The sequence below is a fragment of the Clytia hemisphaerica genome, unplaced genomic scaffold, assembly GCF_902728285.1.
Source record: "Clytia hemisphaerica strain Z4C2 unplaced genomic scaffold, Clytia hemisphaerica genome assembly, whole genome shotgun sequence".
NCBI classification, from domain to species: domain Eukaryota; kingdom Metazoa; phylum Cnidaria; class Hydrozoa; order Leptothecata; family Clytiidae; genus Clytia; species Clytia hemisphaerica.
In genome coordinates, this window is record NW_027103483.1 from 382615 (window position 1) to 444988 (window position 62374).

The 62374-nt window shown below is 34.3% G+C and overlaps 3 protein-coding genes, 1 long non-coding RNA gene and 2 pseudogenes across 4 annotated transcripts in view; 4 read left to right on the forward strand and 2 right to left on the reverse strand.

Annotated features, from left to right (window-relative positions):
* The window catches only part of LOC136798595 (uncharacterized), a 14094-nt gene extending 2133 nt beyond the window's left edge, over positions 1-11961 (reverse strand). Inside the window, exons 1-6 of the mRNA XM_067055230.1 lie at positions 11712-11961; positions 2214-2691; positions 1491-1631; positions 740-992; positions 609-701; positions 1-290 (exon numbers count right to left, since the gene is read on the reverse strand). The exon at positions 1-290 is cut by the window's left edge and continues 2133 nt beyond it. Of these exons, the coding sequence (XP_066911331.1) occupies positions 1-290; positions 609-701; positions 740-992; positions 1491-1631; positions 2214-2691; positions 11712-11831 (1375 nt within the window). The 5' untranslated portion in view covers positions 11832-11961. The remainder of the gene's footprint in view (positions 291-608; positions 702-739; positions 993-1490; positions 1632-2213; positions 2692-11711) is intronic.
* Positions 11962-22505: 10544 nt separating this feature from the next.
* On the forward strand, positions 22506-23278 carry LOC136798591 (uncharacterized). Its single transcript, XR_010845402.1, has 2 exons — positions 22506-23001; positions 23221-23278. It is a non-coding gene; the product is annotated as an uncharacterized lncRNA (long non-coding RNA).
* A 4570-nt stretch (positions 23279-27848) lies between these two features.
* On the forward strand, positions 27849-29717 carry LOC136798592 (uncharacterized). The gene is made up of 2 exons (XM_067055228.1): positions 27849-29440; positions 29660-29717. Exon 1 carries the CDS (start codon positions 27890-27892, stop codon positions 28880-28882), a length of 993 nt encoding a protein of 330 aa, XP_066911329.1. The 5' UTR covers positions 27849-27889; the 3' UTR covers positions 28883-29440; positions 29660-29717.
* A 7436-nt stretch (positions 29718-37153) lies between these two features.
* LOC136798596 (zinc finger protein 721-like) lies at positions 37154-47856 on the forward strand (annotated as a pseudogene).
* A 301-nt stretch (positions 47857-48157) lies between these two features.
* Positions 48158-56609, forward strand: LOC136798597 (zinc finger protein 721-like; annotated as a pseudogene).
* Positions 56610-57043: 434 nt separating this feature from the next.
* On the reverse strand, positions 57044-58010 carry LOC136798598 (uncharacterized). Its single transcript, XM_067055231.1, has 2 exons — positions 57440-58010; positions 57044-57048 (listed from the first exon to the last, which is right to left on the reverse strand). Exons 1-2 carry the CDS (start codon positions 58008-58010, stop codon positions 57044-57046), a joined length of 576 nt encoding a protein of 191 aa, XP_066911332.1.
* Between the last annotated feature and the right edge of the window lie 4364 nt (positions 58011-62374).

Below are 62374 nucleotides of genomic sequence, written 5' to 3' on the forward strand. Positions count from 1 at the left end.
AGCTCTGTTCATAAGAACCGACAAAATTTGCTCTTTTTTCCCGAAGCTGATAAGGGCTCCTGCTCTTCGGTTTCTTGGTTGATAATGGTTCAGATACAGGTATGACTACGGGTTCTGCCGTTTTTTCACTTAATGAAGAATAAGTCTGTTGAATGGTACACTTTCTTCCGATGGTTTTACGTGCTTTAACTTGACGTTTATTTTCCTCTGCCTTGGTCGTTGAAGTTATTTCACTTACTTTGAACCATTTGCATAATGAGGAGCCATCTTTCTCATACGACACTTGATACCTAATAAAATAAATTCATTTCTATATTCAAATTCATCTTGTTGATTTTATGCAAGTTTTAAAATGCACTTTTAAATTTGCGCTCCCTTCATTTTTCAATGAAAACAGAAGAAGAGATAGCCACTACTAACTTTATAGTACATCTTAGTCATATCCGTCCCAGTTAGAATCCCTTACAAAGTTGCCAAATTTGAAATGAAAGCAACACAATTTTCGTAAAATACCGTCTATTTTGATAATTCGTTACCCCGGTAAAAAAGGTTTTTGGTCCCACTCCGGTTAATAATCGCGCTAACACGACCAAGTAAATTGTATTTACCGATTTTTGTCTTTTTTTTCTATTGTTCCGGTGAATGTTCGTTTTCTTTTGCCTTTTATCTTTGTTTTGTCGATCTTTTCCTTTATAATAACACTTTCGTGATCGTGATACTGTGAAGGAGGGAATTTTGCATCTTATCAGCTGCTTTTGTTTGTGCGTTTCTCGCCTTTTCAACAATATCCTTTGCCTTTTCTATCCGGAATCGAATAGTGCTTTCTGAAACTTCAGTGTCTTCATCCATATTAACGTCTTCTGCTTTTGGTGGAGTATCACGTGGAGCTCTTCCGAAGAACACTTCAAATGGAGAGTGCCGACCCAGGCTTTGATGGGCACCGGAATTGTATTGACTGGAATATGTCTCCAATGAACTGCTCCATTGTGTATCTGAAGTATAAACAGGCGTAGATTACAGCCATTAATCATTGATAACTAGATTTAGAGGTTTTTCATATTTGTTAAGTTAGGTAATTGCTGCCAGTATGGAAGCAAACGTTCCAATCTGTCAATTTTTAGATTTAAATTTAGCGTTTGATATCTTTCGATGTTGTTTGTGGCAGAGAGATGTCTAGAGTAGGATATAAAAATCTTCGGTTTATCTTTTCATTTGGTTTGGGGCTCCAGCAGATTTCTGACATAGGGGTGTATTTTTAAATTTAATCTCATAATTTACCACTTACGAATTTCAAAGATCTTGCCGAATAGATAAATAAATTTCCGAAACCTAACTTTATTGTGACTCTTGAACTCCAACTCTGACCCTAAATAATGAGAACCATACCCGCCTTCTAAGTTGACTTTTAGTGCTCAATGGAGAAGAAAAATGAAACATTTTGGTTACTCGATATACGAATATCCACTTGAAGAGTCTAAGATTAAACTTACCTGATTTTTCTTCAAGATCGAATCGAATTTTTGTTTTCCATGTCCCATGTGATCTTTCAATTTTTCCCTGGCTTTGAGGGTGATATGCAGAACTTTCCACTTTCTTTACCCCAAGACTTTCCAAAGATTTCTTTACCTCACCTTTAAATCAAAATTGGAGAGCTTAAGATTTACTTTCAGAAAAAAATACGAAAAATGGCCTCTTGATTTTAAGATTTTTCATTCTTTCTCATCAAACGTATAAATGCTACAATCAGCGCCAAATATATTGGCAATTTAGATATTTTAACGTTTTCAGAATTTAAAGGTCGCGGGCGAAAATTGCAGTTTCAGTACGTCCACTTTTTTTCATTGGATTTTTCGATTTTGAAGGGGTTTAGTGGCTTCCAGGGTATATTCTCAGTCTTATTGGAACATTATTGAGCTTTTATAGATCCTGAAATCCTAAGGTGCTAAGCCTTAAGTCTAATGTTAAAACTCAAAGTTAAAACTCTACTTACGAACTGTACTTTAAAGCATTTAAAAATCAATTGCAGTTTTAAAGTTTTGAGGGAATTCCCCTTTTGTGCCAAATATTTCGGCGCCGATTGTAGAAGTTTTTTAATATTTTTTTAATACTTTTTTTTGCCCTTAGTTCTGCACGGATTTAAGTCATTTTGTAGCATTTAAGACGAAAAACTGTTTCAAGTTTCAAGAAATGATGATACAATTTTGGCTAATTACCTTTAAATTCACTTCCCTTGTCCGTTTGAACCTTTTTAGGAATACCAAAGATGTTGAATATTGACTCGATGTGTGGTGCAATTTCCTTTGCCTCCTTTTTAATCAACGGTCGAAGGACCAAAAATCGTGAAAATACATCCAACATTGCTAAAACATATGAATATGTCTTGCCATTTGACTTTGATTTGAAATTTGTGAAATCTACAAGATCAATCTGTATGACTTCCATCGGCATTTCAGCCTGGACAGGTTGTAGAAGATCTTTATTTGCGAAAACAGGATTTTTGGAACAGTGTTCCCGATCATTGTTGATCCAATTTTGAATACGATGCCTTGAGATTCCAGTATACAATTTGGCAATCCTTTTTTCCAACTTCAATGCATTTTCACCCTTATACTTCTTGTGAAAGAATGATATGATCGTCTCCACATCGGATATTTTAGGTACTATAAGTGATCTACCATCACTGCGAAATACCTAAAAATTAAGATAAACTTTAAACAAACATCATCCTTAAAAGCAAAGTCAGATTTTGAGACGACTTTTTAACCTTTTAAGAATTTACAACTGAAATATTTTAACAAAATGGTATCAAGTATATTCAACAAGTCACGTGACCATGTAGTGAGAAAAAGAAACTTTTCAAAAAACACTCCTACAATGCCCCGTGACCAAGTAATGATAAACTTTTTGACAAATCACCAAAATCTAAATTTGAAGTCATGTCACCAAGTAATGATAAACTTTTTGACTGATCTGAAAAATCTAACTTTCAAGTCATGTAACCAAGTAATGATAAATTTCTGAATTAACCTGCAAAATCTAAGTTTTAAATCACGTGACCATATAATGAAAAAAATGGTTTTGCCATATTTTCAAAATAAAACGCTCTTACAATGCCCCGTGACCAAGTAAGGATAAATTGTATTGACTGATCTGCAAAATCTGTTTTTCAAGTCATGTGACCAAGAAAGGATAAATTTTTTTGACGAATCTGTAAAATCTAACTATTAAATCAAGTGACCGTGTAGTGGGAATATTAATTTTTCGAATTTTTTATGGAACTCTTACGCAATGCATCGTGATCAAGTAAGGATAAATTTTTTTGAATGATCTGCGAAATCTAACTTTTAAGTCATGGGACCAAGTAAGGATAAATGTTTTTGACTGATCTGCAAAATCTAACTTTCAAGTAAGGATAAATTTTTTTGCCTGACTTGCGAAATCTAAATTTCAAATCATTTGACCAAGTAAGGATAAATTTTTTGATTGATCTGCAAAATCTAACTTTTAAGTCATGTGACCAAGTAAGGATAAATTTTTTTGCTTGATCTGCAAAATCTAAATTTCAAGTCATGTGACCAAGTAAGGATATATTTTTTTAACTGATCTGCAAAATCTAACTTTCAATTCATGTGACCAAGTAAGGATAAATTTTTTGACTGATCTGCGAAATCTAACTTTCAAGTCATGTGACCAAGTAAGGATATATTTTTTGACTGATCTGCAAAAATTAACTTTCAAGTCATGTGACCAAGTATGGATACATTTTTTTGCAAAATTTTTTAAAGAACTCTTACGCAATGCATCGTGACCAAGTAAGGATAAATTTTTTTGCCTGACTTGCGAAATCTAAATTTTAAGTCATGTGACCAAGTAAGGATAAATTTTTTTGACTGATCTGCAAAATCTAAATTTCAAGTCATGTGACCAAGTAAGAATAAATTTTTTTGCCTGATCTGCAAAATCTAAATTTCAAGTCATGTGACCAATTAAGGATATATTTTTTAACTGATCTTCAAAATCTAATTTTCAATTCATGTGACCAAGTAAGGATAAATTTTTTTGTTTTTTGACTAATATGCGAAATCTAACTTTAAAGTCACGTGACCAAATAAGGATAAAAATTTTAGACTGATCTGTAAAAATCTGACTTTTAAATCACGTGACGGTGTAGTGGGAATATAAATTTTTGGGAAATTTTTGGTCATGTGACCAAGTAAGAATAAATTTTTTTGCCTAATCTGCAAAATCTAAGTTTCAAGTCATGTGACCAAGTAAGGATATATTTTTTAACTGATCTTCAAAATCTAATTTTCAATTCATGTGACCAAGTAAGGATAAATTTTTTTGTTTTTTGACTAATATGCGAAATCTAACTTTCAAGTCACGTGACCAAATAAGGATAAAATTTTTAGACTGATCTGTAAAAATCTGACTTTTAAATCACGTGACGGTGTAGTGGGAATATAAATTTTTGCGAAATTTTTAAAGAAATCTTATGCAATTCATCGTGACCAAGTAAGGATAAATTTTTATGCCTACTCTGTTAAATCTAACTTTCAAGTCATGTGACCAAGAAAGGATAATTTTTTGACTGATATGCAAAATCTGACTTTAAAGTCATGTGACCAAATAAGGATAAATTTTTTTGACTGATCTGTAAAATTTGACTTTTAAATCACGTGACGGTGTAGTGGGAATATAATTTTTTTCGAAACTTATAAAGAACTCCTACGCAATGCATCGTGACCAAGTAAGGATAAATTTTTTGACTGATCTGCGAAATCTAACTTTCAAGTCATGTGACCAAGTAAGGATAAATTTTTTTGACTTATCTGCGAAATCTAACTTTTAAGTCATGTGACCAAGTAAGGATAAATGTTTTTGACTGATCTGCAAAATCTAACTTTTAACTAAGGATAATTTTTTTTGCCTGACTTGCGAAATCTAAATTTCAAATCATTTGACCAAGTAAGGATAAATTTTTTTGTCTGATCTGCAAAATCTAACTTTTAAGTCATGTGACCAAGTAAGGATAAATTTTTTTGCTTGATCTGCAAAATCTAAATTTCAAGTCATGTGACCAAGTAAGGATATATTTTTTTAACTGATCTGCAAAATCTAACTTTCAATTCATGTGACCAAGTAAGGATAAATTTTTTGACTGATCTGCGAAATCTAACTTTCAAGTCATGTGACCAAGTAAGGATATATTTTTTGACTGATCTGCAAAAATTAACTTTCAAGTCATGTGACCAAGTATGGATACATTTTTTTGCAAAATTTTTTAAAGAACTCTTACGCAATGCATCGTGACCAAGTAAGGATAAATTTTTTTGCCTGATTTGCGAAATCTAAATTTTAAGTCATGTGACCAAGTAAGGATAAATTTTTTTGACTGATCTGCAAAATCTAACTTTCAAGTCATGTGACCAAGTAAGAATAAATTTTTTTGCCTGATCTGCAAAATCTAAATTTCAAGTCATGTGACCAAGTAAGGATATATTTTTTAACTGATCTTCAAAATCTAATTTTCAATTCATGTGACCAAGTAAGGATAAATTTTTTTGTTTTTTGACTAATATGCGAAATCTAACTTTCAAGTCACGTGACCAAATAAGGATAAAATTTTTAGACTGATCTGTAAAAATCTGACTTTTAAATCACGTGACGGTGTAGTGGGAATATAAATTTTTGGGAAATTTTTGGTCATGTGACCAAGTAAGAATAAATTTTTTTGCCTAATCTGCAAAATCTAAATTTCAAGTCATGTGACCAAGTAAGGATATATTTTTTTAACTGATCTGCAAAATCTAACTTTCAATTCATGTGACCAAGTAAGGATAAATTTTTTTGCCTACTCTGTTAAATCTAACTTTCAAGTCATGTGACCAAGTAAGGTTATATTTTTTGACTGATCTGCGAAATCTAACTTTCAAGTTATGTGACCAAGTAAGGATAAATTTTTTTGACTGATCTGTAAAATCTAACTATTAAATCAAGTGACCGTGTAGTGGAAATATTAATTTTTCGAAATTTTTATGGAATTCTTACGCAATGCATCGTGATCAAGTAAGGATAAATTTTTTTGAATGATCTGCGAAATCTTACTTTTAAGTCATGTGACCAAGTAAGGATAAATGTTTTTGACTGATCTGCAAAATCTAACTTTCAAGTAAGGATAAATTTTTTTGCCTGACTTGCGAAATCTAAATTTCAAATCATTTGACCAAGTAAGGATAAATTTTTTTGACTGATCTGCAAAATCTAACTTTCAAGTCATGTGACCAAGTAAGGATAAATTTTTTTGCCTGATCTGCAAAATCTAAATTTCAAGTCATGTGACCAAGTAAGGATATATTTTTTTAACTGATCTGCAAAATCTAACTTTCAATTCATGTGACCAAGTAAGGATAAATTTTTTTGCCTACTCTGTTAAATCTAACTTTCAAGTCATGTGACCAAGTAAGGATATATTTTTTGACTGATCTGCAAAAATTAACTTTCAAGTCATGTGACCAAGTATGGATACATTTTTTTGCAAAATTTTTTAAAGAACTCTTACGCAATGCATCGTGACCAAGTAAGGATAAATTTTTTTGAATGATCTGCGAAATCTAACTTTCAATTCATGTGACCAAGTAAGGATAAATTTTTTTGCCTACTCTGTTAAATCTAACTTTCAAGTCATGTGACCAAGTAAGGATAAATTTTTTTGACTGATCTGCAGAAATTAACTTTCAAGTCATGTGACCAAGTATGGATACATTTTTTTGCAAAATTTTTTAAAGAACTCTTACGCAATGCATCGTGACCAAAGGACAATTTTTTTTTGCCTGACTTGCGAAATCTAAATTTTAAGTCATGTGACCAAGTAAGGATAAATTTTTTTGCCTGATCTGCAAAATCTAATATTCAAGTCATGTGACCAAGTAAGGATATATTTTTTAACTGATCTTCAAAATCTAATTTTCAATTCATGTGACCAAGTAAGGATAATTTTTTTTGTTTTTTGACTAATATGCGAAATCTAACTTTCAAGTCATGTGACCAAGTAAAGGATAAAATTGTTAGACTGATCTGTAAAAATCTGACTTTTAAATCACGTGACGGTGTAGTGGGAATATAAATTTTTGCGAAATTTTTAAAGAAATCTTATGCAATTCATCGTGACCAAGAAAGGACAAATTTTTTTGCCTACTCTGTTAAATCTAACTTTCAAGTCATGTGACCAAATAAGGATAAATTTTTTTGACTGTTCTGTAAAATCTGACTTTTAAATCACGTGACGGTGTAGTGGGAATATAAATTTTTGGGAAATTTTTAAAGAAATCTTATGCAATTTATCGTGACCAAGTAAGGATAAATTTTTTTGCCTACTCTGTTAAATCTAACTTTCAAGTCATGTGACCAAGTAAGGATATATTTTTTGACTGATCTGCGAAATCTAACTTTCAAGTTATGTGACCAAGTAAGGATAAATTTTTTTGACTGATCTGTAAAATCTAACTATTAAATCAAGTGACCGTGTAGTGGAAATATTAATTTTTCGAAATTTTTATGGAATTCTTACGCAATGCATCGTGATCAAGTAAGGATAAATTTTTTTGAATGATCTGCGAAATCTTACTTTTAAGTCATGTGACCAAGTAAGGATAAATGTTTTTGACTGATCTGCAAAATCTAACTTTCAAGTAAGGATAAATTTTTTTGCCTGACTTGCGAAATCTAAATTTCAAATCATTTGACCAAGTAAGGATAAATTTTTTTGACTGATCTGCAAAATCTAACTTTCAAGTCATGTGACCAAGTAAGGATAAATTTTTTTGCCTGATCTGCAAAATCTAAATTTCAAGTCATGTGACCAAGTAAGGATAAATTTTTTTGCCTGACTTGCGAAATCTAAATTTCAAATCATTTGACCAAGTAAGGATAAATTTTTTTGACTGATCTGCAAAATCTAACTTTCAAGTCATGTGACCAAGTAAGGATAAATTTTTTGACTGATATGCAAAATCTGACTTTCAAGTCATGTGACCAAATAAGGATAAATTTTTTTGACTGATCTGTAAAATTTGACTTTTAAATCACGTGACGGTGTAGTGGGAATATAATTTTTTTCGAAACTTATAAAGAACTCCTACGCAATGCATCGTGACCAAGTAAGGATAAATTTTTTGACTAATCTGCGAAATTAAACTTTCAAGTCATGTGACCAAGTAAGGATAAATTTTTTTGACTGATCTGCAAAAATTAACTTTCATGTCATGTGACAAAGTATGGATACATTTTTTTGCAAAATTTTTTAAAGAACTCTTACGCAATGCATCGTGACCAAGTAAGGATAATTCTTTTTGCCTGACTTGCGAAATCTAAATTTAAAGTCATGTGACCAAGTAAGGGTAAATTTTTTTGACTGATCTGCAAAATCTAACTTTCAAGTCATGTGACCAAGTAAGAATAATTTTTTTTGCCTGATCTGCAAAATCTAAATTTCAAGTCATGTGACCAAGTAAGGATATATTTTTTAACTGATCTTCAAAATCTAATTTTCAATTCATGTGACCAAGTAAGGATAAATTTTTTTGTCTGACTTGCGAAATCTAAATTTTAAGTCATGTGACCAAGTAAGGATAAATTTTTTTGACTGATCTGCAAAATCTAACTTTCAAGTCATGTGACCAAGTAAGAATAAATTTTTTTGCCTGATCTGCAAAATCTAAATTTCAAGTCATGTGACAAAGTAGGGATATATTTTTTAACTGATCTTCAAAATCTAATTTTCAATTCATGTGCCCAAGTAAGGATAAATTTTTTTGACTAATATGCGAAATCTAACTTTCAAGTCATGTGACCAAATAAGGATAAATTTTTTTGACTGATCTGTAAAATTTGACTTTTAAATCACGTGACGGTGTAGTGGGAATATAATTTTTTTCGAAACTTATAAAGAACTCCTACGCAATGCATCGTGACCAAGTAAGGATAAATTTTTTGACTGATCTGCGAAATCTAACTTTCAAGTCATGTGACCAACTAAGGATAAATTTTTTTGACTGATCTGTAAAATCTAACTATTAAATCAAGTGACCGTGTAGTGGGAATATTAATTTTTCGAAATTTTTATGGAACTCTTACGCAATACATCGTGATCAAGTAAGGATAAATTTTTTTGAATGATCTGCGAAATCTTACTTTTAAGTTATGTGACCAAGTAAGGATAAATTTTTTTGACTGATCTGCAAAATCTAACTTTCAAATAAGGATAAATTTTTTTGCCTGACTTGCGAAATCTAAATTTCAAATCATTTGACCAAGTAAGGATAAATTGTTTTGACTGATCTGCAAAATCTATCTTTCAAGTCATGTGACCAAGTAAGGATAAATTTTTTTGCCTGATCTGCAAAATCTAAATTTCAATTCATGTGACCAAGTAAGGATAAATTTTTTTGTCTGACTTGCGAAATCTAAATTTTAAGTCATGTGACCAAGTCAGGATAAATTTTTTTGACTGATCGGCAAAATTTAACTTTCAAGTCATGTGACCAAGTAAGAATAAATTTTTTTGCCTGATCTGCAAAATCTAAATTTCATGTCATGTGACCAAGTAAGGATATATTTTTTAACTGATCCCCAAAATCTAATTTTCAATTCATGTGCCCAAGTAAGGATAAATTTTTTTGACTAATATGCGAAATCTAACTTTCAAGTCATGTGACCAAGTAAGGATAAAATTTTTAGACTGATCTGTAAAAATCTGACTTTTAAATCACGTGACGGTGTAGTGGGAATATAAATTTTTGCGAAATTTTTAAAGAAATCTTATGCAATTCATCGTGACCAAGTAAGGATAAATTTTTTTGCCTACGCTGTTAAATCTAACTTTCAAGTCATGTGACCAAATAAGGATAAATTTTTTTGACTGTTCTGTAAAATTTGACTTTTATATCACGTGTAGTGGGAATATAAATTTTTGCGAAATTTATAAAGAACTCCTACGCAATGCATCGTGTCCAAGTAAGGATAAATTTTTTGACTGATCTGTGAAATCTAACTTTCAAGTCATCTGACCAAGTAAGGATAAATTTTTTTGACTGATCTGCAGAAATTAACTTTCAAGTCATGTGACCAAGTATAGATACATTTTTCTGCAAAATTTTTTAAAGAACTCTTACGCAATGCATCGTGACCAAGTAAGGATAAATTTTTTGCCTGACTTGCGAAATCTAAATTTCAAGTCATGTGACCAAGTAAGGATAAATATTTTTGACTGATCTGCAAAATCTAACTTTCAAGTCATGTGACCAAGTAAGAATAAATTTTTTGCCTGATCTGCAAAATCTAAATTTCAAGTCATGTGACCAAGTAAGGATATATTTTTTAACTGATCTTCAAAATCTAATTTTCAATTCATGTGACCAAGTAAGGATAAATTTTTTTGTTTTTAGACTAATATGCGAAATCTAACTTTCAAGTCATGTGACCAAGTAAGGATAAAATTTTTAGACTGATCTGTAAAAATCTGACTTTTAAATCACGTGACGGTGTAGTGAGAATATAAATTTTTGCGAAATTTTTAAAGAAATCTTATGCAATTCATCGTGACCAAGTAAGGATAAATTTTTTTGCCTACGCTGTTAAATCTAACTTTCAAGTCATGTGACCAAATAAGGATTAATTTTTTTGACTGTTCTGTAAAATTTGACTTTTATATCACGTGACGGTGTAGTGGGAATATAAATTTTTGCGAAATTTATAAAGAACTCCTACGCAATGCATCGTGACCAAGTAAGGATAAATTTTTTGACTGATCTGTGAAATCTAACTTTCAAGTCATGTGACCAAGTAAGGATAAATTTTTTTGACTGATCTGCAGAAATTAACTTTCAAGTCATGTGACCAAGTATGGATACATTTTTTTGCAAAATTTTTTAAAGAACTCTTATGCAATGCATCGTGACCAAGTAAGGATAAATTTTTTGCCTGACTTGCGAAATCTAAATTTCAAGTCATGTGACCAAGTAAGGATAAATATTTTTGACTGATCTGCAAAATCTAACTTTCAAGTCATGTGACCAAGTAAGAATAAATTTTTTGCCTGATCTGCAAAATCTAAATTTCAAGTCATGTGACCAAGTAAGGATATATTTTTTAACTGATCTTCAAAATCTAATTTTCATTTCATGTGACCAAGTAAGGATAAATTTTTTTGACTAATATGCGAAATCTAACTTTCAAGTCATGTGACCAAGTAAGGATAAATCTTTTTGACTGATCTGTTAAATCTAACTTTTAAATCACGTGGCCGTGTAGTGGGAATTTAAATGTTTGCGAAATTTTTAAAGAACTCTAACGCAATGCATCGTGACCAAGTAAGGATAAATTTTTTTGCTTGATCTGTGAAGTCTAATTTTCAAGTCATGTGACCAAGTAAGGATAAATTTTTTTGACTGATCTGCAAAATCTAACTTTCAAGTCATGTGACCATGTAATGAAATTTCTTTTGACTAATCTGTAAAATCTAACTTTTAAATCACGTGACCTTGTAGTGGGAATAAAAATTTTTGCGAAGTTTTTAAAGAACTCTTAGGCAATGCATCGTGACCAAGTAAGGATAAATTTTTTTGACCACACATTACATTGCGCTTTTAATTAAGGTCAAAGTAGAACAATTATTAAAATAATTTTACAACGGAGTTTTAAAAAATACTTACCAACATCTCTCCGTCATCTTCTTTTATAGGATCATATGTACGCTCGATGTCATAATTCCCTGATAAATATAACCGTGCCACTCTTCTGTCCTGGTTTGTCCGCTCCCTTCCTCTCACCATATTCCGACCATCATTTTGAATTATTTTGACCAATAACTCATAATCTTTGTCTTCTATAGCCCTTGGAAGACGGTTATCGGTTTTGATTACTTGATTTACATAAAGCAGAATAAAAACGTAAAAAATAATCATTTTGCTTTTTCTTCTCTTAATTTCTTGTTTTGTTTTGTCACGCAAAGAAGCTATTTGCTTCAGAAGTTTTTTTCTGACAATGTGTTGAGCACGCGCGCATGTGTATTATGGTTTCTTTGAGACATTTCTTTAGAATTTCAATCACGATTTGATTTGATTGGTCAGTTAAAGAAATGTAAAATGTCAAAATATGTCTTTTATTTACCTCTGCGCCCATCATTTTCACACCTAACGGTAATTATTTTATGTATCCTAGAAAAATATATCTGTCAATCAATTTTCCATATTTTATTCAAAGATAAATGTCAATCAACTTCTTAGCTTGCATAATAGTATATGTTACGTCATGTTTAAATGATTAACAATAATCTAGTAGAAACCATGTATATTTAGCTGTTTAATTTTTAAGCATAAATTATGACGTAGAAAAGAAAATAACAATAGGAGACGAAGTAAGGATATGTGACGAAGTAGGGCTATGCACACCCCCCCCCCGGGATTCAATTAAGTTAAAGATATAGCCCAAAATCGACTTTCTCGTCGGAACTTTAAATTTTGAAAACGTTAAAATAACTGGAAGTAGAATTCTCAATATAATTCGACCATGATTGTAGCACTTTCTTTGTTTTCACTCACGAGCCACACGAGGCATATTTTTCGAAATCTGGTGGCTGGGGATACGTTTTACGTTTTTTTACTTTCAATCTAGCGTTTGTGTTGAAACCACGTGCGTCACGCATTTATGATGGGGCTTAATTTACCCCATCCAGGAGTCTTGTGCCTAGTCCTTTCGGGAAGTCGATGACCTGCGGTGCTACCCCTTTTTTCGGAGAGAGACTTTCAACCATTCAACCCGCTCGACCGCCCTCTTCGCCTTTTCCGCCTTCTCGAAAGAAAAGAGCGGGAAAATTGAGAAATTTGCTCATGAAGAAGATGGAAGATGGCTGCCAGTCTGGAATTCATGCACAGTACGCCGAATATATTCGGCGTGAGAATGTCCTCAATTGGGTGTAACCCTCTAGCCTGGATATCCAGGCTGTAAATTATTTCACAGTCTAGTTTTAGATATTTTATGTTCTGATTTACAGCCTGGTCTCCCTAGAGCGATTTGCATTCTCATATGAGAATGCAGTCCGCTTGCTTGCGCTCACTTCGCTAAAACCGTAAGGGCCAATCTACACGGTGTTGAGCAATTCTAAAGCAAAAATAGGACAGTCCTCCAGTTGCTAGTGAAGATAAAGCTTTCTGTTACATGAAAACATGAAAAAGAAGAAAACAGAGGCAAGTTCATTTTCCAAGAAAACATGGTTGGTCATGATAATGCATGCAAACTTTTTTATGGACTTTGGTGTAATCTTTGGATGTTTTAAATAGTTTTAGATCTTGTAAGACTGCTTTTTATTAATTTCTGTTTTGCTGCCCTGGGTTGGCTAGGAAACATGGGTTTTCACTTTCATTCTCTAGGGAGACCAAGCTCTATAATTTAAGAACTTTGTATGTTGAGGTAAATTTTGTTTTTTCTTAAATTTTGAGCTTGGATATCCAGGCTAGTAACCCTCTTGATCCTCAAAATATCTTCGGCGTGGCTTTTGCATGGATTCCACACTGGGATGGCTGACAATTTTTTTTTGGTTTTTGTGTTTTTGTTATCAGAAGTTAGAAGTTTGCTGCATGAAGTTTTATAGAACTCGGCGCTGTCAATCATTTTGTAGACTTCAGTATGAATAACTTTTTTGAGGTATGTTACCTTGAGATCGGGTAACTTTTTTTTTCTATTTGGTTGAGTTGCAGGAGCGAGGCTTTAGAGGCCTATTCTCGCAACTATAGACGCTTACTAATGAGCGTCCCGTCAGCACCTTGAACTGACTACCCAATTCCCTTCACATGGCATGGGTTGACCCGGGCGAAGGAACGTTCACTTGCCAAGTGAACTGCCGTGAGTGGGGATCGAACCCTGGCCTCCTTACACAGAAGCCAAGGTCGACAACCACTATACCACGGTACCTATAACTTAACTTGCATCAGTGGATACCGATCTCACACGGTATGTCTGAGAGAGTTTTTTTGCTTGATTGTGATTGTGGGTGGGTTGGGGGGTGGGGTGTTAATGTGAGTGAGGCAGATTGGACATGTTCATAAAACATAGGGCGAAAGTTTACACATTGAAAAATGGCTTTTTAATTTGTTACTGATTTATCTCTCATTCTTTTCAAGACAAAAGACTTTGGTTTTTCAATTGTAAATAGATGATATTTTGTAACTGTCCAGGTTAGATTTCTAAATAATAAGCGAGGCTTAAGATAATAGCTCCCAAAGTCAGGCAAGAAAAATGATAAAAATGTAACAACTGGAAATTTTCCCAAAATGATAAATAAATAATATCTCTGGAAGTATATAATGCATATTTTACTATGAAACTTTCACAGATGATAAAAATGTAACTCAGGAGTGTTTCTAGCTTTTCAAAACTGCTGAAAATGGTTTTATGATAAAACTGTAACAGTTTGAAATTTTAATTTTGTACATTTTTATCACTAATTTCAAGGAAATGGTTTGGGTCTACTTAGATTGCAATAAGTTTAAATTGCAAGTCAAATCATTGATAAAACTGAAACATTGGTTTATTTTCCAATAATCAAATAAATTCCTGATAAATAAGTAACAGTTACTTTTTGATCCCATATCTTTTCAGGAAGGGTGTTACATTACTTGCCTAAAGCTACTGCCACATTACCAATGCTTCAAAATTATCTTTGTTTTTACAGAATTGTAAATAATCCATTAGAACCTTAATAATTGATAATTTAGTAACAAAGTTACAATTTTATCATTTTCCTTGTTTGAGGAGTATATTTTTGAAATTTTTTGATGCAGTCCTTTTTGTTACATCATTATCGTCATTTTCACCAATTTTCAGCAAGATTACTGCAATACTTACCAAGTTATTGATAAAAATGTAAAAAAGCCATTTTTCAATGTGTAAACTTTCGCCCTATGTTTTATGAACATGTCCGATTATTTCTTTCTTAGATTTTTCACATTTTGTGTATAATCACAACCCTCCTTTCAGTTTATAGTCACACTAGGAAATCAAGCTTTCAGAAAAAAGAACATCAGTCATCTAATTCTACAGGATGTATTTGTAACAATAGGATGAGAGTTACCTGAATCAAGTTCGCAAGACAATTAATCAAAACTTGAAAGTTTGAAACAAAATAAAACGTGCAGCAGCCAAAATCAACCAACCAAAATTTATATCATTCAATTCCCGAGACAGCGCTTCAATTTTTAAGGCCTTGTTTATACGCTAAAATAAAAACAATTCCACACATGTAAATGGGTCAGTGTTTCCCTGGTAAACCATCTCAAGTTAAAAGTCAAGTAAGTAGAGTATGACTTTATCTAACCTCTAAATTATCTGCCATTATGGAGATGTTCCGAAATTAACCAATCGGGTTTACAATCGGAATTCCTCTGGGAGTTAGCGAGTCGGGAAATGTAAAGTTACGCAATAGGTAATACATAATTTTTCCAGGGGTGTTAAACGTATAAATAAAATTGAAATGGTTTGTTTTTTTCTTCATTATATATTTAAGTTTCCATTATCAAAATTTTAGAAATGCTAGTTTGTAGACCATATTAGAAAATGGTTTTATATTTTGCAAAATAAACACTTACAAAAGCCATTACTTACTATTTTTACCCCCGCTTTCTAAACAGCATCTTCTGTGGGCGTGATATCAGGCGGAGACAAAACGCCCTCATTGTAAGATTCTCGGGTCGTCTTATTTTTTCGAGTCTTTGGTCCTATTGTTCATGCTAAATCCATACACGATGACGTCAATGTTTGGCGGCATACCTGAAAATAAAAACAAAAAGATTATCAATATCATATTATTTTTGCATGAATTACACGCTACCTTATACGTCATTATAAAATTATACAAAACGAAAGCGAGTCTAGGCCGCCCGCCTAGAGCGCGGGCCCTAATATTTTTTCTCTCGTGGTCTTCAGGGGAAAACGAAAGTGATTGATATTCTTCGAAGGAAGAATTTGCCAAACAAACCCCTAGACAAAAAGATGAATTTAAGGTTGGGAATGGATCCTGCGAAGATGAAAAAATTTAGACTAGGCGTTTTTTTGGCAAAGCTAAAAAGGTTACGGGTTTTGGGCAATCGAGGCAAAAATCAGCAAAAAGCTGGTGTTTTCCGTAAATCTGAGAATCGCGATAATATCCTCACTGGTTTTGCAGCAGAGATCTTTTTTTAGAGTTCAAGTTTATTTCGAATATTCCACGTTATTAAGAATGAACAAAATCTTACCGAAAGTCTTTACTTATTATTTTCTCGCGTTAGGTGGGTAAACTCGTTAGTTTGAAAAACCCAAGCTCTCGATTTTTTCACGTAAAGCGAGTAACTCGTTAGTTGGAAAATTAATTCCCGCGAAATACAATTTTTTCCAATTTTCTCGAAGAATTTTAAAAATCCCATTTTAAAAATCCATTTGTCCAAAAAGGGCAAAACCGCAAAAATTAAAACCTGTGTGGCGTGAAAATTCCAGAATGAAACCCACGAAATGCAATTTTTTGGATATTTTTTTTTCGACCGCAAAAAATAGTTCCCGCGAAAATTAGTTCCAATAAGGTACAGTAGAATCGAGACTCCATCCTGGAATGAGCCATGTTTTCTCAAAACACAAACAAAGGTAGAGGGTAGTTCAGTGGATGAGTTATCACAGCAGTAAGGTAGTAGTCATTAGTTACCATGATTCTTCAACCACATGACCATGTATGCAAGATGCAATATAGTCATCTTAAAATCAGAGGTACCTTAAGTGGATAAATTTTAGCGGTTTTCTTGCATTTTGGCCAATTTTGCGAAAATTTTGGAGGCCTTTGACTCGCGAAAATTAGTGCATGCGAAATTATTTGGAATTTTACAATCGTGAAAATAAAAGTTACTGTATATAGGTAGACTTTCTAGAAAACATGTTACAATCAAAAATATTATGAGTTCGACCCTTCATTTCAAATATAAACTCTAGTAACCTCCTAAAAGTACTTTCTTTGAAGTATTTTGAAAGCTTTTGAGTGACTTTGTCTGCCTTTGTTCAATTAAAAAACACACATCTCTTTTCTAGTTACAATTTATATATAGTAGCAAAATTAAATAAAGAAGGCCATTTTCGCGAAATTTAATCCTTGCGAAAATTTTAAAGACCCTTGATTCGCGAAATTTAATCCACGCAAAATCTCTAAATTCTCGTCTTGCGAAAATTAGTACACGCGAAAATTTATCCACTTAAGGTATACCATGAATAACTCTTTAAACAGCACCAGGGTTAAAGCCCCTGCTTTCTCAGTTTCAAACTTAAACCTTGTTTCCCGCGAAACCAATGAACCGTCTTCTCCAAACTCACCAGAGAGAGTTGACGGTGATAGGATTGAGTCTGTAACAAAACCTAAAACACAAAGACTACTAGTTTGCAAACATCCAGCCATTTTTAGCACTTTCAACGTGCGCTCTCTATCTCTTGTTAGTAGAAAACAAGAGCTTCTTTCGTGTTTTTCCAAATTCCAAATTGATGTGCTCAGTATTCAAGAGCATAGATTTCTACACAAAGACATTGAGTTCCTCCACTCAAATCTTGGTAAAAACAAGCTTGTAACCGCCTCAGCATGGAAAAATTCCCAGGGAACAACAATCGGGGGTATTGGTATGCTACTCTCTTCTAGAGCAGCAGAAAATCTTTTATCTCTCCGTAAAATTTCAAATCGAATTATTGTTGCCGAATTTAATAGCAACCCTAAAACAACCTTTGTAGCTTGTTACAGTCCAACTAATGTCTCTGAACAGGTTGATGTCGATAGTTTCTATTCCATTCTTTCTCAAACTATCCTTTCTATTCCTGCACATAACTTTCTTATATTAGCTGGCGACTTTAATGCCCAGTTAGGGAATGATAATGTAAAATTTTCATACCATAAATCGACAAATAGAAATGGTAATAAACTCTTTGATTTTATGTTACAACATCAGCTTGTTGCTACAAATACACTTTTTATGAAAAATACTAATAAGCTTTGGACTTTCCAACATCCCTCTGGAACTAAATCCCAAATAGACTACGTCCTTGTCCGAAATAAATGGAAAAACAGTGTCAGAAATGCTCAATCATATGTTTCTTTTTCTTCTGTTGGCTCAGACCACAGAGTCGTTTCTGCACACATTTGTCTAAGTTTGAGATCTTCTAAAAAGTGTAAACCCAACCCTCTGAAATCTATTGATTGGCAACAAGTTTATACAAGTTCTAATCTTCGCTCTATTTATGCGGTTGAAGTGAAAAATAGATTTGACCTCCTCTCTCGTCCCGATCACAATATTGAAGAGAAATACCAAACTTTGGTCGACGCAAATGAACATGTCTGTCTCTCTCTTTTGCCCAAAAAAGTTAAAACCAAAAGAACACATCTGTCTGAAAATGATCTTGTCATCGCAGCACGCAATGAATACGATAAAGTCAAAGCAAGGCACCTATCTCGCGCAACCAGAAGAACCTCAAAACGCCTTGCTGACGCCCAAAAATATTTAGATGAAGCTTATTTAACAGCTGAAGCATCTTTTATTCAAGGTAAAATTGACTCTATTTCACATCTTCATTTTTCCAATCAACACTCAGCTGCTTGGAAGACAATCAATGAACTGTCAGGGCGCAAGGATCATCCATCGATCCAGCTCAAAGGAGGATCTCCAGAGAAAAGAAAAGAGAATTGGCTTGCTCATTTTAAGTCACTGCTTGGAAATCCCCCACTTCTCGGACCTGACCAACTTCCTCTGAACCAAGTTTTTGATCTCTTACACATTTCAACAGAGTCTTTTACTAAAGATGAACTTAAAATAGCTTTAAAATCTTTTTCTATCAATAAATCTTCCGGTCTAGACAATATACCCACAGTTTTATGGAAAGATCCTATTTTTCTTGACCTCCTTCTAGAGTTTTGTAACCATACATTTAACGATTTTGTGCCACCTTCTGCATGGTTAACAGGGGGTATCATTCCAGTTCCCAAAAAAGGTGATCTGACCTTAGCCTCAAACTACAGAGGTATCACCTTGATGCCAATTGCCGCAAAAATTTATAACAAACTTTTATTTAACCGTATTGTTCCTATTCTTGACCCCCTCCTTAGGAGAAACCAAAACGGTTTCCGGAAGGGCAGGAGCACACTCTCTCAAATTTTATCTATCAGACGAATTCTGGAAGAAATGAGGAAACTCAATAAAGATGCTTTTATATGTTTTGTTGATTTCAAAAAGGCCTTCGACTCGATCAGTCGAGAAAAAATGTTTCAAATTCTAGGTCTCTATGGTATCCCTGAGAAAATTATAAATGCTATTCAAGCATTGTATACTTCTTCCAAAGCAAAGGTTGTATCACCTGATGGGGATACAGATATTTTTAATATTCAAGCAGGAGTTCTTCAAGGAGACACTCTTGCTCCTTTTCTTTTTATAGTTGTTTTGGATTATGTTTTAAGAATTTCTGTTGATACTTTTAACAAAAAGGGAATTCAAATTAAAACGCCCCAGGGCACACGCGATCCTGGCTTGTTTGTGACTGATCTGGATTTTGCTGATGACCTCGCACTTGTTGCAGAAAGTATTCAAAATCTCGAAATTCTACTCCATTCTTTAGAAACTGCAGCAAGTCAGGTCGGTCTTTACTGTAACGAGAAAAAAACAGAATATCTTTGCTCCTCTGAAAACTTTCTCCCTTTATTTTCTTTGAAAGGTGTTGACATTAAAAAAGTAATCGATTTCAACTACTTAGGCTCTCTTATCAACAGTTCTGATAGCGACTTTAAAACCAGGAAAGCACTTGCGTGGAAAGCTTGTAACAAGCTCAACAAAATCTGGCAATGTGATCTTGACAATAACCTCAAGCTGAAAATTTTCAAGTGTCTTGTGGAGCCCATTCTTCTTTATGGTTCTGAAACCTGGACCATGACAAAATCTATGGAGAAAAGTCTTGATGGGTGTTATACCAATCTCCTAAAAAGGGTTCAAAATCTTGATTGGAGAGATCATCCCAACCTCGCCCAAATCTACCAAGGTCTTCCTAGAATCTCTTCTGTTCTTTTTTCCAGGAGGTTAACTTTCTCCGGCCATTGTTTCAGAGCAAAATCTGAAATCATTTCAGATATCTTATTGTGGTGCCCTACTGGTCCTAGACGCTCAAGGAAGCGAACTTTCCCCGACAATTTGAGGCGGGAAACAGGGCTCGAGTTAGAAGAACTGAAAACAGTTATGTCAGACCGTGAGCTGTGGAGAGAGAGATACTCGGTATTTCCGACCTAACGGTCGAAGGATGATGATGATGATGAAGGTAGCCATTGCTGATTGCAGGGTGGACATGGGTGATTTGCGCAAAATTGTTAATAAATGAAAAATGACACGGTTTTCCAGATTATTTAAGCTCGCTGTGAGATAAGTAAACTTTTTTTGGCCAAAAATTAGTGTAATGGGGTTGTTTTGCTGGAACAAGCACACAAAATTCCAGGTGATTATATATCTTTGACAGGCTAGCTCTAAAGCTCTAAAACAGCATCTAATAACATGAAAACCAGAAAATGATTTTTTGATGGGAATCAAAACTATAAAGTGCACTTACAAACATCAATATGTCAGATCTAACAAAATTAATAACAGCACTGTCGTCATTGACAATAAAACAAAGGATTTTCTGTCAAGAGTCTTGTAAACATTTCAACAACTTCCATCGAAATGATCTATCGCAGCTGAGTCTACCATTTTTAACACGGTCCAAAGATTGAGCCAAGAACGCTTACAGAACGCCCGCGCGGGTGAAAAAATTAATCTGTCAATCAACTTCTCAAGCGAAGAGTATGCGAAGCGATTCTAGCTTCACGATAGTGCCGCAGATCATCAGTAGATATTATTCAATTATCATTATCCCTTTATTTTCATTCCTAGAACTTTTGCAAAAAAAAAGGTAAAATAGAAAAGTTGTATTTTTCAGTGCCTTATTCACATACTGAATCTGAAAGATCTTACTATGTGGTGGTTTTTTGCAAACTTCAAGGGGACTACCTATGTATGTGTCATACTTTTCAGACACTTTTATCTGAAAAGAATTTTTTTTTTAAATCAAATTTGCGCTGAGACGCTCATCATGCTGAAAAAAAATCACACTTGTCCAGACTTGTCCCGTACATGACAGAGTGAAATACTCAAAATCAGTAATATGTACAAAAAATGTTTTGTATTCCCTGAAATCTCTTATGTATGTATCAAAAAGGCACTAAAAGTTTTACCATATGTATTATTCTATTTTGGGATATCACACTTTGTGTTTTGCATACAGGACAAAATTTGAAAATCCTTAAATTTAACAAGAAAATTCTATTTTGACCAAATATTTTGCATTGATTGGTAAATCTACACCATGTTGCTTCTTTAAAATATCCAATATTTTTTAAGTTAGTTGTATAAATGAAAGTTATTGAGTGTTAAAGAGTGTTTTTCCCCCTATTCAAGTACAATAGTGTATACCGCAGATACCCTCATAGACTCTGATAGACCTATTTTAGAATGAAAATGTTAAGTTTTTCTGAAAGTCAAAAGGTTAGTGAAGATTTCCCAAAAGTTGTTTGGTTTTGAATTACAATTTTCTCTTCAAATTGAGAGGTTGTTAACATTGCTACAATTTTGTCGCGCACGGGACAAATTTTTTGCTGTAAAACCTGTGGAAAAAATCAAAAACAGGAAAATAGCTAGTAAAGTGTGATGAAACTATTTTTTCTTAAAACATGACCCCTAGAGGTTACAAAAAGACCAAAAGAAGTTTAATTTATGAAACAAAAATTTTTGAGATTTTTTTAAGACTTTGGGAACAATTTCATGCAAATCACCTGCATGTGAAACACAGCCCATTTTTACATTTTATGGCCCAAACATGACCAGGGCATGTTCAAGTCAGGTTTTCAGGGACAAAAATCCAGAATTTTGTTGTCCAAGCTTGGCTGGAACATCCCTTCTTCTCACTTCTTTAGAGTGGAAGACATAGGAAGTGAATCGCAGATATTGAAACTTTTAAGAATCTTTTTTCAGTTTTTCAATCAGCCACTCTGAGCTTTCATTATTGCTATCGCTAAGACAATAAGGTTGTATTTTTGTATCAATGCACTCAGCATTTAACAACACAAATTAGCCAACATCTCTGCAATAGAGACCATGAAAATTCACTGCTAGCGCACCGTTTTTAATGTTTTTGTTCTCCTTCAAAATTGCTGACGGCTGTTGGAGAATTATAGAGCGGCTGCCTCTCCAATAAAATGAACAAGTTAACGGTAAATTATTTTGATCTTTGACTATTTTCTTTTGTTCAATACGGCATTTTTTTAAACAAAATAAATGAAGGTTGAAATTTCATGTAGTGAGTGGACTTTAAGGATGTTGGAATTAGATGAGGGATATGGAATAAGGGAAAGGTCTATTACTTTTTTTAACTACTCTGTTAAGGCATAAACCTTAGTTTTAATCCATTTTGGTCAATCAAACACTCTCACCTTTTTCAGTGTGCAGCCATTTTGTTTGTTTTTGTTTGGTCTGCATTTTATTTCACTTTTCCCACCATTTTGGTTATTCTGCATTTTTCTGTGTTTGATAAGCATTTGGTCAGTATTTTATTTATTAAATTTATGTCAATTTGATATGCATTTCCTTTTGTTATAATTTATTTCAATTTTCCTCATAATTTATTTTGGTCTGTAAATTAGACTTTTTGATCTGCCTATAAATGCCACATCATCACTCAGACCTCACTTCAACAGAGACTTCAAGGAGTGAAGACCTCCTCTGACATGATGTCAACTCAAATCAAATGAAATCAATCAATAGTCTCTTTAGTTACTCACATATACAAGCACATTCAATTTTCATTTCACACAGTTGGTGTTAGTCTTGACACACCCTGTGTTCTGCTGCCTGCTTACAGCATTCTACCTCAGGCCAGCTGGTGAGTTTTTTGTTTCTTTTCTCTGTCTCTATTTGTGGCACCTAAGTTAAGTTAAGTTAGATTTTCTTTTACATTATATTAGTACTTCAATCATTCATTTATACATTTGCTGTTTTCTACTTCTACTTTTGTTCTCATAGACTTACATCCTTTTGTACCTAAGTTAGATTATTTTATTTTCATTCATTAGACTTAGTATCTTTCAATTTTTATTTTCAGTTTGAACACTACATTACTACACATCAATAAATTAATGCACTGAACAGTGTTACAAACACGGCGTTATTGTTTATTCAATTTCATCCTGACGCTACATTCAAACAGGACCGTTCAATCAACATCACTGCTGTTTGTGGGCGCGGTCAATGAACACGAGGAAGAAAGATCGTATTGACTATCGCATCCTTGCATCAACCGGAGAAAAGGTTATCGCTCATCCGTCGTCCGACACTTCAACTCGTCCGTCGTCCGACACTTCAATTCATCCGTCGTCCGACACTTTAATTCGTCCGTTGTCCGACACTTCAATTCATCCGTCGTCCGACACTTTAATTCATCCGTTGTCCGACACCTCAACTCATCCGTCGTCCGACACTTCAATTCATCCGTCGTCCGACACTTCAATTCGTCCGTCGTCCGACACCTCAATTCGTCCGTCGTCCGACACCTCAATTTGTCCGTCGTCCGACACCTCAATTCGTCCGTCGTCCGACACCTCAATTCGTCCGTCGTCCGACACTTCAATTCGTCCGTCGTCCGACACTTCAATTCATCCGTCGTCCGACACCTCAATTCGTCCGTCGTCCGACACCTCAATTCGTCCGTCGTCCGACACCTCAATTCGTCCGTCGTCCGACACCTCAATTCGTCCGTCGTCCGACACCTCAATTCGTCCGTCGTCCGACACTTCAATTCATCCGTCGTCCGACACCTCAATTCGTCCGTCGTCCGACACCTCAACTCGTCCGTCGTCCGACACATCAATTCATCCGTCGTCCGACACTTCAATCCGTCCGTCGTCCGACACCTCAATTCGTCCGTCGTCCGACACCTCAATTCGTCCGTCGTCCGACACTTCAATTCGTCCGTCGTCCGACACTTCAATTCGCTCAATGGCAGAGACAGAAATCAAAATCATTTTGTTCTCAGCCTCAGGTCTTGAGGATCAGATACTTGACATCATCCAAGACTATGCACCAGATGACATCAAAGAGTCGCCAGAACTCATCAAATCGTGTGCTACCAAAATTGAGACACTTCGTAACCAGTTCAGAGAGAAACATAGAGAACTTCGTTTTCATCTTCAAGATCAAGATGGTGTTTATGAGCAAAGTTATAGTAAACAATTGACATTAATTACATCAAAAGTCAGTGAATATGTGAAATGTCTCACAAAATATAACATCGCCATTTCTGCTACATCTCAAGCCACACAAGAGCACAAGTCAGAGTTTGCCATAGACGATCTCACTCAGTCAATGAAGCACTTGAAGACCACCATCACGTTCATTGCTGGAAAGTGCACCAATGAAGACCTCAAGCAACGTAAGAAAGATTTATCGTCCGTCAGCACAGAATTCAACAGTTTATCTCTAAAGATGAAGGAACTCCTCGATCTCAACATCAAACCAGACAAGTTTGCCAGCCTGAAGAAGGATTACGACATGTTGTTAGAGCTTCGATTGTCATACCAGAGCAGTCTTCAAGAAGAAATCAAAACCAGAGAACTTGATAAACTTGATAACTTTAAAAAGCGTCAGCTCAATATCAATTGCCTACGTTCACAGGCTATGACTCGCACATTGACATTTACACCTTCAACTCGGAGTTCAATAAACTGTTCTCAGACATTCCAAAATCGTACCAGTCTGACTTACTGAAAAACAATCATCTCGGAAAACATGCCCTGGAGCTTGTCAAGAACGTGACCGACATCCAAGATATCTGGACAAGACTCAAAGATGCGTTTGGTGACAGACGTCTGCTCCTTTCCAACAAGCTGTCCAAACTCAATTCCATTGACTTGAAGCACAAGGACTCCATCAAAATCACTGAATCGTTAAGCAAGGTCATCAACGTCATGCGGGACTTAATGCATCTAGCATCCGACCACAACATTCCACTGGTGTCATCGGAGGACCTCATGAGGTCTTCAACAATGTTGGCTCAAGTCACCTCTCCACACACTTCATCTCCAATCAATTGGCTCTCTTTCGAAATGGCTATCAAGTCAACCCAGATGTGCGCATGCTCGGATATTCTGCAACCATCGGTGACGTCACTAGCAACAACACACTTGACGAAGACGATGATGTTGATGTTCAGAAGCTCATCACATTCAATGAAGCGGAACGTGCTGGCAGCGAATGGTCATTTCGCTGTGTTAATTGTAGAGGATGTGAGACGTGTCGCAACCAACCAAACGAAATCATGAGCATCAAGGAGGAAACAGAGCAGCAGATCATAAATGATTCCGTCACAGTCGATGTACAAAATCACCAATCAATTGCCACCCTCCCACTGATGGCTGACCCAACACACCGTTTGCAACCAAATCGACATATCGCACTGAAGGTCTACAACCAACAAGTTCATCGCCTCGCAAAGAACACCAAAGATAGAGAAGACATCCTCCATTCGGAACAAAAACTTCAGAAGCTTGGATATGTAGATTACGTCAAAAATCTATCAACAGAATCTCAACAAATCCTCAAAGAATCACCTTACCAGAATTTCATACCATGGCGTGCCGTTTGGAAGGAGAGTTCGGTGTCAACGCCATGCAGAGTGGTATTCGACGCCTCAATGCCCACCGACACAGGATTCTCTCTGAATGACATCTTGGCAAAAGGACGCAACAGTATGAATCGATTGGTTGATATATTTGTGCGGTGGAGGTGCCACTCTGTGGTATTCCACACTGATGTACAAAAAATGTATAACTCCATCAAATTGGACCAATGTCACTGGGGACTCCAACGATATCTCTGGCAAGACTCACTGGACCCTTCACAGCCCCCAGAAGAGAAGGTCATAAAAACACTCATTTATGGAATCAAAGTCAAGCGGCAACCAAGCGGAGAGAGGATTGCGAGAGACAGCCCGAATCCTCAAGGACCGATATCCTACCGTCCACAAGATTGTTTCCGAAGATGTGTACGTGGACGATTGTTTGTCAGGTTCATCAGGCATGACAGAAGTCCAATCAATAGCAGACGATCTAGAAGTTGCTGTCAATCACGGTGGCTTTGGCCTCAAAGGCTTCACATTTTCATCAAGACCTCCTCAAGAGTCTCTATCTGCTGATGGTCAATCGGTTGGAGTGGCTGGACTCAAGTGGTTTCCACTCAAAGATCAAATCTCTCTCGATGTGCAAGAACTCAACTTCGCCAAAAAATCACGAGGTCGCAAACCAACACTTGTATCTACGGTACCTGAGAACCTAACTCGACGACAATGCGTGGCCAAGGTAGCTGAACTCTACGACATCACTGGTTTAATCACACCGATTGTTGCCACCATGAAACTAGATCTTCACGACCTTGTCACTCGGAAATTGGATTGGGATGATGCTCTTCCCGATAACATCCGGACCATTTGGCTTGACCATTTCGATATGATGAATGAAATCAAACAAATCAAGTATCAAAGAGCCGTTGTACCAGAAGATGCTGCAAGTTTGGACATTCAGACGCTTGACTTTGGGGATGCAAGCAAAAGCCTCATTTGTGTCGCTATATATGTTCGATTCAAGAAGAAGGATGGATCATTCTCCTGTCAATTCATCTTTGGTAGATCCAAACTCATTTCAGATGAATACACTCAACCACGTGCAGAGCTATATGCAGCGATGATCAATGCACACTCTGGTCATACAATCAAACAAGCCCTGAAGGATAAACACAAGTCGAGCATCAAATTTACAGATTCTCAGATCAGTCTCTATTGGATTTGTAACCTTCACCTGAATTTAAAGCAATGGACAAGAAACAGAGTATCTGAAGTCCACAGATTTACAGACACATCCCAATGGAAATATGTCAGATCAGAGGACATGATTGCAGACTTGGGCACTAGAAGATGCACAGCCATCCAAGATGTCGACCAACATTCAAAGTGGATCAACGGATATGAATGGATGAGAAGCAACCCTTCGGACTTCCCAGCCAAGACTACTACTGACATCTCACTGACAGCGCAAGAGAAACAACATCTTAAGAAAGAGTCAAGAGAAGAAGTACACAAGGAAGGTATCGAATGCTACATATCCTCAACCAAGTCAATGATTCCAGAAGCCGTTTCAAATCACTACAAATACTCAAATTATTTGATCGACCCCAATTGGAGAAATTTCAACCATGTAATCAGAGTGATGGCTTACGTACTTAAATTCATCAATAGCTTCAAAAAATTTCACAAACCAAATCCCTCAGCTTCTACCAAGGAAAGACACCTACTCCTAAATGATGCGGACATTGAACGAGCCAAATCCTACTACTTCAAAAAGGCAACCTCTGAAGTCAAACAATTCACCAACAAAACGAAGTACAACAAAATATCTGAAGAAAAGGATGGAATCCTTTTTTATACTGGAAGAATCCTCCCAACCGATCAGATCACCGCTATTGGAAAAGCTACCGCCATCATGAAGGACCTAACTGCGTTAACCTTCTGTGTGCCAATTATCGACAAAAATTCACCTTTGGCATATTCAATTGTACAAGAAGTTCACTGGAATCATCCTACAGCAATCCATTCTGGCATCGAAACCACTTGGCGCTATGTGCTTCAAACCTGCTACATACTTGAAGGAAGATCACTCGTAAAACAAGTTCGCTCTTCTTGTCCTCGATGTCGTTATCTATTAAAAAGGAAATTCCAAGTCATAATGGGACCACTCTCAGAAGACAACCTAAAGATTGCCCCTGCCTTCTTTGTCGCCCAGACTGATCTTGCTGGACCATTTCAGTCCTATTCAGAACATCACAAGCGCACCACTGTGAAGATCTGGCTACTCGTTTTCTGCTGCGCTACAACCACAGCTGTCAAAATCAAAGTCATGGACAGCTACAACACAACGTCATTTCTCCAAGCATTTACACGACTAGCCTGTGAGGTTGGTTACCCGAAAAAGCTTCTCGTTGATGAAGGAAGTCAGCTCGTAAAGGGTTGTGAAACAATGCAACTAAACTTCGTCGACCTACAACAACACCTTCATTCAAAAATGAATATCGATTTTGAGACATGTCCTGTTGGTGGACATAATGTCAACGGACGTGTAGAAAGAAAGATTCAGGAGATCAAGAAGTCGATCGATAAAACTGCCGGAAATCAACGTTTGTCCATTCTTCATTGGGAAACACTGGCATCAACAATCTCGAACTCAATCAACAATCTGCCATTGGCCGTTGGCAACTTCAAGGAGTTCGAGATGTCAGATCTGATCACCCCGAACCGCCTACTCCTCGGCCGCAACAACGACCGCTCACCGTCAGAGCCCTTAACAGTCACAAATGACACCGACAAGATTCTACGAACCAACAAAAAGATCTTTCACTCGTGGTTCGAATGTTGGCTCACTTCACACGTACCAGCATTAATGGATCAGCCAAAGTGGTTCAAAAACGACAATGACATCAAGCCAGGAGACATCGTTCTTTTCACCAAGCAGGAGTCGAGCCTATCCGCAAACTATCAATTTGGAATCGTTAAGAGCATCAATAAAGGACGTGACGGAAAGATTCGGGATGTTATTGTGCAGTATCAAAATTCAACCGAGAAAGTCAAACGTGAGACCCATCGATCAGTCCGCTCGTTGGTTTTGATACGTGGTGTGGATGAAATAGATTTGATGAAACAATTGGATAACTCAAAAAATTAAAATTTTCTAATATATCAAAAAAAAAAAAATCTTATTTTTCATTCTGTTGGGGGAGTGTTAAGGCATAAACCTTAGTTTTAATCCATTTTGGTCAATCAAACACTCTCACCTTTTTCAGTGTGCAGCCATTTTGTTTGTTTTTGTTTGGTCTGCATTTTATTTCACTTTTCCCACCATTTTGGTTATTCTGCATTTTTCTGTGTTTGATAAGCATTTGGTCAGTATTTTATTTATTAAATTTATGTCAATTTGATATGCATTTCCTTTTGTTATAATTTATTTCAATTTTCCTCATAATTTATTTTGGTCTGTAAATTAGACTTTTTGATCTGCCTATAAATGCCACATCATCACTCAGACCTCACTTCAACAGAGACTTCAAGGAGTGAAGACCTCCTCTGACATGATGTCAACTCAAATCAAATGAAATCAATCAATAGTCTCTTTAGTTACTCACATATACAAGCACATTCAATTTTCATTTCACACAGTTGGTGTTAGTCTTGACACACCCTGTGTTCTGCTGCCTGCTTACAGCATTCTACCTCAGGCCAGCTGGTGAGTTTTTTGTTTCTTTTCTCTGTCTCTATTTGTGGCACCTAAGTTAAGTTAAGTTAGATTTTCTTTTACATTATATTAGTACTTCAATCATTCATTTATACATTTGCTGTTTTCTACTTCTACTTTTGTTCTCATAGACTTACATCCTTTTGTACCTAAGTTAGATTATTTTATTTTCATTCATTAGACTTAGTATCTTTCAATTTTTATTTTCAGTTTGAACACTACATTACTACACATCAATAAATTAATGCACTGAACAGTGTTACAAACACGGCGTTATTGTTTATTCAATTTCATCCTGACGCTACATACTCTTTTGTCCACAAGATTACACTTTAGTATAATGCCAATAATGCATGTAACATTGATACTATCTTTTTGAATAGGTTTTGCATATTTTCCTATGAAATCTCACAATGGCAAATTTGCCACCAATGTATCTGCGTATAATCCAGGATTGGTGTGCTGGATATCTAGTCAAATGTTTGGTTTCCCCGTTATTGTTCTTGTAGAGAAAACATAAATCATGTCTCAAAGTGAGTACAGAAAAACTTCCCTGGTATTCAAATCAAAGACAAATCATGGTTATTCTTCGGTTAGTCACACTAGCGTCCCGCCGAAATGCGTATCAAAGATTAATGCTGCAAAACTTCTAAAGGGATTCATTAAAAAATAACCGGAGGTGCTTTTTAATGAATTTAATATTTTCAAAAATTATGAGAAATTGCCTAAAATTTGAGCCATAGATGAATAAGTTTGAGCCAAGCCAACCTTGAAAACTAATTTGAAGATCAACTTCCCAAGAAAAAGATCTACGGGGAACCCACTTAGTGTGCTTAGTTTTGTACTTGATTTGAATACCAGGGTAGTGCTCTGTTTTGATAAAACTGCCCTGATTCTAGTTCTAGTAATATATTTTACATTCAAGACAATGAAGCCTAATCTCTCACATGGTTTCAGCCCCCCCTTATTAAAAAAAGGGGTAATGAAATTTTGGGCAAAGTTTTAAGGGGAAAATTTTTGAAATTTTCAGAAATGAGGGGGGATTCATGTTTAAGGGACTGTGTTAAAGAAAGGGAGTAATTCATGTGAATCCAAATCTCTTTTCGTAAGTTTGCAAAGTTTTTTTTTTACTTAATTATGCTTTTAATATACCGTTTAAGGTGGTAAACTAAGGGTGAAAGTTCGAAGATTTTCTCTGTCACCCAGGAATGTGGGGTGATTTTTTGGCCCCTGTAATAACTCACTTTGTAATAAATACCACAGTTGCAATACATGCTGCACTTTGTAATACCAAAAGCTGACACACTTTGTAATAAAATATAGATTTAATGCCATAAAAAAGGGTTCGTAAAAAGCCCTGTAATTTGCTTTACTATACATTTAAATCAGAGAAATTATAAGATTTAGATCCAAAATTTCCTAAAATAAATAAAATGAACTGGGTTCAGTCCTAAATACTTAAAAATGCAAAATAATGAATGACCTTACTGTCTTAATCATGGGTCGATTAACATATATCATAGAGAAACCATAATCCTGCTTTTGGTGATTTCCCTAATACAAACATAATGAAAACCTTTATATGGCTGAAAGAATAATCAATTGACTTTTTAACCCCACAAATGTTTAAATAGTGTACCGGGTGACCCACGAAAAAGTTCAGACGTTTCCCGACGTCTTGAGGCCGAACAAATGTCCCAAAGTGCTTGGAGTTTTGATATTTAGAAAGTAGATATCCTAACTTAAAATTTGAGCCATCACTTTTTAAATTTGACCAACTTGTTCTCTACTTATGAGCTTTTAAAGTCAAAATTCACTTTTCGAAAACTGTAAAAAACACGTAAAAAAGAGGTATTAAATTCATGCAATCAATTAGAAAATCACTTACAAATTGACTTATTTAACGAGTTTTATAACATTAATAATTAATAAAAACATTTTTGAAAGTAGTTTTTGTTTAAAACAAGACTAGTTTTTATAAAAATTGGCGCTTTCATAGATTTTGTTCAAAAACTGTATATCAAAAACGTCTAAAAATACCAAATTTGATACCCCTTTTTTACGTGATTTTTACACTTTCCGTAAAGTGAATTTTGACTTTAAAAGCTCATAAGCAGAGAACAAGTTGGTCAAATTTAAAAAGTGATAGCTCAAATTTTAAGTTAGGATATCTACTTTCTAAATATTAAAGCTCCAAGCACTTTGGGACATTTGTTCGGCCTCAAGACGTTGGGAAACGTCTGAACTTTTTCGTGGGTCACCCTATTATTCGGCTATGAAAAGAAAAATAGACATGGAATGTTTTAACTTTCATAGTAAAAAGAAAAATCAAAAAACCTATTGCCCCAAAAAGAGATTCGAATGTCTCATCTAACTGATTTTCCAGGCATGTCAGACAGCTTCACATACATTTTTATAACTAAACCTTTCCATCCGATTATATTTCTTGTCTTAACGGTTTTGAAATCTTAGAAAAATCTCAAAGCTTTGTTTTGGATGGAAATTTCCCTTTATTATAAAGTGCGCCAGGTGTTATTACAAAGTGTGTCAGCTTTTTGTATTACAAAGTGTTGATTTTTATTACAATGTTAGTACAGCCCCTTGTTCTATCTGATTCATACGCCAGGGGCCATATCTGTAATAAATTCCATGTGTACTCTATTCAAAAAATTTTAAGGGGCACTTAAGAAAAGAAAAAGAAGATTTAAGGGGGATTAGGAAATAAGGGCACAGAAAGAATGAATTCCAAATTGAGGGGGGAGAAATGGATAAGGGGGTAATTTGCTGTTTATAAGGGGGGACTGGAAAACATAGATGAAAATCAGAAAAGCATTGTATTTTGATATGAATCTATATAAAACATCAAATTTTGTTAACTTGTTCAAAAATTGCCTGGACAGTCTTATGATGACGTGGCAGGTGGCAGGTGGCCAGATGCAGGGGGGTATCGAGTCAGTGTACTGGCCCATAGCTGGTGGGGTGGTGTATTTTTTAGGTTAAATATAGTTAGTACAGTGTACTAAAAGGGTGGTCCTCTGAGAAAAATACAATGAAAAAGTTAGTACAGTGTACTAAAAGGGTGGTCCTCTGAGAAAAATACAATGAAAAAGTTAATACAGTGTACTAAAGTCTGTCCAGATATAATTAAATACAATTCCGAAAATTTTTTTAGCTTGTTTTAGAGAATCAACAGCGCTATATTTGAATGTATTTATGGTTGAAAAATTCGCGATTTTTAGCGGTTAAATTTGCGTTTGCAAAAATTGAGCTTTTTTTCTACTCATGCTATACCTTTCATTTTTACACCATTGGTAGTTCAACCTTAGGTTAAAAAGTTTGTTAAATTTCAAGGCAAACAGAAAAGTCCTTCGGAAGATATGGGACCCGAAATACCCCTTGGTAGCACTTTTCTGTGAAATATCAAATCTCCAACTTATTACTAAAAACGGGGGTAGTGATAATATTGATAAAACAGTTTTTCGATCATAACACATTTTACGATCTGTTTAATCACCTAATAGCCAAACTGTGTTTAGTGTTTTGGGAATTAGCAAAGTTCTTTAATGACTTAAAAATAACAAAGGTAATATAAGTTCATGCTTATCTTTTCAATAAAAACAATTATACTGTGATTTCACTTCGTTTCGAAATAATCAATGATACCAATAATACCAATGCACCGACACTTAACATTTTCCAACTTTTAATTGCATTGTTCAAAAATAAAAACATAACTCCCGTTTTTAGTAATATGTTGGAGATTTGATATTTCACAGAAAAGTGCTACCAAAGGGTATTTCGGGTCCCATATCTTCCGAAGGACCTTTCTGTTTGCTTTGAAATTTGACAACCTTCTTTACCTAAAGCTGATTTACCACTGGTGTAAAAATTAAAGTTATAGCATGAGTAGAAAAAAAGCACAATTTTTACAATCGCAAATTTAACCGCTGAAAATCGCTAATTTTTCAACCAAAAATATATTCAAATATAGCCCTTTTGATTCTCTAAAACAAGCAAAAAAAAAATCCATAATTGTATTTGACTATCAAAAGTTACAGGCATTCTTGTTTCCACTGCCAATTATATCTGGACAGACTTTAAAAGGGTGGTCCTCTGAGAAAAATACAATGAAAAAGTTAGTATACTGTACTAGAAAGGTTGGTGTTCTGAATTGATACACACTGAGAAGTTAGTACATTGTACTAATTTCATGGTAAAAACACACAAACCCAGTGAATTCCCATGTATATTTGCCCTAATTTGCCAGGTCCCAGTCCGAGACCTTCAAGTCAAGGCTGGTTAAGCTATACAAATTGGTACACTGAATTTCTCCCAATGTTTCCTGTTTACTTGATTGGATTTGTTTCAGATTCGCAGCATGCACAAGTGGAGACCGGCCTTAAGCTCAATCTTGTTTACGTTTTCTTTAAGGCCCTATCTACATTATGGCAACAACAAGAATTTGTGTAAACGTTCGAATCGAAGCTTTCAAGTTTATTTTAAAAAAATCCGCTCTATTGTTTTATGTTTTTAGTAACCTATGTTAATTGAAAAAAATCTGTATATATAGTGAAATCATCGGGGGGAGGGGGTGAAACGACCGTACGTTCGGGGGCCAAAATCAGGTCTCTAAAATTGGTCCCTTACAGTGCAGGAAAAATTTGGCTGAAAAGCGAACCTTATAGTGTAATTTTTCGAATTTTTTTGCCCTTTCAGGGCAAAATCTTTAGAAATTTCTCAAATTTTACCTCAAAATTTTATATTTTATAAAATTTTACAGGGAAAGCACCTTTTTATATTTTTGTATAATATTACATTTGATAAAAGATTTTCCGTTTCAGTTTGTGTACAATGTTATTAAGTCTTTTATTTTTATTTTTCAAAAAAGAAAAACTGCTACAGCTTGCCAGACAATCAGAAATCAAGTCACAAGAAGGGAAATAACTCAAAGTTGGTTTTGAGTGTTTTGACGTGCTAATTTCAGCTAATTTCACTGTATTTGATTGACTTTGCTTTGTCTGTTTCATTGTTTCAGTGTTTGTACTATATAAGGATTTAAGTATTTTAATATTCAAATCCTTCCTTTTTTATTTTGGTGCTTTTCTTAGCAAAATGCTTCATAACCTTTGTATATGCTTGCAATTAAACTTATCTGGCCAAGAAGAAATTAGAACAGTGCACTATAAGGGGTGGTTTCTAAACTAATCTGATCGAAAAAACAGCTAGTACAGTGTACTGAAAGGGTGGTAATAAAAATCTAGTTAAAGAAAAACCTCAGTACAGTGTACTAAAAGGGTGGTATCAAAGCACCGGCTGTGGAAGAAAGTTAGTACAGTGTACTAAAAGGGTGGTGTCAAAGCCCCGACCGTGAAAAAAAGTTAGTACAGTGTACTGAAAGGGTGGTGTCAAAGCCCAGACCGTGAAAAAAAGTTAGTACAGTGTACTAAAAAGGGTGGTGGTCTAATTTTTTGGAAAAAAATCCAAAAATCAAGTTAGTACCCTATGGTCCAGTACACTGACTTGGTACCCCCCCTGCCAGATGACCAAATTTGATGTTGCTGTTTAAGGTTTTAGACCCTCCAGGGATAATACGTGCAAAATGTCATGCTTTTATCACCATCTGAAGTATTCTTACGTTTTTAAGTGCTAACAGGACTTACTACAGTATGACAGCCAGTGAGGACATTCTTCCCAAAGTCTATAATTTGCCCCATTGTTTATTTTTTTAAAATGTTTGACGTAAGCAAAAGCAAATTCGCTGCTCTATATACCTTATCAGCCCCTTTTACACCGGCATTTATTGGCATTATTTTTGGGCTCGTGGTGTAATAAGGTACAAGATTTTGCAATATTAACCTAAAAGCGGCGTTAATTTGTTATCATTTTTTCTCAATTTAAAGGATTTTAGGTATGATTCGAAGACAAAAATTATCCATTGTTTTACTCCATATTTAAAACTTCAGTGAAATATTTAATGTATTTAAAAATCAGTGATTTTCGATGGAATTTTCAACAGTTTACTACTGAAAAATGACACTTTAATGTAAATTTTAGTCCTTATTTACTAATCATAAATAGCAATTTTTAAAAATTTTGGTGTTATTTTTTAACGGCCCTAATTAGTAAGCCCAAAATTAGGCTGCAGCGTGATAAGGGCCGGCGTAAAAAGGGATGAGGTATCTGGAATGAAAAAAAGCTTGTTATCCCTTGAGTTATTAAGAGGCCTATAAACAGACTTTTAGGTTTTTCAATAGGGGGTGCTGGTCGTCCCTTCTACCTCGTAGTAAATCATAACATCTGATTTCTATTTTTTTCCTTTACGTAGATATAAAGCTTAGTAAGATAGATATTGTATAACAATAATGGACAAAAATCCCGAAGAATATAAAAAAGAAAATAATGATTCTGTTTGTGCGGTAAAGCATGAAAGTGACTTATTGCTTAAGAAAATGCTAACCTGGATATTGGGGAAGATGAAAGTACAATGATAGCAAAAGCCTTATCACCTAAAGAATCCAGTTTAAATGTTGCGGATACCATTGTACAATGATAGCAAAAGCCTTATCACCTAAGAATCCAGTTTAAATGTTGCGGATACCATTTGTGATAATATAGCAGTTAAATGCGATTCAAAGTTGACAACTTATCAATGTGCAAAATGTAAAAAAATATTTACCAAGTATGTTTTTATTAGCCTTGCATGACCGAACTCATACTGGTTTGGATCCATCCGAATGTGGAAAATGTGGAAAATGTTTCTGCTTTTGTTTTTGAGATAAATATACACATTTATAGTTACTATGTAAACTGGTGTATGTGGACGGAGATTTGTAATATGTTATTTTCAACATTTCACTTTTTCAGAAGAATATTTTAATCTTCATATTTTTCGTCTAGGACTTTTTTACAAACAATTCTTGAATACTTGGTTCTTTAGCTTTTGATATTGATATGTCATAATGACAATAAAAAAATGACAACATAATCTTAGGTAACAATTGCTTGTTTGCTCAGGATTTTTCTAAATAGCAATTGTTCTGCAATATGTTTTTGAACACTTTTTTCCAAATAATTCATTACAATGTATTTTCTTCCTTTCTCTAATAAAATATAATGGACAATGCACCTTACAATCCCAGGCATTGCGATACTAAAATTTCAATCAAGCCTCGTGAAAAACATAGCTTCGTTTAAATTATTTTGCGAGTTGGAAAGATATCTACTTTATCAATATCTACTTCATAAAGAAGTAAAGTTATCTTCTTAACATTTTTTTCATTTTCCTTTTAGAAAAAAAAATCAAGATAAAAACTCCCAGTCTTGACAATGGAGATTGAAAATGAAGTCACAGACTGTAACATGGAAAGTAATTTTAGTTTTACATGGAATGAACCAATCAATGGGAGAGAACTTGATTTTGAAGACCAGACTTTGGATTTCAATGATCTTGTTAGGACCACTTTGGATATGGAAAAAACAGATATGACCAGTCTGCAGATTGATTTGGTCCCTGATTTAATTTCTAAAGATAATGAAGTTTTAACCATGGAAACCTCCGATAATCTGTCAATATCTACGGAAGAAGACTTGTCAAATACTGAAAATTTAATGGAAATGGCAAGTTCAATTGTTATAGATGAAGAAGAAAGGAAAAATGAAAATTATTTCAAATGCATAAAGTGTAGTTTCTGTTTCGACAAAAGGAGTTCCTTAATGAGCATATACAAAAAGTACATGGTGAAGTCATGGGTTTTCAATGTGAAGAATGTGGTAAGCAGTTTACTCAAAATAGCAACTTGAAAGCACATTTGAGAACTCATTTAGGTGGAAAGCCTTTTAAGTGTGAAGAATGTGGTAAACTCTTTACCCAAAAAAGAACTTGACAGAACATTTCAAAACTCATACTGGAGAAAAACCTTTCAAGTGTGAAGAATGTGGTATACACTTCACACAAAAAGGCAGTTTGGCTGTCCATTTGAGAATCCATGCATGTGAAAATAATTTTAAATGTGAAGAATGTGGTAAAAACTTTACACAAAAAGGCAGCCTGAAAAGACATTTGAGAACTCACACAGGAGAAAAAAATTTTGAATGCCAAGAGTGTGGTAAATGCTTTATGCAAAGGGTACCTTGAAAAGACATTTGAGAACTCACACAGGAGAAAAACAATTTGAATGTCAATAGTGTGGTAAATGCTTTATGCAAAAGGGTACCTTGAAAACTTATACGAGAACTCATGATGGAGGAAAAATGTGGTAAAACGTTTAGATGCAAAAAACATCTCTCAAGACATCACAATTGAATTCACAAAAAGGAATAAAACTTACTTATGCAGATTTATATGATATACCCATTTATGAATTTAGTTTATAACTTTTAACCTGTGTTTGTCTGTTCGTCGTCGTTCTGTTACCAACTTTTCTCGGGGTTGAATCATAGGAAATTTTGTGATTTTTGATACAAAGGTCATGGCTGGAACCCCCCCTGGCCTGAGGGGGGGGGCTAAAAGGTCGAGCAGCGATTGGTACCTGATTTTAGCCTGTGGCTAGGGGGGACTAACCATGTTAAGGGGTCACCTAAATTTTTTCAGAACGACCTGGGGGCTAGATTCTATGTTTGGTGATTGAATAGACGATATCGGCTTTCCAAATTCTCCCCGAATGATTACCCATGATGCGTTGTGCAAAAAAATTAACGGACGATATTGATGACGATACCAATGCATCATGGGTAATCATTCGGGGAGAATTCGGAAAGCTGATATCGTCTATTATAAGCAGCCTACCAGACCATAGGTTGGCACTTTCTCATCTTATAGTTTAATCTAAGCAATGCTCAAAAACTGACAATTTGGTATCTAATATATTATCTGCAGTGCCGTAGCATGGGGGGGGGGGGTCAAGGGGGGCTATAACCCCAATAATTTTTTCAAAAATGGTTATTTTGCAAAGTTTTTCTTTTTAAATTTGTCATAATTGTCTTATAAGTGCATGCTTTGAGTGCATTTTCAAGCAATCTAGAGATCAAATTTTCAAAATTTTTCCCCTCGGACCAAACCATGGTTGGCCCTCGCGGTGTCACTAAACTTCAGCTCCCCTAATATGAAAATGCTTCCTACGGAACTGATCTGTAAAAATTCTTTAATCATGTTGTATTTACTTAGATAAGAATCTGTCTGGCAAGGGATCTGCATTCTGACTTACAAAACCTTGATAATCTGGCATGAACCTTCCGTAGTCAGCTTATCTCTAATTTCTTACCTTAGGGCATTTATTCTATTTAGCAATAACCTAAACTAACTGTTGTATTTGTTTGATGGTTTGAGAAGGATTTTCGAAAAAAAATTGACTTGCCATTGGCTTAGGGGTCGCCAAAAATATTTGGCAACCAGGGGTTACCTAAATCTTAGGGGTCACCTGAATTCTTAGAGGGCACCTAAAACCTGCTGCCAAGCCATGAAGGTGCAAAATGGTTATTACCAAAATGTGACGAAGTCTGATTTTAGAAAAAAAAAATTTGGGCCAATTTTGGCCCAAAAAATGCCCAAAAATATTTGTTCATTAGTTTTTCCTAGTTTTTTGTACAATGACGTAAAATTAAATTGTGCTAATTATGGGAAAGTTAATTTTTCGAAAAAAATTTTGGGCCCAACTTGCAAAATTTTAAATCATTCAGTTTTTGTTTCTGCATCTGCGTTTCTTCTTCAATAAACTTTTATTATTCGTTTTATAAACAGGTAGGTCCATAAAAGTATAGCTTGTTTAATTTTATTGTGTAAAACTTTTCTTTTTAGAAAATTTAAAACAAACAAATGAGAACCTTTTATTGATATGGAACAAATAATTAAAGTTGAACAAGAAGAACGAATATTATGTTTTCACGAAAATATTGAATCCATTTGCTTCAAATTTGAAGAAGAAATTGAGAATGTAAACAATATTGAGAATAGAAATATCGCTGGGAATGAGTTAGACACCGTGAAAGTCAAAATCGAGGAGAAGGATAATGATTTTGTTAGTATTGATGGTAATGCTACGACAGCAAGTCTGCAAATTGATTCGTGCATTGATATCAAAATTGAATTTGATGAAATTTCAACCTTTGCTGCAGAAGAATCGTCAAATACTGATTATTTAACAGAAATCGAGAGTTCGATTGTGGAAAGCGAAAAGGAACGAATAAAAGAAGGTGCCGATAATTCCAATAATTATTTTGAGTGTAATGACTGTGGTGCTTGTTATACATCAAAGGAGTTCCTTGGTCAACATTTCGTTCAAAAACATCATGTAATTAATAATCTAAATTGTGCTGTTTGTGGTAAACACTTTACGCAAAAATATAACTTGAAAGAACATTTCAAAACTCATACTGGAGAAAAACCTTTTAAGTGTGAAGAATGTGGTAAACTCTTCACCCAAAAATATAACTTGAAAGAACATTTCAAAACTCATACTGGAGAAAAACCTTTCAAGTGTGAAGAATGTGGTATACATTTCACACAAAAAGGCAACTTGAAAAAACATTTGAGAACTCATACTGGAGAAAAACCTTTTAAGTGTGAAGAATGTGGTAAGCAGTTTACTCAAAATAGCAACTTGAAAACACATTTGAGAACTCATTCAGGTGGAAAGCCTTTTAAGTGTGAAGAATGTGGTAAACTCTTCACCCAAAAATATAACTTGACAGAACATTTCAAAACTCATACTGGAGAAAAACCTTTCAAGTGTCAAGAATGTGGTATACACTTCACACAAAAAGGCAACTTGAAAAAACATTTGAGAACTCATTCAGGTGGAAAACCTTTCAAGTGTGAAGAATGTGGTAAACTCTTCACCCAAAAAAAGAACTTGACAGAACATTTCAAAACTCATACTGGAGAAAAACCTTTTAAGTGTGAAGAATGTGGTAAGCAGTTTACTCAAAATAGCAACTTGAAAAAACATTTGAGAACTCACACAGGAGAAAAACAATTTGAATGTCAAGAGTGTGGTAAATGCTTTATGCAAAAGGGTACCTTGAAAAGACATTTGAGAACTCATACAGGAGAGAAACAATTTGAATGTCAAGAGTGTGGTAAATGCTTTATGCAAAAGGGTACCTTGAAAACTCATATGAGAACTCATGATGGAGAAAAAATGTGGTAAAACTTTTAGATGCAAAAAACATCTCTCAAGACATCACAATTGAATTCACAAAAAGGAATGAAACTTACTTTTGCAGATATATACCCATTTATGAATTTAGTTTATAACTTTTAACCTGTGTTTGTCCGTTCGTCCGTTCATCTGTTACCAACTTTTCTCGGGATTGAATCATAGGAAAATTTTGTGATTTTTGATACAAAGGTGCAAAATGGTTATTACCAAAAAGTCTGATTTTCGAAAAAAATAATTTAGGCCAATTTTGGCCCAAAAAATGCCCAAAAATAGGGGTTTTTGGCATAGTGGGCAGCACCCCTCCAACCCCCACCTGAATAAAGTCACCCCCACCTGCATAGGGTAACCCCCACCTGAAAAATGCTACCGACCCAACCCCCACCTTCTTGGACCACCCCCACCTAAATTCTGAAAAGTTTCCAACCCCCACCTGAAAAAGGTTTTTGACTGTTTTAACAATTTTGAGGGTAAGCAAGGTTAATCACTTGAAAATAATTTCTATGCTTTTTATACTTCATACATCTTTTGTTATAATTATTAGACTTGGGAAGAAATAGATTTTTACTGTCAATGTATATGTTTATGATGAGCAGGGTTGAAAGAAAGTTTTTGAGTCAAAATAAGAAAACTAGTAAATAAACTCTCCAACCCCCACCTGAAAAAAGTCACCCCCACCTGTATAGGGTAACCCCCACCTAAGATTTGTGAGCAGGCTAACCCCCACCTGCTTAAATTTTTCTGAAAACCTCCAACCCCCCCTAAAGTTAGGGGGGGGTTCCCACTATGTTTGGACTTTGTTAAATTTGTTCATTAGTTTTTCCTAGTTTTTTGTACAATGACGTAAAATTAAATTGTGCTAATTATGGAAAAATTTTGGGCCCAACTTGCAAAATTTTAAATCATTCAGTTTTTGTTTCTGCAATGTTGTCTTCAATAAACTTTTATTATTCGTTTTATAAACAGGTAGGTCCTCAAAAGTATTGCTTGTTTAATTATTTTAAAACTTTTCTTTTTAGAAACATTTAAAACAAACAAATGAGAACCTTTTATTGATATGGAACAAATAATTAAAGTTGAACAAGAAGAACAAATATGTTTTCACGAAAATATTGAATCCATTTGCTTCAAATTTGAAGAAGAAATTGAGAATGTAAACAATTGAGAATAGAAATATCGCTGGGAATGAGTTGGACACCGTGAAGTCAAAATCGAGGAGAAGGATTATGATTTTGTTAGTATTGATGGTAATGCTACGACAGCAAGTCTGCAAATTGATTCGTCCATTGATATCAAAATTGAATTTGATGAAATTTCAACCTTTGCTGCAGAAGAATCGTCAAATACTGATTATTTAACCAAAATCGCGAGTTCGATTGTGGAAAGTGAAAAGGAACGAATAAAAGAAGGCGATAATTCCAATAATTATTTTGAGTGTAATGACTGTGGTGCTTGTTATACATCAAAGGAGTTCCTTGATCAACATTTCGTTCAAAAACACCGTCTAATTAATAATCTAAATTGTGCTGTTTGTTGTAAACACTTTACGCAAAAATATAACTTGAATGTCCATTTAAGAACTCACACAGGAGAAAGACCTTTTCAATGTGAAGAATGTGGTAAATCCTTTACTTACAAATCGTGCTTGAACATTCACTTGAGGTCTCATACAGGAAAGGATCAAGAATGTGGTAAACAATTTACCGAAAGTAGAGCAGCAAATGGGATGAGCCGAACCAATGATTCACCAAGCAAATATTTTAAATGTAATAAATGTGGCGTATGTTATACTACAAAAGAGTTCCTTGAAAAGCATTTCTTACAAAAACATAGTAATAACACAAAGTTTCAGTTCAGTTAAAAATCAGTGATTTTCGATGGAATTTTCAACAGTTTACTACTGAAAAATGACACTTTAATGTAAATTTTAGTCCTTATTTACTAATCATAAATAGCAATTTTTAAAAATTTTGGTGTTATTTTTTAACGGCCCTAATTAGTAAGCCCAAAATTAGGCTGCAGCGTGATAAGGGCCGGCGTAAAAAGGGATGAGGTATCTGGAATGAAAAAAAGCTTGTTATCCCTTGAGTTATTAAGAGGCCTATAAACAGACTTTTAGGTTTTTCAATAGGGGGTGCTGGTCGTCCCTTCTACCTCGTAGTAAATCATAACATCTGATTTCTATTTTTTTCCTTTACGTAGATATAAAGCTTAGTAAGATAGATATTGTATAACAATAATGGACAAAAATCCCGAAGAATATAAAAAAGAAAATAATGATTCTGTTTGTGCGGTAAAGCATGAAAGTGACTTATTGCTTAAGAAAATGCTAACCTTGGATATTGGGGAAGATGAAAGTACAATGATAGCAAAAGCCTTATCACCTAAAGAATCCAGTTTAAATGTTGCGGATACCATTTGTACAATGATAGCAAAAGCCTTATCACCTAAAGAATCCAGTTTAAATGTTGCGGATACCATTTGTGATAATATAGCAGTTAAATGCGATTCAAAGTTGACAACTTATCAATGTGCAAAATGTAAAAAATATTTACCAAGTATGTTTTTATTAGCCTTGCATGACCGAACTCATACTGGTTTGGATCCATCCGAATGTGGAAAATGTGGAAAATGTTTCTGCTTTTGTTTTTGAGATAAATATACACATTTATAGTTACTATGTAAACTGGTGTATGTGGACGGAGATTTGTAATATGTTATTTTCAACATTTCACTTTTTCAGAAGAATATTTTAATCTTCATATTTTTCGTCTAGGACTTTTTTACAAACAATTCTTGAATACTTGGTTCTTTAGCTTTTGATATTGATATGTCATAATGACAATAAAAAAATGACAACATAATCTTAGGTAACAATTGCTTGTTTGCTCAGGATTTTTCTAAATAGCAATTGTTCTGCAATATGTTTTTGAGCACTTTTTTCCAAATAATTCATTACAATGTATTTTCTTCCTTTCTCTAATAAAATATAATGGACAATGCACCTTACAAATCCCAGGCATTTGCGATACTAAAATTTCAATCAAGCCTCGTGAAAAACATAGCTTCGTTTAAATTATTTTGCGAGTTGGAAAGATATCTACTTTATCAATATCTACTTCATAAAGAAGTAAAGTTATCTTCTTAACATTTTTTTCATTTTCCTTTTAGAAAAAAAATCAAGATAAAAACTCCCAGTCTTGACAATGGAGATTGAAAATGAAGTCACAGACTGTAACATGGAAAGTAATTTTAGTTTTACATGGAATGAACCAATCAATGGGAGAGAACTTGATTTTGAAGACCAGACTTTGGATTTCAATGATCTTGTTAGGACCACTTTGGATATGGAAAAAACAGATATGACCAGTCTGCAGATTGATTTGGTCCCTGATTTAATTTCTAAAGATAATGAAGTTTTAACCATGGAAACCTCCGATAATCTGTCAATATCTACGGAAGAAGACTTGTCAAATACTGAAAATTTAATGGAAATGGCAAGTTCAATTGTTATAGATGAAGAAGAAAGGAAAAATGAAAATTATTTCAAATGCATAAAGTGTAGTTTCTGTTTCGACAAAAAGGAGTTCCTTAATGAGCATATACAAAAAGTACATGGTGAAGTCATGGGTTTTCAATGTGAAGAATGTGGTAAGCAGTTTACTCAAAATAGCAACTTGAAAGCACATTTGAGAACTCATTTAGGTGGAAAGCCTTTTAAGTGTGAAGAATGTGGTAAACTCTTTACCCAAAAAAAGAACTTGACAGAACATTTCAAAACTCATACTGGAGAAAAACCTTTCAAGTGTGAAGAATGTGGTATACACTTCACACAAAAAGGCAGTTTGGCTGTCCATTTGAGAATCCATGCATGTGAAAATAATTTTAAATGTGAAGAATGTGGTAAAAACTTTACACAAAAAGGCAGCCTGAAAAGACATTTGAGAACTCACACAGGAGAAAAAAATTTTGAATGCCAAGAGTGTGGTAAATGCTTTATGCAAAAGGGTACCTTGAAAAGACATTTGAGAACTCACACAGGAGAAAAACAATTTGAATGTCAATAGTGTGGTAAATGCTTTATGCAAAAGGGTACCTTGAAAACTTATACGAGAACTCATGATGGAGGAAAAATGTGGTAAAACGTTTAGATGCAAAAAACATCTCTCAAGACATCACAATTGAATTCACAAAAAGGAATAAAACTTACTTATGCAGATTTATATGATATACCCATTTATGAATTTAGTTTATAACTTTTAACCTGTGTTTGTCTGTTCGTCCGTTCTGTTACCAACTTTTCTCGGGGTTGAATCATAGGAAAATTTTGTGATTTTTGATACAAAGGTCATGGCTGGAACCCCCCCTGGCCTGAGGGGGGGGGGCTAAAAGGTCGAGCAGCGATTGGTACCTGATTTTAGCCTGTGGCTAGGGGGGACTAACCATGTTAAGGGGTCACCTAAATTTTTTCAGAACGACCTGGGGGCTAGATTCTATGTTTGGTGATTGAATAGACGATATCGGCTTTCCAAATTCTCCCCGAATGATTACCCATGATGCGTTGTGCAAAAAAATTAACGGACGATATTGATGACGATACCAATGCATCATGGGTAATCATTCGGGGAGAATTCGGAAAGCTGATATCGTCTATTATAAGCAGCCTACCAGACCATAGGTTGGCACTTTCTCATCTTATAGTTTAATCTAAGCAATGCTCAAAAACTGACAATTTGGTATCTAATATATTATCTGCAGTGCCGTAGCATGGGGGGGGGGGTCAAGGGGGGCTATAACCCCAATAATTTTTTCAAAAATGGTTATTTTGCAAAGTTTTTCTTTTTAAATTTGTCATAATTGTCTTATAAGTGCATGCTTTGAGTGCATTTTCAAGCAATCTAGAGATCAAATTTTCAAAATTTTTCCCCTCGGACCAAACCATGGTTGGCCCTCGCGGTGTCACTAAACTTCAGCTCCCCTAATATGAAAATGCTTCCTACGGAACTGATCTGTAAAAATTCTTTAATCATGTTGTATTTACTTAGATAAGAATCTGTCTGGCAAGGGATCTGCATTCTGACTTACAAAACCTTGATAATCTGGCATGAACCTTCCGTAGTCAGCTTATCTCTAATTTCTTACCTTAGGGCATTTATTCTATTTAGCAATAACCTAAACTAACTGTTGTATTTGTTTGATGGTTTGAGAAGGATTTTCGAAAAAAAATTGACTTGCCATTGGCTTAGGGGTCGCCAAAAATATTTGGCAACCAGGGGTTACCTAAATCTTAGGGGTCACCTGAATTCTTAGAGGGCACCTAAAACCTGCTGCCAAGCCATGAAGGTGCAAAATGGTTATTACCAAAATGTGACGAAGTCTGATTTTAGAAAAAAAAAATTTGGGCCAATTTTGGCCCAAAAAATGCCCAAAAATATTTGTTCATTAGTTTTTCCTAGTTTTTTGTACAATGACGTAAAATTAAATTGTGCTAATTATGGGAAAGTTAATTTTTCGAAAAAAATTTTGGGCCCAACTTGCAAAATTTTAAATCATTCAGTTTTTGTTTCTGCATCTGCGTTTCTTCAATAAACTTTTATTATTCGTTTTATAAACAGGTAGGTCCATAAAAGTATAGCTTGTTTAATTTTATTGTGTAAAACTTTTCTTTTTAGAAAAATTTAAAACAAACAAATGAGAACCTTTTATTGATATGGAACAAATAATTAAAGTTGAACAAGAAGAACGAATATTATGTTTTCACGAAAATATTGAATCCATTTGCTTCAAATTTGAAGAAGAAATTGAGAATGTAAACAATATTGAGAATAGAAATATCGCTGGGAATGAGTTAGACACCGTGAAAGTCAAAATCGAGGAGAAGGATAATGATTTTGTTAGTATTGATGGTAATGCTACGACAGCAAGTCTGCAAATTGATTCGTGCATTGATATCAAAATTGAATTTGATGAAATTTCAACCTTTGCTGCAGAAGAATCGTCAAATACTGATTATTTAACAGAAATCGAGAGTTCGATTGTGGAAAGCGAAAAGGAACGAATAAAAGAAGGTGCCGATAATTCCAATAATTATTTTGAGTGTAATGACTGTGGTGCTTGTTATACATCAAAGGAGTTCCTTGGTCAACATTTCGTTCAAAAACATCATGTAATTAATAATCTAAATTGTGCTGTTTGTGGTAAACACTTTACGCAAAAATATAACTTGAAAGAACATTTCAAAACTCATACTGGAGAAAAACCTTTTAAGTGTGAAGAATGTGGTAAACTCTTCACCCAAAAATATAACTTGAAAGAACATTTCAAAACTCATACTGGAGAAAAACCTTTCAAGTGTGAAGAATGTGGTATACATTTCACACAAAAAGGCAACTTGAAAAAACATTTGAGAACTCATACTGGAGAAAAACCTTTTAAGTGTGAAGAATGTGGTAAGCAGTTTACTCAAAATAGCAACTTGAAAACACATTTGAGAACTCATTCAGGTGGAAAGCCTTTTAAGTGTGAAGAATGTGGTAAACTCTTCACCCAAAAATATAACTTGACAGAACATTTCAAAACTCATACTGGAGAAAAACCTTTCAAGTGTCAAGAATGTGGTATACACTTCACACAAAAAGGCAACTTGAAAAAACATTTGAGAACTCATTCAGGTGGAAAACCTTTCAAGTGTGAAGAATGTGGTAAACTCTTCACCCAAAAAAAGAACTTGACAGAACATTTCAAAACTCATACTGGAGAAAAACCTTTTAAGTGTGAAGAATGTGGTAAGCAGTTTACTCAAAATAGCAACTTGAAAAAACATTTGAGAACTCACACAGGAGAAAAACAATTTGAATGTCAAGAGTGTGGTAAATGCTTTATGCAAAAGGGTACCTTGAAAAGACATTTGAGAACTCATACAGGAGAGAAACAATTTGAATGTCAAGAGTGTGGTAAATGCTTTATGCAAAAGGGTACCTTGAAAACTCATATGAGAACTCATGATGGAGAAAAAATGTGGTAAAACTTTTAGATGCAAAAAACATCTCTCAAGACATCACAATTGAATTCACAAAAAGGAATGAAACTTACTTTTGCAGATATATATGATATACCCATTTATGAATTTAGTTTATAACTTTTAACCTGTGTTTGTCCGTTCGTCCGTTCATCTGTTACCAACTTTTCTCGGGATTGAATCATAGGAAAATTTTGTGATTTTTGATACAAAGGTGCAAAATGGTTATTACCAAAAAGTCTGATTTTCGAAAAAAAAAATTTAGGCCAATTTTGGCCCAAAAAATGCCCAAAAATAGGGGTTTTTGGACTTTGTTAAATTTGTTCATTAGTTTTTCCTAGTTTTTTGTACAATGACGTAAAATTAAATTGTGCTAATTATGGAAAAATTTTGGGCCCAACTTGCAAAATTTTAAATCATTCAGTTTTTGTTTCTGCAATGTTGTCTTCAATAAACTTTTATTATTCGTTTTATAAACAGGTAGGTCCTCAAAAGTATTGCTTGTTTAATTATTTTAAAACTTTTCTTTTTAGAAACATTTAAAACAAACAAATGAGAACCTTTTATTGATATGGAACAAATAATTAAATTTGAACAAGAAGAACAAATATGTTTTCACGAAAATATTGAATCCATTTGCTTCAAATTTGAAGAAGAAATTGAGAATGTAAACAATATTGAGAATAGAAATATCGCTGGGAATGAGTTGGACACCGTGAAAGTCAAAATCGAGGAGAAGGATTATGATTTTGTTAGTATTGATGGTAATGCTACGACAGCAAGTCTGCAAATTGATTCGTCCATTGATATCAAAATTGAATTTGATGAAATTTCAACCTTTGCTGCAGAAGAATCGTCAAATACTGATTATTTAACCCAAATCGCGAGTTCGATTGTGGAAAGTGAAAAGGAACGAATAAAAGAAGGCGATAATTCCAATAATTATTTTGAGTGTAATGACTGTGGTGCTTGTTATACATCAAAGGAGTTCCTTGATCAACATTTCGTTCAAAAACACCGTCTAATTAATAATCTAAATTGTGCTGTTTGTGGTAAACACTTTACGCAAAAATATAACTTGAATGTCCATTTAAGAACTCACACAGGAGAAAGACCTTTTCAATGTGAAGAATGTGGTAAATCCTTTACTTACAAATCGTGCTTGAACATTCACTTGAGGTCTCATACAGGAAAGGATCAAGAATGTGGTAAACAATTTACCGAAAGTAGAGCAGCAAATGGGATGAGCCGAACCAATGATTCACCAAGCAAATATTTTAAATGTAATAAATGTGGCGTATGTTATACTACAAAAGAGTTCCTTGAAAAGCATTTCTTACAAAAACATAGTAATAACACAAAGTTTCAGTGTAAAGAATGTGGTAGATCATTTACACAAAAATATAACCTGGCTACTCATTTAAAAACTCACAAACGAGAAAAGGTATTTGTATTCAAAGATTGCAGTGAAAAATTTGCCACAAAAAGTCAGAAGGTACACAAAAGAATCAAATCATGTTAGGGATGTAGTGTTTCTGGAAACCGGCCGGGTGAAAAATAATAATTTCCTGACCCGGCTGCAGACTATGGGTTCATCTATATGGTTCATCATAAAGAAAATCAAGTTGACCGTTCAAGCTATCAAAGTCGTTTGGTTAGATATTCCCGATTGTAAATCAAGTTTTTTTCGTTAGTAGTTGATACATTAGTATTCAGGGCTTACTTCATACTGTTTGTGGGTAGTTATCTTTAAAATTCTATTTCAATGATCTTAAGTTATCAAAAAAAGCAAAAAACTAGAATCCCGCATTCCGTAAACACTAAATTTTTTTATTTTCGCCTACCACTCTAGACACACACTGGAGAAAAAAACTCTTTCTGTTTTCACAACGAAATCATGTTGTATGAAATATTTCAAATGGAAAAAAAGTCTCATTAAACAAACAAACACTCATTAAATTCAATTGAAATCAAAAGAGTAGTATAGAAATTATGCTTCTTTATTCGAAGCTGAGTTAAAACTTCATAACGTAAAAATAACGATTGTAAATAGTTTACAAACAAGGAGATTGATTTTTAGAAGGGACAGCGAAATGGGGATTATCGGATCGCACTATACACTATATATTTTCGAAAATTTAGCCCAAAACCCTTGGGGATATCCATTTTTAAAGGTTGGGGGGAATGCCAAGAAGGGGGGGTCATTTAACAAGGGGGGTCAAACCCCTTTCCGCATTATGTATTTATTTAGAGCGTAAACATAACTCTATCGTTCGAGCCCCTCCCTTCTTTAACGTATTTTCAATACCTTTTAATAAAAGACGTCTTCAAGTTTTGACCTCAAAAAATGAAATTTGTTGTATAACATTTTAAATTTGGTTCATTCGTTCTAAAAGTTTTAAGTTTTTGAAGCTCGAAATTCACTTTTAAAGCAAATTTGAAAAAGTAGGTATCAAACTAAACATAATGCAAATAATTATATATACGATAGGAATATTCTTTTTTTTTGCTTTTGTTTGAGCCATTCCATTTTATATCCATTCAGGGGGTTGGACGAACATTTTTAGATAACCAGACAAAAATTTTTAGGGGGTGTTTTTCATTTTTCCAAGGGGGTAAAAAGTGATTCTAAAATTTCCAGGGGGTAAAAGACTGATTTTAGTTCGTCCATCCTCACTTTAAGGTATGAAAATTTTTATGCAGATTTTGTCATTTTCAATAATTTCTTTTTGACTTGAAAAGGTTCGTACACCCCCTGTATGTTTTTTTAACGGAACACCCCATTAGAAACAGGAAGACAGTGAACCTGCAAAGTTCTCAAAAACTTTCAGTGAAAATGTTTAGGTGATACTCCTTTTTGACTTTTCTTCACATTGTTATGCAAGAAATGTCAAAAAACCAACCAAAGCCTTACGCTTTTGAGTGGGTCGCCCGGTAGGGGCAAAAAGCCAAATCAGAGGTGGGGTTATGTGGGAAGTAAGTATTTTGGAAAAATTTCTGATCGGTCAGTAAAATACCAACCGTATTGTTTTGTCGTCTCGTAATTTCAAAGTTGGATGTGAAAAAGTCGTCGTTTGAGATAAACATTAATATACTAACACTTTTTTTTTTTTCAACAGATGCAAAAATAACAAAACAATTAAAATATGAAGAAACTCAATAAATGTTTCAGAAAAAGAATATGAGATGGATCTGGTCTCCATCAAAATTGAACCTGATGATGAAAATGTTGGCAACAAAGTGTATTCATTTACTGACAGAAGCGTTAAAGATAGATACTTAGAAATAACAATTGAAGAGGAAGATAATTCTTTGGCTCCTGATGAAAAGGTACCATATCCTTTACTTCAATCAGATTCTTTTGATGTTAATAATAAATCAGGTGAAACAGTTGATTCAAAAGGTATTTCTTCAGCATCGTCTGTTCTGTGTGATGGTTCACAACAGGTTGATAAAAATAATCAAGATTCATCGAATGTTGCTATTTCTGTAATCGAAAATAAGGAAACTCCAGGAAAGAAAAAGAGTGTTAACAATCACAAATGTGAAATATGTAATAAGACTTTCACTAAGAGATTCAATTTAAAAAGGCATCTTATATTACACACTGGTGAAAAACCTTTTAAGTGCGATGAATGTGGTAAATGTTTTCCTTTCAACACGAGCTAACACAGCATTCCATTAAACATAGTGGAATTAAACCTTTTAAATGCGAAGAATGTGATGAATCTTTTCAAAGCTACTATTTTCTAAAGAATCATCTTATTAAGGTGCATAATGAAGGACAACCTTTTAATTGTAAGGAATGTGGTAAATCTTTTCCTTGTCAAAGTGCTTTAACGCGGCATCTTATGGTACACAGCGACATTAGACCATGTAAATGTGAAGAATGTGGTAAATGTTTTCGGAGCAAGCAAAACCTAAAGGAGCATCTAAGAATACACACTGGTGAAAAACCATTCAAGTGTCAAGAATGTGGTAAAAGTTTTTGTCAAAGAAATAAATTAACACAACATTTAAATGTACACAGTGAAATTAAACCATATAAATGTCAAGAATGTGGTAAATGCTTTGCAGAACAAAGAAGTTTAACCCGTCATACAGAGTCTTTTTGTGGAGTTATGCCATTAAAATGTGAAGAATGTGGTAGACGTTTCAAATATGTGGAAAGTCTAACAAAACATCAGAAAACTCATGAAGCTAAGCCATTTCAACGTGAAAAGGTAGACTTAGAAAAATTGTTTGCATGGAAACAGAATTTTAATGACCATCAGGATAACAAAGAAAGCAGTTAATAAAGAGGGAAGAATTAAAATTGACGAGTTGGTTGAACGTCTGGTATATTATTGTTACCTGGTAAATTTTAATATCTTCCTATTTTCAAGAATTAAATTTGAAATGATTTTAATCTATTCTACTAAATTCATTTTAAATGCTTTTTGTTGTTGAAATTTTCAAAAATGTTTTTAAGTATGAACCCAAATGAAAAAAGTTTACTATTTCCAAGAAGTATTTTAAGTTTAGTGTCTTCTTAGTTTATCGTATAGTTTTGCAATTGATAGTATGTAGTTTCACTTTGGACGGTTAATATTCATGATATGCACTACTGCAATGACTTCACACGAAATTATACAACTTTTCTGTTTTTGGTCCACCCAATACGTCACTTTTTCTATTGTTTAATTGACTTATTAGGTGGAAAATTTCATGAATTCATGATATGCACCATTGCAATGTCCAAAGACTCAACAGCTGAAAGACATTGCAATGTCCAAGGACTCAACAGCTGAAAGACATTGCAATGGTGCATATCATGAATACTCATGTTCATGATTGAATATTAATATTTTGATAACATGATAAAAAGTAAGCAAAGTATTAGAAGAACAATTTTAAAAATTCCTAATTTCATCTCAGAGCACTAAAAAAAATGCAGTAGTTGTTTTTTTTATGATAATTTCATCTCTATTGAAAGTTAAGGTGTTTAGAGTTGAAAATTAATATTATATTTATGTTAAAATTTTTGACATGTGTAAATAATGAATTTTATTTGTTTTATATGAGAATTTAAAAATTATAATCTGTTCACTGACATTATAATTCCAAACATGAAAATTGACATTACTGATGCATTGGGCTCTTCCAGAGAATGTTCGTACATGGGGGTTGAGGATAAAGTGTCTGCGGGTAGTTAGGTATTTTTTTCTTGAAAAGCCCATTCATGATCTAATCCAAAAATACTTGTTTGTGTAATATGTCGACTTTATACTGATATATTTTTAAGAGCTTCAGATCACAAAGTTGATTGTTAAGATTTTGTTTTTTAAGTTTTAATTCAGTTTTTCCTAATCTCTGCCTCGCATACATTTTTGAAACACTCTATGTAAAATACTCCTGCAGGGGCTTATAATTTCAATGTTATTGTTAAATTTTTCTTTCACAGATTAAAAATAAACGAAGCAATTAAAATATGAAACAGGAGGCAATAAATGATTCAAAATGATATGAGTTTGGTTTTGTTTCTATCAAAATCGAAACTGATGGAGAAAATCGAGTCGTCGTTGGGAATAAATTACTAATACTTTCTTTTTCTTTAACAGATAAAAAATAAAGAAACAATTAAAGTATCAAAAAGGAAGTCAATAAATGTTTTAAGAAAGAAATACGAGATGGGTTTTGTTTCTATCAAAATTCAACCTAATAAAGAGAATCAAGTCGTTGGTTGGAATGAAAAACAGTGTATAGTTGATCCAGCCGTCAAAATGATCACCCGATGGTCGAAATGCCCGTCCAGCCGTCAAAACGAATATCCAGCCATAGAAAGGAGCGTCTAGCCGTCGAAACAAACGCCTGGCGGTCGAAGCGAACCGGCGGTCATATTGTTCAAAAGCGGACCTCGCCCGGACACCAGTGAGATCCCTAATTAGAACCCTAATCTTATAAAAGCCTTTGCTTGTCAGAATCAGATCGATAAGGGAAGGTGTGTCCGTCCCTCTAGCTTGGGTTGGTTCATCAACGTGTTGGTAGAAGAAGGTGTTTCTTAGTGCGTCCAGAAATTGTTCATTTCCAGTTGATGTCTTTGTTGTTGAAATCACCGACGATACATTTGTGGGCATATTAATTTTGTTGTTGAACGCAATTTCCTTTAAGAGAAGGTTCAATGAAATGTTATTCCTGGCTGATGTGTTCGTATTAATAGGACTCCTATACATACATGCAAAGAGTAAACAGTTTGATCCTTCCAACTTGATCTCCAGCATGCATACTTCTTGAAAATCATGGGTACCGGGTAGGTCTCACTTCAAGAACAAGGTTTTTTATTGACTGTGTATATAAGGATGACAATTCCACGACCGACTTTATTCAAGGAATTCGTTTCATAAGGCTCGGAGTAATCTTTGACGACATAGTCCTGAATCAAGCGCTCTTTTTTCCATTTTTTTGGTTTCACTTTGCATATTGCTATGATATGGGGTTTTTCATTTAAAACTAGCTTGCTTAGTTCTCGTTTCTTCTTTTTTTGTAAGCTGATCTGCGTTTGTATACATAATGTTAAATTTTTGTCGTGATTGTTTTTATTTTTACTTTATATTTTCTACATCATTTGTCAATGGTTTCTTAATTAATTTTGGCCATTATTGGCCATTATTGGCCATTATCTTCTTGTTGAGTATCAGTATCTTCTTTCATTAGCTTCTTGATTGTGATAACTTTTTTTCTTTTTACAGGAAAATAAAGACGGTGAAATAAAAAAGAAAACTAATAAAATGAATAAAGAAGTCAAAGATTTATCCAACGAAATCGAACGTAACGAAGATGAGATGAATTCGGTTGCACTCAAGATTGGTCCAGAGGATGCTAATTTTGATTTATTTGGAGAGGAAAAGCATGAATTTATTTACTCAAAAACAGACGATATACCCTTGAAGATGAAGATTGAAGAGGGAAATACCTCTTTGGCCCCTGTCGAAGAGGTATCAGATTACCATTTTAAATCTAATTCTTTTTTCAATATCAAAATTGAACTTGATGAAATAATTCCACAAACAAACTTAACAACATATGCCTCTAATTTACAAGCAGAAAATGCAGAAACCAGGGAAAGGGAAAATGATCTTGCACCAAAAAGACGTGGCCAAAATTTTAAATGCAATGTTTGTGGTAAAGCCTTCAAGTTCTACTGTCATTTGAAGAATCATCTTAGAAATCACACTGGCGAAAAACCTTTCAAGTGTCAAGAATGTGGTAAATGTTTTACTCAACAAAGTAGTTTAAATGCACATCTTAAGATTCACAGTGATATCGAATCATTTAAATGTGTAGAATGTGGTAAATCTTTTCGAAGTAAATATCTTTTAAAGAATCATCTCAGAGAGCACACTGGGGAACCACTTTCAAGTGTCAAGAATGTGGTAAATGTTTTCCCAAACAAAGTGGTCTAACGCGACATCTTATTGTACATAGCAGCACTAAGCCGTTTAAATGTGAAGAATGTGGTAATTCCTTTAAAACAAATGGTTCTTTAAAGGAACATATTAAACTACATACCGAAGAAAAGCCATTCAAATGTGAAGAATGTTGTAAATGCTTTAAAACAATTAGTTCTTTAAAGAAACATAAAATAATACACACTGAAGAAAAGTTATTTAAATGTGAAGAATGTGGTAAATGCTTCAAAACAAATGGTTCTTTAAAGAAACATAAAAGAATACACACCAAAGAAAAGTCATTCAAGTGTGAAGAATGTGGTAAATGCTTCAAAACAAATGGTTCTTTAAAGAAACATGAAAGAATACACACTGAAGAAAAGTTATTTAAATGTGAAGAATGTGGTAAATGCTTCAAAACAAATGGTTCTTTAAAGAAACATGAAAGAATACACACTGAAGAAAAGTTATTTAAATGTGAAGAATGTGGTAAATGCTTCAAAACAAATGGTTCTTTAAAGAAACATAAAAGAATACACACCAAAGAAAAGGCATTCAAGTGTGAAGAATGTGGTAAATGCTTTAAAACAAATGGTTCTTTAAAGAAACATAAAATAATACACACCAAAGAAAAGGCATTCAAGTGTGAAGAATGTGGTAAATGCTTTAAAACAAATGGTTCTTTAAAGAAACATGAAAGAATACACACTGAAGAAAAGTTATTTAAATGTGAAGAATGTGGTAAATGCTTCAAAACAAATGGTTCTTTAAAGAAACATAAAAGAATACACACCGAAGAAAAGCTGTTCAAATGTAAAGAATGTGGTAAATGCTTTAAAACAAATGGTTCTTTAAAGAAACATCAAATAATACACACCGAACAAAAGCTTTTCAAATGTGAAGAATGTGGTAAATGCTTTAAAACAAATGGCTCTTTAAAGCAACATAAAATAATACACACCAAAGAAAAGGCATTCAAGTGTGAGGAGTGTGGTAAATGCTTTCAAAGTAAAGGCAATTTGAAATATCACATGACAGTCCACACTGGACAAAAACCATTCAAGTGTGAAAAATGTGGTAAATCTTTTCCAAGGAAAAACAGTTTGAAATATCACATGACAGTACATACTGGACAAAAACCATTCAAGTGTGCAGAATGTGGTAAATGTTACTCCGTAAAAAGAAGCTTAAATAGACATTTGTACTTGCACAATGAAATCAAATCATTTAAAATTGAAGAATGTGGTAAGTCCTTTTTCCGAAAAGATACTTTGAATCTTCACATGAAGACTCATAAACGAATAAAACATGTTCAAATTGAAGAACAAGAAAAACCTTTCCGATGTAACAAATGTGACAAATGTTTTAACAGTTTAAGTCATTTGACTGGTCATGATAAAAGCCACTCCGAAAGAATAGTTATGTTGTATGGAGAAAGAGAATCCAAAGAATTGTCAACTAAAAAACATCAAAATCAAAATCAAAATTTATTGGATGTTGCTAGTTTGATTGTCGAGAACGAAGAGACGAGGTTAAACAAAATCGATTATTCGAAGTATTGAGTATATTTTATGTGGAGTTGATATGATGCGAAAAATAGAGTATTTTTACAAGGTAGTTGTTTATTTTATTTTTTAGGACCAAAAATTATAATTCTACAAAATCTAGAAATAAAGAATTATATAACCTTCAATTGAAATCTCCATGCAATGCAGTGGATTTTGGTTTATTACTCAGAATGAAATCTTCAATACACTGCATTGCATTAACATTTTGCAAGCATGAAAAATCGTGATAAAAATTATAAATCAGTTCTTTGTTTCTCAATATTTGGCTCAATTTTTCCGAATTTTCTTTAGCACTTTGTGAGTCTTTTTATTTAATGTAATTCCCTACTAAATAGTTGAAAATCTTTTAGACAAATTGTCTTTAAAATACAATACCTTTGAAATTGAATCCAAGAGCACGTATTTAGCTTTATACGGAGGATTGATAATTATGCTGTCAAAAGGGTTTCATAAGATTAATGTTAATAGGTTAAGATAATTAATTGCAATTTTGTTTTTTCTGTTTTACAGGAAAAATACAGATAACAAAAAAAAAACTATATACAATGAATAAAGAAATCAAAGACGAGCAAAAAGTGAATTCTGTTTCCATCAAGATTGGTCCATCGACTTAGCCCTTTGAAGGCTTTCATGAAAGTGGCGCCAGTGACTGCAAGCTCTGTATATTCTGTGGACAATACCAGATACTACATTCCGTTTGTATCGTTTCGGTGACAACGCGTGGAAGTTCATCATAAGCCCGGTATCTGTCGGTTTGCAGTACCATGTTGACTCAAGGGAGTTTCCTTTGTGTATGATACATACGTTTAGGAAAGGTAGCTTACCATCCTCTTCAATCTCCAACGTGAATTTCAAATTCTTGTGGACTTTCTCATCGTCGTTAACGTCAATCAACTTTTGATCAATGTGTTGTCGTTTAATTGATCTTAGAATATCATCCATGTAACGCTCGAAAATTTTCGCGTCATCTTTGATAAATTCTTCGAATTTGGACAACCATATATTGGCCAGACAAGGGGCTGGTTGGGAACCCATGGCTAAGCCATCCACTTGTTTGTACGGTCCATCATGAGTTAGCAACATAACGTCAGTTGTCGCAAGTTTGGTTAGTGTGATAAATGTTTCTTTGTCAACAGGTGGCTTTTTTACATTCCCAGAATAGAGTAGGTCAGCTGCATCTTGGATCGCTTCGTCGACGGGTACGTTGGTGTACAGCGATTTCACATCAAACGAGATCATGACTTCGTCCTCATCTAACTCGATATCCTTTAGCTGATCAACCGTTTTCTTTGCTGAACTATTAATTTTCGATTGTGGTACGACTGACAACCATTCTGTTATTCTTTTGGCGATGTTGTAGTAGGGTGAAGATGGCATTGATAAGACTGGTCTCATCGGTACATTTTGTTTGTGGACCTTCGCTGTGCCGTATAATCGGGGTAGTTGTCCACCTGTTGATCGTAGATCTTCTAGTAACTTATCATCGATTTTACTGTTTTTATTCAAGGTAATTAGCTCTGAATTTATCCTTTTTTCCTCTTTTAGCACCACTTCCCTTGCATTCTTACGTTTGGAGTTTCTTTTACGAATTGACTTAAGTTTAGAATGTCATTCATTTTTTCCTGGTATGTGTTCTCTTTCATCACACAAATCCATGTGCCTTTATCGAATGGAACTGCGAGTAAGGCGTTTTCTTTCAGGATTTATTTGTTGTAAAATACTCCTGCAGGGGCTTATAATTTCAATGTTATTGCTAAATTTTTCTTTCACAGATTAAAAATAACGAAGCAATTAAAATATGAAACAGGAGGCAATAAAATGATTCAAAATGATATGAGGTTGGTTTTGTTTCCATCAAAATCGAAACTGATGGAGAAAATCGAGTCGTCGTTGGGAATAAATTACTAATAATTTCTTTTTCTTTAACAGATAAAAAATAAAGAAACAATTAAAGTATCAAAAAGGAAGTCAATAAATGTTTTAAGAAAGAAATACGAGATGGGTTTTGTTTCTATCAAAATTCAACCTAATAAAGAGAATCAAGTCGTTGGTTGGAATGATAAACCGATTCAGCCATCGAAATGATCACCCGATGGTCGAAATGCCCGTCCAGCCGTCAAAACGAACATCCAGCCATCGAAAGGAGCATCTAGCCGTCGAAACAAACGCCTGGCGGTCGAAGCGAACCGGCGGTCATATTGTTCAAAAGCGGACCTCGCCCAGACACCAGTGAGATCCTAATTAGAACCCTAATCTTATAAAAGCCTTCGCTTTTCAGAATCAGATCGATAAGGGAAGGTGTGTCCGTCCCTCTAGCTTGGGTTGGTTCATCAACGTGTTGGTAGAAGAAGGTGTTTCTTAGTGCGTCCAGAAATTGTTCATCTTTCTTTGTTTCGTTGTGAGGAGTGGACCAGTTTTTCCCAGTTGATGTCTTTGTTGATGAAATCACCGACGATACATTTTGTTGTTGAACGCAATTTCCTTTAAGAGAAGGTTAAATGAAATGTTATTCCTGGCTGATGTGTTCGTATTAATAGGACTCCTATACATACATGCAAAGAGTAAACAGTTTGATCCTTCCAACTTGATCTCTAGCATGCATACTTCTTGAAAATCATGGGTACCGCGTAGGTCTCACTTCAAGAACAAGGTTTTTTATAGACTGGCACGCCAGTCGGGCTGGAACGGTATCACGCGGGAAAAGTGAGCGTAGGAGTTAAGTAAGCGTAGGAAAAAAATTTGTCGGCGGCAAGGGCTGAAAGCCCGACTGGAGCGAAACCCCATGAAGGAAAAACGGCTGAAACTCCAATCTTACAACGCCAGATTTCGGCGTTGTAGAAATGAATGAACTTTGAGAAATTCGTGAAATGAGAAATGAAAACTTCCGTCAAAGTCGCAGATCGTGTTGTTTTGATTTTTGAGGAGTGAGTGATTGGAAGAAAAATGGCTGACTTCTAGTGAAATTTTTATTTGAAAAGATGTTTTGTTTCTTGTTTCTTATTTGAAACAAGAAACATCTTATATTCTTTGGCTCATTTTTGGTTGTTTTTTGTTTTGATTTGAGAGGCAAGAGAAGATCTTGTAACATCAGTTATCAGGACTTGTTGACTTGTTATCTTTTCCTATTCATAACTCATTGAATTTTAGGAATGGAGTATTCAGATTGCAAACACTACGGACTGTGAGTCTTTTTTTCATTTCAGCTTTCTTTTTCCTAGGTTTACATGTGGTAATCAAAGGGATAACCCAGGTACAGTAGCTACAATTATTTATATGACTTTCTAATTTTCCAGGACTCACAAGTCAAAGGTTCTTTATCAAAAATATACGGTTTGTTGGACTACCAGAGACTACTACACGACACTGACACAATGTCGTACGTATTGGAAGTGCTACAAACTTTTGTGAATATCTACCTGGTTATCCCTTTGGTTTGAGTTGAATACGTACCGTATCTATCCCTATGATAAAATTATACAGTTTTGAGTAGAAATAAAGTTATTGTAAAGCAGCGCTGACAAATTTCTTGAAATATTAAAAGTCTTCTTACAACATTTAAAAATGATTAAATTATTTCCCCATGCTTATGTTTTACTCAATTCTAGTATTTTTTCTCTTATTTATGCTTATACATGTAGTGGGAAATTTAGCAGACTTTATGGAGAATATTAGGAATTCTCAGTTTGGCAACAAAAATTTTCTCAAATGTACTGTACTATAACTTTAAACATTTACATATTTTTAAATTGCCAGATTAGTGTGGCAAGAAAACTCTAAAAAAAAAATTAGCCATAAATCTTCAAGTGTGAAGTTGATTTTATAGTACACATACTTACAAGTTACAAAAAATATGTCACATATTCAACAACCCATTTTTTCCACAGCTCACTTGTTCAACAAATTCTTGTCAAATTGGATATCGAACAAGTGTGTTGTGGAACAAATGGGTGCCAAAATGATCAACAACCCAGTTGATTGATAATCCACTTGCTCGACAATCTATATAGTTGTTCGGGAAAAGAGTATCGAACAACTAGTTGTCGAACAACCATACAGTCGAGCAAATGGGTGTCGAACTAATAACTGTCAAACAACTGGTCTAACAAATGTACCATCGAACAAGTATACTGTCGAACAAGTGGGATTTCCCCAAAATTATAGTTGTACGTATAGATGAAAATTTGTCAGAATTTATATTACGGTGAAAATTCAGAATTCTCAGTTTGACAACAAAAATTTTAAAATTGTAAGATTAGTGTGGCAAGAAAACTCTTAAAAAAATTTAGCCATAAATCTTAAAGTGTAAGGTTAATTATTCAGCATTTTTGGTGTGACGAGAAAATTCTTCAGCACATAGCCACAATCTATAGAAAAAGGTCAGAATTTACAATAATTCTCTTCTCACAACAAAAATACAGCATTTTTCTAAAATTATGAATACGTGTACCCAAAAACTTTTCTGTCACCATATAAATTCTGGATTTTCTATCTTGTCACAACACTAAATTCTTGAAATTTCAATTTTTCACAAATTAAATTTGTGCATGTCAGATGTTACATTTTTCATGATAGACTGAAATACTTAATATTTACACTGATAATAATAATTAATCACCAATGTGTCATTGTTTTGTTTATTCAACATGACATCTTAACTAGCATCAAAAGGTATATCCATTTAATTTCCTATGCGTACGTGTAATTTTCCTGTGCTTGGCTGGTAGTACGTTACATGCTGACAGTCAGGACAGATTGTTTTTTGTAGCAGTGAGTCTGTTGAAGAGGGTTGGGCTGTCAGACAGCAGCCTGGCAGTAATGACATTGAGAGTGACGAGAGGGAGAATCTTTGGAGTTTCTTTAAAAACTTAACAATAACCTAAAATAGCAAACCTAAAATAGCTTTCAAAAATTTAAGTCAAGTGCATATGTTATGTTGACTAAAATTTTTGGTACGACTTGAAAACCTGTTTAAGGTTATCGTGAGATATTAAAAGTGTCAGAATTATTGATTATCATGATATGTTATTATTCTAAAAATAGTGTCAAAATCTTTTCAAAAAGGTTATATGTGACTCCCCAAGCGATTTGGAGTACACAAAAGTCCGATCGGTCTAATTACCGTTCCTCTTTGGCCTCTATTGGACCGGTCTTTTTACCGTTAATGCCGTTCAAATATCGAAAGAGGCCGATGCATGGCCGATCATGAAAAGCAGCCATAACAAAGAGGCTTCGAGGCCGCTAAAGGGGCCCTAGAGCGGTCCAATGCCAGGTCCGCTTCGTCCCGATGGCCGCTGTTGATTTCTTTATTTACTTACTTTTACTTAGACTCGTTTTCGAAAATATAAACATTGAGTTCGTTTCTTGCAAAACGAGTTGCCGTGTTGTGAAATTTGAAACTGAGGAGAAATGATCACTTTCACTCTCCACACTTTATCGATACGATTAAATTAACGATTCTATCGATACACCTATCGATGCATAACATTGGCCTATCGATAGACTTTTATCGATAAGAATTTAATGATCTCAAATAAGCGATTGAAAATTAGCACTAGGAGCTTTATCTATAAAAATTTAACGATAAATGATCCATGAAAGAAGTCATTGGGCAGCAATTTAGCGATAGAAACCAATCGATAACGAGAACAAAATTAGCAATTGAGAACTAGCGATAAAACTTCATCGATACAACTTAGAAGTCATTATACTGTTTTTAAGTGTTCGAATTTTTACAAACAAAAATGTCTAAAGACATAGTA

Bases quoted from the DNA above. Each gene is read 5' to 3' on its own strand.
- LOC136798592 (XM_067055228.1), top strand. From the start codon at position 27,890: ATGGGACCACTCTCAGAAGACAACCTAAAGATTGCCCCTGCCTTCTTT.
- LOC136798598 (XM_067055231.1), bottom strand. From the start codon at position 58,010: ATGAGACCAGTCTTATCAATGCCATCTTCACCCTACTACAACATCGCC.